We start from the raw sequence: 57,248 nt of genomic DNA, 5'->3' as shown, positions 1-57,248 counted from the left end.
AAATCACAAATAATCTTAGCAAAATAAAATCATCCTTGGAAAAAACTAAAGAGTTGTTGGTTCCTAAAAGTTTAATCTTAAAGATACCCTTAAAAAACTAGAAAAGAGTATTACTGTCAAACCTATAATTGTCCAAGATCTTCAGTATGAGATCAATATTCTCAAAACTGAAGTTAAACAAATCAAAGAACAACAACAAACTCATCAGAACATCCTTCTTCAATTACAAAATGAAGAATCAACGGGAACGAGTATGGAAAATACTCTGTCTAAACCAGATGAAGAAAAGAATCTTAAAGACGAAAATTTTTAGGATTAATTAATCAATTAACAATTCAAAAATTCTATATCCCAATCAAACTCAATGTAGGTAATTTTGACCTTGAAATTGAAGCTCTGTTTGACACAGGGGCAGATTCAAACTGCATTCAAGAAGGTCTAATTCCTACTAAATATTTTGAAAAGACTTCTGAACGGCTTAGTACTGCTAGTGGTTCAAAACTTCAGGTTAATTATAAACTTCCGAAAGCAATCATTGAAAATGATAATTTAAAAGTTGAAACACCGTTTCTCCTTGTTAAAAACCTAAAAGATGGAGTTATTCTTGGAACTCCGTTCATCAAATCTCTTTTTCCTCTAACTATCACAGATGAGGGTATAATTACTTATCATTTGGACAAACCAATTGTTTTTAAATTTCTTAAGAAACCCATCATAAGAGATTTGAATTTTATCCATTATAAACAAAAACAAATCAATTTCCTTAAAGAAGAAATTTCTTTTAAGAATATTGAAAATCAGTTAAAGCAGCCTGAAGTTCAACAAAAGATCAAAGTTTTGCTTGAACAAATCCAAAATACAATTTGTTCTGATCTTCCGAATGCTTTTTGGCAAAGGAAAAAACATATCGTAGATCTTCCCTATGAAAAGGATTTTAATGAAAGGCAAATCCCAACCAAAGCTCGTCCTATTCAAATGAGTGGTGAACTTCTTGTCTTTTGTCAAAAAGAAATTGCTGATCTCATTGCTAAAGGTCTCATCAGGAAAAGCAAGAGTCCTTGGTCTTGTTCTGCCTTCTATGTCAATAAGCAATCTGAAATTGAGCGTGGAACTCCACGGTTAGTTACCAATTACAAACCTCTTAATCAAGCTCTTCAATGGATTCGGTATCCGATTCCAAATAAGAAAGATCTTCTCAATCGTTTGTATTCGGCAAAAATCTTTTCTAAATTTGACATGAAATCTGGGTTTTGGCAAATCCAGCTCAATGACAATGAATGTTACAAGACAGCTTTTACTGTTCCATTTGGTCAATACGAATGGAAGGTAATGCCTTTTGGACTGAAGAATGCTCCCTCTGAATTTCAGAGAATCATGAATGATATCTTCAATCCATACTCAACTTTCACTATTGTCTACATTGATGATGTTCTTGTCTTTTCTCAATCTATTGATCAACATTTTAAACATCTTCATATTTTTGTAGATGTAATTAAGAAAAATGGTTTAGCTCTTTCTAAATCAAAGATCAATCTATTTCAAACAAAAATCAGGTTCCTCGGTCATACTATTTATCAAGGGACTATTACTCCAATTTGTAGAGCTATTGAATTTGCTGACAAATTTCCCAATCAAATTATTTATAAAACTCAATTACAAAGATTTCTTGGTTGTTTAAATTATGTAGCTAACTTCTTTCCTCAGCTTAATAATCTAATCAAGCCTCTCCATAATCGTCTTAAAAAAGACCCTCCTCCCTGGACTGATGTTCATACTGACGTAGTCAAACATGTCAAAGCTAAGGTAAAGGAACTTCCTTGTCTTTATCTTCCCAATCCTCAGGCTTTCAAAATTGTTGAAACTGATGCCTCTGACATAGGTTATGGTGGCATTCTTAAACAAAGAGTCTCAGACAAAGAGCATATCATTGCATACACTTCAAAACATTGGAATCCAGCACAGCAAAAGTATTCCACTGTCAAAAAAGAAGTTTTAGCAATTGTTTTATGTATTTCAAAATTTCAATCTGATTTATTAAATCAAAAGTTTTTAATCCGTGTTGATTGCAAATCTGCAAAAGACATTTTACAAAAGGACGTAAAGAATCTAGCATCTAAACAAATTTTTGCTAGATGGCAAGCTATCTTAAGTGTTTTTGATTTTGAAATTGAATATCTCAAAGGCACCTCAAACTCTCTCCCTGATTATCTCACTCGTGAATTTCTGCAGGGAAGATAAACAGTGTCCTGTCATGCCGAAATCGGTAAAATCAACCTCTTCTAAAGAGAGGAAAGGAAAGCTAATCCTGGCTGGGTTAGCTAAAAAATTAGAAAAAACTGGGTCTCCAGCCCAACAACAATCTGGGTCATCTACCCAACCCCAAACTGGGTCATCTACCCAAAGAGTTGAGGATACTTCCTCTTCTAAACAATCCAAAGCAGACTATGCAATGCCAATCCAAACACTTCAAGCCTTCCAAGACCAAGGTTTGACCCATCTACCAAAGAAAACCTGGGCTGAAATAGCTTCAGAAGATGAACAGGAAGAAAGTCTTTCTGTTTTGATTGATAACCTAAAAACCAAGCAGATCTCTAACCGTCCAAACAGGGCCCTAGAAATCCAACCCAAACCTATTTCTACCCAGAAACCAAAACCTCAAACACCATATGTCTCAAAGAACAAGTTTCTAGAAGTAATCCAAATGGAACCATCCTACTGGGATAATAAACCAACCAAGGTTCCTGTGAAGATCTTCCCCAAAGACTTCAAAGGGCGACAATTTCATTTCAAACCACATTCTCCAACTAAATCCCAAAATTTTTATGAGTTTATTCTACTTGATTCAAACTCTATTTCCATCAAACACTATAAGAGTCCAAAAGACCCTGAGTTTATTACTCATTCAACCATCCAGATTCTCAAGGTGATCACCCCAGCAGAATATGGAAATCCAAATAAAATAACCAAATTTTCCCAGCCTTATGATCCAATTGGATATAATTATTGGGACTATGAATTAGCCTGGACCAATGTCTTCTTCATGCAAAATAAAGAAAACAAACATTCATGGTTAATTTACTTTAAGCAAAATATCCAATATAATTTCCCGCAATGGTTTAATAAATGGTGGGATTATTTTGGACCAATCCTTGATATCCTTCCTCCACAAGTCTTTGAAGGAATGACAATCTTTTCCAAAAAATTCGACAATCTAGCAGATCCCTTTCCAATAGATCTGCATTTTTTCTCAAAGTTCTCTCTGGCATGGATATTTTCATGGCAGTACAATTACGGCGAGAAAACAGGCATCAGACTACCATTACTCAGGAGACAAGCTTTTGTTAAATGGTGGATAGAATTTGATGCTTCTAGAGCTTACCCAGAAAATGTCAAGCTCTGGTTTAAAAAACATCCAAAAAGCATCAAGCCAGCTGATCCAGAAACCTCCGTTTTCTTGAATCAAAAGGCTCAGATCACAGCAGCATTAGCAGCATCAACCAACAAAGAAAATTTTGCAAAGAATTTGCAAGGTATTCTTCAATTACTCCAAGAAGAAGCTGAGAGTTCTAAACAGAAGACAGGTTCTTCATCTCCTTCTATCTCTTCTTCAACATAAGACTTCTACCAAAATGAGGATGATTGTTTTGGAATCAACTTAGCATAAGACTGTTGAAGAAAACCACTGTAGTAACGCTGATGGCAAAATGACATGAGCATGATGTCAGCATAAGGTGACGCATACAGTGACGTAATCAAAGTGTCGGCAGAAACTGTAGCATCACGAGTCAGTTACTGTTCACTTAACCTACACTGTTCAAACAGTCGGTCATGTAACTTGTACTGTAGCAATAATGATTTTTCAATCTATTTAAAGGGTTGCTTCAGTATGTTGAAGGCATCCTTTCATTAGCTGAGTTTAGAGAGATAGTCTAGAGAGAGAGACTGCGAGGTACTTCTGAGTTTTCTCTTCTTCTCTGTTTTCTCTTTAATCTTTCAATTTGTAACTGTAATCTCAATCTTTATGTTTTGAATAAAAGTGTTATTTCATATCTGCTTATGTAATGAACTCTTCTCTTCTCCATCCTTCCACCCAAGTTTGACTCCGGCCTACCGTATACAGCTTGGGTTCTCACCTTAAATTTATTTTATGTTTTAATTTCTGCATTTTAATTTCAGTCATTTATTTCATATAGTAGTCCGTCTACTTTCCTGCTTTCCATTTCTGCTCTAGTTTACTTTATTTCCCTCCTCACACTTCCGGAACCCACTATATATATATATATATATATATATATATATATATATATATATATATATATGGGTGAGGATCATTTTACACCAGTGTAACTTACACTCTCAATCTTGTCCGTTAATCCCACTTATATCTAAGGGCTCTAATTTTTTAGTAACGTGAGTCATTGGATACAAGTGGATCAATGATCAAGATTGAGTGTAAGACTTCTAACTCTTACACCGGTGTAAGAATATCATGCCCCTATATATATATATATGAAAAAAATATTTCTCAAGCTGCTTGAGATAAATTTATTTTCGGCCACCACAAAACTACGTCGTTTTGATTATTTATTTCCTTATATTTACTGATTCACCTTTGAATGATTATGATTCCTTTTTTCTCTCTTTTCCTTTATCACCATTGATCAATCTTTGTATGGTTATGATTTAGTAGTCGGAGATAAAGTTATCTCCGGCAGCTTGAGACAATGTTATCTCCGGCTACTAAATCATAACCGTACAAAGATGGATCAATGGTGATAAAGGAAGAGAGAGAAAAATAGAATCATAACCATTCAAAGGTGAATCAATTAATATAAGAAAATAAATAAATAAAACGACATAATTTTGGAGTGGCGGGAGATAACATTGTCTCAAGCAACTTGAGAAATGTTTTTCCCATATATATATATATATATATATATATATATATATATATATATATATATATGGAAAAAACATTTCTCCGGCAACTTGAGATAAATTTATCTCCGGCTACCCAAAACTACGTCGTTTTGTTTATTTATTTCCTTATATTAATTGATTTACATTTGAATGGTTATGATTCCCTTTTTCTCTCTCTTCATTTATCACCATTGATTCATCTTTGTACGGTTATGATTTAGTAGCCGGAGATAAAATTATCTCAAACAACTTGAGAAACGATAAGCCCTATATATATATGGTTCAGTGGATGCTTTTTAAAGGACACTGTATTCTTTTAGTGACTTACACATTATTATTATTTTTCACTTTACGCGTCAGCGATGTGATTGAGGAGAGAGAAAACTAAGTAACTTTTCAAATTTACACAGTCTTACCAGTAAGACTTTGTGTAAGTTACTAAAAAGACACAAGCTTTTTTGGTAACTGATCCTAATTACCTCTTTAAGGCGAATCAGAACCCCCCGGTATCCCCACGGGTTCGACTCTTTGAGCCGCCTATGGGACTAATCCAGAGTTCGGGTGCGAGTCCAAGGATTACGGTACTTATGCCCCTCCCCATATGGTGTTGGTGGGATTCGAACCGAGGTCCTCTCTCACCACTCGGTCCCCATGCTACCAACTGAGCCACCACACTTGGGTAAAAAGAAAAGAAAAGAGAGACACAAGCTTGTGTCTTTTAGAAGGATACTTCTTTTTTCGAGATATATATATATATATATATATATATATATATATATATATATATATATATATATATATATATATAATGAAAAAAGAGATAATTTGCTATGATTAAAATAATTGAAATGATTCAACGTCCACAAAACGTTGTCTCTCGTGTAGAATAATTGAAACGATTGAGCATACTCGTGTAAGAATAAATTTTTAGTACATCACATATATTGAATTTAGTGTATTTATTCATTTACTTTGTGATATGTAAATAAAAAATATCTCATCTTCCAAAAAAAAAGTAGATGATTGTGATATATTTTATTCAGATGTCATAAATGAATGTTATAAATATATTGAATCTTCGATACATTTGATATCTTTATATACTAAAGATTTAGTCGCTCGGGTGCAAAGTCAGCTTCCTCTTTGAAATGTACGTATATGGAGAAAGAAATGTTTTTCTTTATAAGTATAATCATTAAATCTCTATATTTTGTGCAGTGATCGAATTTATCAATACACCCATGGGTGGATCTAGAACTCTTTTTTAGGGCCAAAAATAATATATATGAAATAATATTTGACAAGGGCAAGTTTGGTGGAAAGATAAGACTTGTTTTTTAGTTTTTTTATTTGAGAAAAAGACTAACTAATAGGACTAATTATCTAATATTATTTTAAAAAAAAATATTTTATACATATAGTAATAAAAAATGGAGACTTATATTTACAAACTTTGTATTTACAAATCTTACAAACTATACTATGTACTCCATAGAATACACTCGTTTAAGAATGTATTTCCAGAAGTACATAATATAATTTGTAAGTGAAAGTCAAGAAAGATTGCACCTTGGTCAAACCTTGGTGCGCCTACATGAGGGTGAAAAACAAAAAAATAAAATAAAATTTATCTTTGATGCGGAAGCATAGACAACCTATGCCCCTCATATAATAGGATCTGCATGTTAAAAACATGTAGGGTTTAAAGTTCATATCTTTTCACTTGAAGGTGTCAAAGAAGAGGACTCCCTATAACAGTAATCCACACAGCTACCTCTTGTTGCTTATGAGAAACACTTTCTCCTTGAGTCCTCCTTTCCTTGGAAGCTTGCTAGGCTGTGGCAAGGTAGAGGCTTTCAAGTGTTTTGATTATTTTCTCAAGATTGTAGTATTGTCTTGAGGTTAGGTGAGAGGAGCAACAATGGAAGAAGATATGAAGAGAAAGGGGCGGCCAAGACTAGGATTTCTAGTCAATAGAGGCACTACTTTTCTATATTGGAAGGAGAGAGGGGCTATTTGATGTTATCTAATTAGAGTTTTTCAATCCTAATTGAATAACATTACTTAGGACCATATCCATGAAGATATGATGTATCTTCTTAGGATATCATTTTAATCATGAAAATAGACACCTCATGATTTGACTTCTAGTTAAGAATAGACTTTAATGGATTATATCCATTTAATCTCTCTCTTTTTTGGTGAAACATTTATAATCTCTTTGAATCTTCATCAAATCCCTTGATTGTTGCAAAATACAATTTTATTTAAATTCATAATTTAAATAAAATAGTAATAATAAATCTCTATCTAATCTCATTAGATATCGATTTGGATAATTTAAAATTATCCTTAACAACTTAACCTCTTGAATCTAAAATTTAAATTAAATTTAAAATTTAATTTAAATTCAAATTTCAAACTGCGCTAAAATTTATTTTGGCTAAGTCAACTATTTGACTTGCTAGGACTCATGGCCCAAGACCATGTTGGGCCTATTAACACATTTGGGCCTATTAGTAGAAAAAACTAATCTTTCACTAACAGTCCAAATGGGGCGCATGATGATATTGGGCTTGGAGTCTAACTCCAACCCAATTACACCTAGAGTTTTGAAAAAATTCAATAATAATTATTGGCCCAAACTTGGTAAATATAAGCAATCAAGAATAACCTTAGAGTGTGACCCATTAGGCCCAATTAGTCATTGACATAAATAAAGTTGGACCAATTAAACTCCTTTAAGAGGCCTAATTTATCTAATGACCACGTAAGACACTAATAATGCTCTGTGGCCTCAGAACTAATCGAGTTAATCACGTGATCTACCTTTCTAATTTGGATACCATGTCGGCATCATCCTTCACAGCGTCATTCACATTTAGTCGAGAGCAAGGATAGAGTATCGTATCTCTTGATTGACTAAATATAGCTTTTTATAGAACTAAGAATATTCTTCTGTCGTCGCTAAGACGGATCATGATTCCTCATGATCTCTTACTATGCATAGATTCTCGATTCAAATAGAAGTCACCAAATCAACACAAGAAAACACCAAAATTCCTCCAAGACACCAAATTTTCGTGGCTGTATTTTGGGGTTTTCTCCTCACACAATGATCTCCACAGGGTGCACTCTACATGAAAGTCACTCACAAGATCAATGGGAACAACTTTGTAGTTGGAAGTTTCTCTCAAAAATGACTCTAACTCAAGATTTTAATTTGAGAAGCTCACTTTCCCTATTTCCATGGTGAGGAGCTTGTGAGGAAGAAAAAAGAGAGGAGAGAGAAATGTGAACATCTGATTTCTTTGTCTTTTTAACCACTTAAGTGGGTCTTACTCGTCAATTAATTTTCTTAAATCATCCATTTTAGCCCGCAAATTTATAATCTACACAATTATATATGTCAAATAATATTTTTTTAGAATTTTTCAACCGTAAGGTTAATTGAATTTTTATCTTCAAAAACTTGCTTTTTAATTAAAAAATAATAATTCTCCAATCAATACATATTGGAAGGGGTTGTTTGTACGCGTTAAACAAGTAATCTCGAGTTCGAATATGAATACATAACTGTGACAAAATTTTGGAGAGAATTTTGTCGCCTTAATAATCTTGTGAGACTTAATCAACTTAGTTAAACCGGTGGATAAAAAAAAAATTAACTTCAAAAAATAATAAAAGCCAAAATATTTTTTTAATTAATATTCCTAACCTTTAATAAAATGACTATATTTTTTAAAAATCATTCTAAACCAAATGATGTATAAAAAATTAATTTTTCATAAACTAATCAAAACGAACCCAAATTGATTTAGAAGGACAAGAGGTGGCAAAACAACGGGTCAAAACGGGTTGAATCTGTAGGGCGGGTTGATCCATCAGGTTTATTTTTTTTTCGAAAAAACAATAATCAATATCTTCTTATACTTATTTATTCTTTATTTGATACTCCTTATATTTTTGAGGAATACAATTCTAAAATTTTCTTTTTAGTATGTTGATGGGAGGGCGAATTGAAATTTTCAACTTACTTTAAAAAACGGGACAAAACGATTGATTTGTTTTGAAATAGATTGAAGGCGGGGTTACCTATTTTATCACCACTCACAAGTCTTAATCCATTTTGTTAAATGGATTTTTTTTGTTTTATTTTTTAAATCCTAGCCACAACTTTTTTTTTTTTAGTAAAATAAACTATTCCGATTCAAGCCACGCACGCTGCTCGAACTATATCCAATGTAAAATTCAGAAACTAGTAGAAGCAATTCCATTTTTTTTCTTACTAATCAAAGTAAAAAACAAATCTATCTACTAAATCTCCAAATCCACATACAATTTATTTTCTTATATGTAATACAAAATGTTTTCCTCCCGAACAAGATTTTAACCCAAGCTTACATGCCCTACATGCAGCTATTTATTCGATTAATGTCAAGGCGCATGAAATCAAATACTCACTGAAACGATGGCTAATTAAAACAGTAAACTCTGAGCGTTATCCTCTTGCATTACATTCATTCTCTGAAACATGAATCATGAAAATTTAAGAGCTTGGCATTAGTGTGTTTTCAATGTCAATCACAAATCGATATTTCACATCTGCTTTGAGGAGGCGCTCCATTGCAGTGTTCACATAATCTATAGGAATAACCTCAATGTCAGGTTTCACATCATGTTTAGCAGCAAAATCAATCATTTCTTGTGTCTCCTTAATTCCTCCAATGCAACTGCCAGCTACTAACTTTCTCCCTGCAAACAAAGTACAATATTTGTAATTCACATTTCAACAAATCATTCATCAGTGCATTTTCCACCAACCCACCAAAGCATTCTTTACTTGTTAATAAACCAAAAATTTATGCAAAGTCTCTATCAACGGCATGTTATTTCAATTCTATGTTGCAGGAGGGTGCTTTTTTTTTTTAGATATGAGCGGTGTTTGAAGCCTTAACCCGACTAATTTGATTTCGGGTTTGAACCTCCGCCTACCTTGGAATTGATCCGCAAACATTAACTAACATATGGTATTATTTTCCGTATGCTTACCCAAAAGTAAAGACAACACCGGTAGCTCCAGTGGCTTCTCGGGTGCACCAACCATGACAAGTTTCCCATGAGACTTCAACAGACCAATCAAAGGAAGTAGAGGATGGACAGCAGAAACTGTGTCAATGATACCATCCAAGGTACCCATTACAGCCTAAAATACACATTAGAAGTTGATCAATAAACTGTTTCTCACATTTACAACAAAGAAGTGTGTTTCTAAATGGTACCTGCATCTGATCTGGGTCCCTGCTGACAACAAATAAGTCAGCTCCAAGGTGTTCAATGGCTTCCTTCTTTTTTTTGCTAGATGTGCTAATTACTGTCACCTTAGCCCCAAAAGCTTTAGCAAACTTAACAGCTACATGGCCAAGCCCACCAAGACCAACCACACCCAATTGAAGGCCAGGCTTGTCAAGTCCATAATATCTTAAAGGGCTATACACTGTGATCCCAGCACAAAGGAGAGGAGCAGCAGCATCAAGAGGTAAACCATCTGGAATATGAATCACAAAGTGTTCATCTGCAACCATATGGTCAGAGTAGCCTCCATATGTGGTTGTGCCATCAACATACTTGGTACCATAGGTTAGAATCATTTTTGGACAGTAATTCTCAAGACTTTCATCACAGCTTTGGCATGAGCGGCATGATTGAACCATGCACCCCACACCCACCTTGTCTCCGACTTTGAATTTTTGTACCTTGCTTCCCACTTCTGTTACTTCACCTACAATCTCGTGCCTATATTTTCGTACTCAAATTAGAATCCAATATATTCATCTCATATTGCTTTTATGCATTGCTTGGACACTTTGAGTGTTTTTTTTTTTTTTTTTTTTATAATTGATAAACAAAAGCATAATTTTGATTAGACTAGCTCTGAAAACAGGGTAGTGAATTTGGAATAATAACAATGTCTTTAATACATGAAAACATGTTATCCTATTAGACTCTGTTCCGAATTGACACAGCCTGTCTAGTTATAATGGTCCTACATCACAATCACCAATCAATCCTAGATAAAATAATAACAAGAGTAACATCAACAAGTAGAACAGGATATTGTCATGACTATACATATTATTCATTTAATTTTGTCCATTTAAAAAGTGTTAATGTAATTTAAATTTCAGTTAGTACTTAAATTTTTAATATGTGACAAATAAATTTTATTTTGATTTTGACAATTATCTCACTTGTATTTTCAATATATCAATAACACGTAATTTCAGCTTTAGTAGTTAACCACGTGTATTTTTTTGAAATCACCCGAGATTATTGGTTATATATTAAAAGTTAAATTAAATTAATTATTAGAATTAAGATTATAGGAGATCGTTTAGTACATTTTGGGGAGGGACGATTAGTTTTTTTTTTTGGGTACACAAGGGCCAATGAGTTTTAACCATGAATAAACTATAATTTAGAATTATTCTCATAGCCAAGTTAAAGAGTTAAAGTATGTAAGGATAATCGGAGACCAACTTGCCTAAAAGAGGTAATTTGGATCGGTATAAGAAAAATTAATAAGTTAACAGTAACTTAGATTAAATAAAATATTATCTATTTTAACATTTAATACTTTATAAAATAAGTAACCTGTTACAGCAGGTTAAAAACAAGGAAAAATGAAAATTTTAATATAGAATGATCGAAGCATGCCCAGGTTCTAAGTGTGTTAAGCATTTTCTCAAGTTAGGTTATCATCTTTTAACCATAACATGCATCAAGGTTCATTTTTAAGCATAAAAACTCAAGTTCAAAGGTGATGAAGCTTACCCAAGCTTAAACTCAGCAAAAGGATGCTCTTGGAGCTCCCAAATCAGGTGCTAAGGTACTGTCCTCAAGGTGCACGAAAATAGCAACACAAATGTTGGTTCTTTAACACCAAAGGTCACCACTTGGACCTCCAAAAACCAAGACAAGGCTTCTCTCAACCCAAAACCAACAAGTCAGCAACCAAACCTCCCTCACACTGACTCCAAAACTCAGAAACAAGACCACCAACACACTCCCAAGGATGATCCTCACTCATACCAAGTGTTTAGGAGAAGAATTTGTGAAGGAAAATGGCCACAAGCTCAAAAAATGATGAAGGGAAGGCAATGGAACAGTTGCCAACACTCAGCCACCAAGTGAGTCACGTAGAGAATTCTGGTCCTAGGGTTTCGTGCCCATAATGGAGTATTTATAGCCAAAACTCACTTAAGCACACAGTATTAACTTTAATTGTTACGCTTAGCATTTTCATCTCAAACTTTGGATTCTTAACCTACTCAATTTTACAAGAATTATCATATTTTTATTATATTTTTCGGAGCACCTTTCCGGTACGCGCTTTTCATAACCAGTATCAGTTTCTGGCACCAGTTCTTATTATTTTGACTTGAAACTCGTTTTACAAGTCCTACATATCATTCTAGTAATTATCATGCACTTATTATTATTTTCTGGGAAACTTTTTTGGTACGCATTTATACCGACTAGCAGACACATAGGACACATAGCCTTTGAAAGATGTACCCCATAACTGACGGGAAGAAAATCCCTTTTCGACCCTTCCATGCTAAACCTTTTTAGCATCTTGTCAACATACGTGGATTGAGATAAACCCATCAGCCTCTTGGATCTATCTCTATAGATCTTTATACCAAGTATAAATGTCGCTTCTCCCAAATCCTTCATGGTGAAGCTTTTTGAAAGCCACTCTGTCGTTATTTGTAATGTGGGGATGTCATTTCCTATTAGCAATATGTCATCTACATAAAGTACCAGGAAGACGACATTACTCCCACTAACCTTCTTGTAAACACAAGGTTCATCCTCGTTCTTGATAAAACCGTTACTCTTAACGACTTCATCAAAATGAATATTCCAACTCCTTGATGCTTGCTTTAGCCCATATATCGACATTTGTAGTTTGCATACCATATGCTCCTGATCTTTGATTTCAAAGCGTTCAGGTTGTGTCATGTACACTTCCTCCTTCAAGAACTCATTCAAGAAGGCGGTTTTGACATCCATTTGCCAAATTTCATAGTCGTGATATGCTGCTATTGCAAGCATGATCCTAATAGATTTGATCATGGCAACTGGTAATAAAGTCTCATCATAGTCAACTCCTTGTCTTTGACGATACCCTTTCGCAACCAACCTAACTTTGTAGGTCTGAACGTTGCCATCTGCATCAGTCTTTCTTTTAAAGACCCATTTGTTACCGATAGGAACTATTCCTTGCGGTTTAGGAACCAAGGTCCATACCTTGTTTTGATACATCGAATCCATTTCAGATTCCATGGCTTCAAGCCATCTAGAAGAGTCAACATCCTTGACTGCTTCTTCGTAGTTACTTGGCTCAACATCCTCGACGGTTTGCTGATTCTTAATCATAAACCCATACCTCTTAGGTGGATGGATGACCCTCGTTGACCTACGGAGTTGTGTGTTTACTTCTCCTTTGGAGAACGTCGCCTGCGGAGCAGACTCGGGTTCCTCAATTTGTTCCTGTGGTCCTTGAACTTCTTCAAGATCAATCTTACTCCCACTGGCTCCTTGAGAGATCAAATCCTTCTCAAGGAACTCAGCATTCTTGGACACAAACACCTTGTGTTTAAAGTAGTATCCCTTAGAACCTCTAGGATATCCCATAAATTGACATTTAGTACTCTCAGCACTAAGCTTGTCTGATGCCAACGCTTTGACATATGCCGGCGATCCCCATACCCTGAGGTAACTCAGGTTGGGTCTCTTACCATTCCATATCGTATATGGTGTGGTCTGAACAGATTTAGATGGTACCTTATTTAGAAGGTATGCCCCTGTGTCTAAGGCATATCCCCAAAACGATTTTGGAAGTTGAGTCTCACTCATCATAGACCTAACCATGTCTAACAAGGTCCTGTTTCTTCTTTCTGAGACACCATATTGGTGTGGTGTGTAAGGTGCAGTAAACTGCGAGAGAATTCTATTTTCTCTCAGATAATCCCGAAACTCATGGCTCATATATTCACCATCACGATCTGATCGCTATGACTTAACCATCTTGCCACGCTGTTTCTCTACTTCATCGTAAATGTAATGAAATAGGAGTATCCTCCTCTAGCTTTAATAAACATTGGGCCACATACATCAGAGTGAATGAGTTCTAATAACTCACTAGCCCTATGAATCTCAAGCCCTTTGGGCTTTTGACGAATCATTCTCCCAACTAGACAAGATTCACATTGTCCATAGGATTCCAAATCCTTGGGATCTAGGTATCCATCTCTATGCATCCTAGACAATCTTGTTTCATTTTATGTGCACTAGTCTACAGTGCCAAAGATAAGATTGATTATCTATCCTAGGTCATTTCACATCTACATTGAGCACTTCAGTTCCCATTTTCAAAACATACAAGCCATTTATTAAAGAAGCAGTACCAAAAATAATATCATACAAAATGATAGAAAATGTACCATCCCTAATAGTGAAAGCAAAACCATCTTGTTCTAAACAAGAAATAGAAATAATGTTTCTAGAAATGCCAGGAACATAAAGACAATTATTCAAATGGAATAAGAGGCCCGTAGGCTAATGAGGTCGGTATCTCCAACAACATGAGCAGCAACTCTTGCTCCATCACCAACGCGGAGATCCACCTCGTTCTTCTCCAATCTTCTAGGGCTCCTAAGCACCTGCAACACATTGCAGATTATGAGAACCACAACCGGTATCCAATACCTATGAAGTCAGATTAGCACAAGAATAATTTATCTCAATCATGTGAATACCTGAGGTATAAGCATCACCATGCTCCTTCACACTCTTCAGGTAGTTCGGACAATTCCTCTTCCAATGGCCCTTTTTGCCGCAATGGAAGCACACAACATCGCTTTGGTCCTTGGGTGCACTCTTACCCTTCTTTTTTCCTTTCTTCCTTTTGGACTTTCCTTTGGGATTAAGGGAGTTGCCTTTCGCAGGCTCCTTGCCCTTACCCTTGCCCCTTTCAGGCCCACCAATCAGAAGAGCTTGTCTCTCATCTTCTTGATAGACATTTCAGCAGTTGTTAACATACTTAACAACTCTGGCAAGCTCACAAGCATCCCATGCATGATATAATTCATTATGAATTCACTGAAAGAAGGAGGAAGTGATGATAGAACTAAGTCATTAATTAATTCAACATCCATTGTGAACCCTAGACCCTCTAGCTTCTCAATGAGCGCTATCATCTTCAGTACATGGTGGTTAAATCACATGCCTTCAGTCATCTTGCATACGAACAATTCCCTAAAGGTCTCATACCTCTCATGTCTGCCTTTAATATCATACAACTCCCTGAGATGCATGATAATAGAGGGGGCATCCATATGCTCGTGCTGTTTATGCAGTTCAGGCGACATGGATGCCAGCATGATGCAACAAGCCAACACATTACCATCCATGTGTTGCTGTGGGCCTCGAAATCAAATTCCGCGAACCCATCTTCCCCTTCCTTAAGCGCAATAGGTAAAGCAGTGTCAAGGACATAAGCAACTTTTTTGGCCCGCAGAACATTTCTGACGTTCCGATACCAGTCCATAAAATTAGGACCAGTCAGTTTGTTCGTATCGAGTATTGAACGCAGTGATAGTGGATTAGTCATACTAAAATTAGGGTTTATTAAGTCTCATCAAACGTATAGGTACAATTATCATGCTAGTCGTATCCTATGTCAAACATCTATCGGATTACACTAGTCGTAATTGGACGTGCATAATAATACATACAAACGCGATTTGTCCAATTTCATGCATACTAGTCGTTTTTTTAAAACATAAAAGCATACATGCATATAAAACAATTTTATTTGAGACGATCATGGTGCTCGTGCATTCGTCCTTCTTGCTTCTCAAGCCACGACTCCTTGTCGTCTAAGCGTCACTAGCCTAATTCTCTAATTACAAAATAATTAAAGAAACTCCAAAACATCTTTGGAGGGACAAATGAATATTCAAAATTTAAAATTCAAATTTACATTTTAATTCAAATCGAGCAAAATTACACCTTTAATTTAAAAAATAAAGTTTGAAATTCAAACTCGGGCACCATGACCATCCCCTTCCAATTTGCACCTGAAAATTCAAATAACTTGCAAGCACATAATATCAAATATTATATAACATGTTCATCCATACGTCTTATCATTTTAACAATTAAAATATCATTGCAAGAATCATGATTCAAATTTTCTTAATGGCCGAACTATATAACAATTAATATAATTCAAATTTTGATGACTCTTTCTCAAAGAACACAAAATTAAACCACACAAGTAGACACCACACCTTGTATGGCCGAATCACATATCCATATATATGATAAAAAAATTTCACAAAAATTTCATGTCATTCTCATGGAACAATTCATAGAGAAAAATAAGAAAACAATCAAGGTACTCAAAGTACTCCTCATGGTCGAGTCATCCCTTTCAAAAAGGTGTTTCTTTTCAAAACTTTCACAAAGAAAAAGAAACAAAACCACGAACACGTACAGATATATGAACATAGCAATCATATTATCATGTTCATAAAATAAAAACTTTAACAATTTAAAGCATAGTATTTCAAAATCCATATACTATGATTCATGCTTTAATTCTTTAAAGAATTTTTGACCGTAAAGAACAAGTTTTTACAAACAAAGTACCATCACCCGCCGATGGTAAAGCGACCGGGCTCTGATACAACTTGAAAGAAAATGGCCTTGAAAGCCAATGCATGTGAGAGGGAAAAATAAAAATTTTTCTCAAGCCGAATCACACATGCAATAAAGATTCATGCTTTAAGACAGCATGATGTTACCTTTGTTTGTGATTCGAACTCCAAGTTGATCAATGTCAGGTTTGAAGGGTTCAAACCCTCTAACGTTGATCCACACCACCCACGTCAAGATGCAAGAACTCTTTCTTAAAGAACCACCAATTGATCACCACAAAGAGGCTTGCTATGCACTCAATAGGTGAAGGAGGAGGTAAGGTGAATGTGTTTAGAAGAGTGATATTTTCAGAAAGAAAACATCACAAAAATGGAGCATAGAATGGAGTAGAATTGGCAAGGTGTTTTGTGAAAAACCCTAAGGAGAACCTACCCAAGTTGGCGCACAAGAGTGTGATGAGAGAGTCATGATGCAATCAGATTTTTCACTTAAAAAACTAATTGAGGTGGCGCACAAAGAGGGAGAAAAAGGTGGAGTTGTTGCAATTCAAAATTCCCAACAACCTACCTTTGAATTCTCATGAGACTAGGTCTTAACCTAGTCAAAATTCTGATCTACTGGCCATCATATGGCCAGCCATATGTGCGCCCCCTTCGGCTCCAGAAACGGTCCAGATACGTTGAGAAGTTGCATTCAAATTTGAACTAACTCACTCACTGATTCTCTCAACCAACCAAATCTGATTGGAGCTTATTTGGTTGACTAGATGACACTTATAATCACACCAAATCAGCGCCCCAAACAGCCCTTGGTGATCTCCAAAGATTTCCTCTTGATACAAGAGATTTGTTCCAACAAGATCTTATCTTATCCTTTTGTTATAAAACAACTTTTCATAGCCAATTCAAATTCAAATTCAAACGTTCATACATTTAAATTCAAAATTCAAATTCTAAATTCAAATTCTAAATTCAAAATTCAAAATTCAAATTCAAAATTCAAATTCAAATTCAAAATTCAAAATTCAAAATTCAAAATTCAAAATTCAAATTTCAATTCAAAATTCGAATTTCAAAATTCAAATTCAAAATTCAAAATTCAAAATTCAAATTCAAAATTCAAAATTTAAATATTTGATAATTAATTTAACTAATTAAATTAATTAGTAATGTTTTGGACCATCTAACCCATTACATGATCCATGCGCCCTTTTCCCTTTTGGTGGGCTTCCAAACTTCTTCTTGGGCTAATAACCATTATTAGGCCCAATACCTTTAATGCTATATTATCATGACAATAAGGTGTTAGTGTGTGACCCATTAGGCCCAACATAGCCACTGACATAAATGGGCTTGGGCCCAACAAGCCCACAACCAATCTAATGACAACACAGAGCACTAGCAATGATTTGGTTCCCCAGAGCTAGTTAGGTTAATGACATAATCATCCTATTACACATATTTGGTTGCCGTATGTATTTCCTTTCGTCTCTGTTACCTTCCTCATTAAATCTAGGGTAAAGAAACGTATCAACCCTTGCGGTTTAGGGTAAGCTTTATTCGAAATAGGGAATCTTTAATTTACTGACTCTAACGATAGATCATCTCATGGCCTCTTTTACTATGCATAGATTCCCGAGTCCTTGTAAATGTCATCCCGATTTCTTCGATTTACAGATAACCTAATCTCTCACAGAGATTTGAAGAATTCCTTCAGCTTATCACCCTAGCCTTGTGCTCTTTCAGGACAAGCCCAACATTGTACCTATGAGTCTCCATGTTTCAGGAAGACGAAGTATACAGTCAAAGCGTGCCTTCTAGAACACAGTCTAGGTAATAACTTCTGGTCTAAGGAAAGACATACCCAAATATAAAGAGACTACTCTAATATCCTCTTTGTGAGATTTCCTCATAGAGTCTCTTTGTGGGTCTGTTCAGTGCGAGCTATACCCTTATAGTTCCACCCACGACTTTAGCTAAGACATCTCCATATCTGTAGCAGATGAGGTCTTTACCTTGTATCCAAATACAAGTAGATAAGTCGTGCTAGTCTTACCCGAGATCACTGATCCCCATTCTTAGTGTCTCTAGACTAGGAACATAGAATTAGGAATAAACGTGCGGTATCCTTGAATCCTCATAATCGTGATCTCATCACAGTTACTCAAGAAATACATGTTCTATTCCAAGGGGTTTATCCAGTTTATTCATAATATATTAACAATAATATCGAGACAAGTGGGACTCGACCTTGCGAGCCTCCACGATGGCGCGGTGGAAGGAACAGAGACGGAAAGGTGGGCGTAGAAAGAGAAAGGGAAGGGTTCTGGGAAAGCAAAGAGAATCGAAACTGCTCTTCGAACCCGACCAGCTTCGAGGTAAGTGAGGATTTTTTTAATCACAACCTCGGTGGTTGTGGTGGCGAGTGAGTGTGGCTTCAGGTTTCGCTTGTGGTTGTGTATAACACCTCGTAAATCTAAGTATGAAATTATGTGCTATAATGTGGGTTAAAAGGGAAGGATTAGTGAAAATCCGGAAATTAAGGCCAAACTGAGTGAAAAGGGCAAAACGGTAATTTACCAAACACGTATCCCTAGGCATGAAAAATTGAGTAGAAGACCTCAAATGATAAAAATAATGTCGGAAATGGATCCAGACGAAAAATCGAGTGAATAGGAAAGTTTTGAAAATTTTGATGAATAGTGATTTTTCCGGTGTAAAAAATACTGCGGTATAATTGTACCGATAAGTGTGAAATTTTGATCAGTATTTTTAGGAATAAAAAATATGACGCGAACGAGAAAAATATGTAGGTTATGAATTTGTGGTTTAAATTAGGTGATTAATTAAAGTTAAATCGCGTGTGAGACCCGCGGAACCAAAACCCACTTAAGTTTCCCTCATTTTCCCTCAACCTCATGAGCTCTCTCTCTCCTTTCCCTTTCTTTTCCAGCCTGAAACAGCCCCTCCCACCATTGATGAGCCTTCATCCTTTTGCTCTCCAAAACCATCATTTCTTGGCCAAATCCTTTGATTTTGGTGTTGAAATCAATTGGAAAACCCATTCTAAAGCCATTGGTGATACCCCCTAGCTTTGAAATCGCTCCCTTGGTGAGTATTTAGCCTAGGTCAGTTTTGAAAGATTGGAAAAAAGTGATGTTCATGGAGGCATTGGACCTCTAGATGCTTGGAGAAGCCTTGGTGGAGAGTCTAGCATTGATTGTGAGTGTATTTACATGGTTTTTATGATTGATTTCATAGATCAAATTTATGAACCCTATGCTTGTAATTGTTGATTTATGATGATTGGAAGCTCAAATGAAAAAATTGCATTAGACGATAATGTCTTAGAATGACATGATTGAGCTAGAAATGCTATGAAAATTTAGGTGAAAATGTTGAGTTTTTAACTTAGAAAAAATAATTGTCATGAAAGTGGAGAAATGAGTTGTGTAAAATTGTGTAGTGAGATGTTGTAGAATATGATTATATGAGTGTTGAATTGTCAAATGATGATGATTGATACAATAAAATTATGGTGATGTGGGAATTTTAACTTAGGCAAATTTTGTGTTGAGTTTTCAAGACTTTGTGAAATTGGTATGTGGTGTAATTGAATAATTGAATTATGGACCATTGGTATAGGTTAATATTAGGATTTCATGACATGTGTAAGTGTTGAATTGGATGGAATATCCTTTGGGATCCTAGCATGAAGAAATTGACCTATTGAGGTCATGGATGGTTAGATGATGTAAAAATGTTATAGTTGATGCTATATGATCGTGATTGGTGTTTAAATGAATGGTAGGTTGGTTTGATGTAGTGAAATTGAAAGGGAGAAATGTTGGATGTGTTGTGTGTGTGAGATTTCAACCATATTGAAGGAAATAAGGAAAATGATGTGAAAATGTGGTATAACCAATGAGTGATGCCTTAGTGCATAAATGGTGATTTAGTTTAATGACTAAAATGGTTGAAGTAATTGGATTAAATGTAGTTGGCCATTTGGTCTAAGTTGTTTTGTTGAGAATTATTGTATTTTGAAAGTGAATTGGTTGTCTTGAAATTGTATTGATGATCATGTTGATTGATCATTATAGGTTTCCTCTCTCGGACTCAATAGAGGAGAATTAAGCTTGGAGCTTAGGTTGTGGAGCATTGGCTTCAGAGTTGAGGTAAACTTTTGGAACTTGGGTTTTATTCCCTCGTGTGTTCCACCAAACCTAGTGGAAGGTTGTGGTTGGATTTGATGCCTTTGATTATGTATAAATGTATGTTCATGCATTATTGCCATGATTGTGTGACATGCTTGGAGCATGTTGTGTGATATAATTGTGATCTCTGGCCAGTAGATGTGTGTTGGTTTGGACTTCCGCTGGAGATATCCTTTGGGGATTCCGGTCGGGTTGTTGCCGTGGGGCCGACTCTGGGAGTGGTACCAGGATGATCCAAATGTGGGACATCCGCTGGATAGGGCTCATGAGGAGTTCCAGTTGGGTTTTGCCATGGGGTCGTCTCAACCATGGGAGAGACACCAGGAAGATTCCGGGAGTTATATGATGGGGTCCTTTAAGGGAATCCTGATGTGGATGTCCTTGGATTTGTGCCCAGTTGTTGTTGTGTGATATTTGTATGTTATGCATTTTATATGATGATCATTGTTTGCACATTGAGTGAGCCATGGGGTGGAGTGATCCTCTAGTACCCTTGGTTTACTGAGATATATTTGTATATCTCACCTCGCGTTTGGGGACATCATTTCAGGTCTTGCTGAGCATGGTGGATCTCCGGGCAAGAGGCCCACTTAGTGGAGGAGTAGAGCGTGAGGTGCATTTGGAGAGCATGACATATTGAAAGATTCCATTTGATGTACATAACATAGTATTTAATATTGTGGACTTAGGTTATGAACTGGTTGCATGTGGATATTGCCATGCTCTTGTATATTTAGGACTATATGTTAAGTCCTTTAAAGTTGAAGTATAGTTATGCCTCTTGTTATTTTTGTATTTTGAGTGAGCATGAGACTTGTCCATGGCCACATAATTGTATTTTGAGGCATTGGAAGACTTTAGTTGTAAATAGACCATTGGTTGTGTAAAATGGCTATGATATTGTAAATGGTTGTACTGATGCATTGATTAATGAATATGCCTGATGGAAGGGCCTAGAGCCTACGTTAGTACTTGTGTAAGGTGTATATTAAGTATCAAGGTGTTAGGAGTATGTTACATCACTCATTTTGTGTCTTGAAAGCTGTCATCTGTCATTTTTACTGCAGAGTAATCGATTACCCTTCATTGGTAATCGATTACCTGAGACAGAGGACAAAAATTTGAGCCACTGTGATCAAAGTAATCGATTACCAGAGGTTGGTAATCGATTACCTAGTTCAGTAATCGATTACCAATATCTGGTAATCGATTACCAGAAAACAGGGGAGCCCAAATTAAGGTTCTGACTTCTACAGTAACCTTTGGTAATCGATTACCTCAAGGATGGTAATCGATTACCACTGTGTTGAAATTTGAAAATGTGTTTTCTAAAATCTAAAATGAATGGTATTGCTTACAGAGTTGATGTTGGGTATATTTTATGCTTCCACGAGTTTTGCATTTACAATTATGGCGTTGTTTTAATTGATTACGGAAATGGTTAATGTTTAAAGAAAGGAATGTAATAAAAGAAAAAGTTTACCCGTAATTTAATTTACTCAATTACTGTGATTGTAACTGCGCTTAATACCATATGCAATGATAACAATACCAGTATGTTACATTGTGGAGGAGTTGGTTCAGTACAAAAGCTGCACTCACACCCATACAATGATACAATACAAGGGAAAAGAACATGACACACTCTTTCCCACAAAGTTATCCTCAAGACTAGAAGGACAAAGCAAACTTCAGATTGTTGTACATCCATGTCAGATTGTTGTACATCCATGTCTTCTGGTTTAACAAATTTGATTGCATAGAAATCTTCTGATTTCATGTCCCTGTTTTTTCTTTTGTTAGGGACCAAAAAAGGCCCTGTGGTTTTTGTCAGGGACCAATAAGGGCGTTGGAGATGCAACTGATGCTAGGCCAGGTGTCCACACGTCCATGGAGATGCAACTGATTATCAAAACGTCGTCGTCTCAACATCCACAGTGGACCACTCAAATCCGCGTCAGCAAACTAACGTATGCACCGTTAGTTGGGCCGTTGGATGGGATTTAACATAAAGACTAATGTGGCTTGTTTTTTGTAATTTAAGGGACCACAATGTCCCTTTTTATTGCTAGGGACCAATAAGGGGTTCGTGGATATTGCCTAAAAAAAACTTAACTTGGCGGTTGTTTAAAACGACGACACATAAAACGCTGTTATAAATTAAAATGAGCAATTTATTCAATAGATCAATTCCTTCTTTCTAGGTAATTACGCCTTCGCACTAACTATAAGATGAAAGAATTAATAATTGCAAAGCACCAAGTCTAATTACAAGCCTATTTACTGTGTCAACCAGAAGTTGGACACAATCAAGTCGTTGGAGCTGGTGGTTGTTCTAAACGGATATAATCATACATAACTCCTTGGAAAGGATTTATAGCTCTCGATTGCCTCAGATAGATGGTGTTCTTTCCTTTCACAAAACGTTCACCTGGTACATCAATGCTGAATAGCCAATGCAATCCATGGATGCCATGCCTTGCTATGGCATTGTCTCCACCTATGGACCCTGTTGCAAAGTGGGGTGGATAAGCGCTAGGGTCATTGAACCGAACCTGATATATGATCATAAATCCATCTTAGAAGAGTTAGTGAAAATGACCAATAGTCATAGCAGTAAAGTACAATTGTGTAAAAAAATGAAATGGTGTACCTGCAGGTTAGCATCAGCAGCACATGCCAAGGCCAATTGTAGTGTGTAGTTTCCTCCCAATATGTCAGTTGGATTGTCAAATATAATCTGCCATGTCGTTGGTTGGTATGTCTTATTTCCTAAGTTTCTGCATATACAGTGCAATGTAGAGTTGAAATCCAACAAAACTTAATAATTAACTGTAGTTATCCACAAATTTTTAATTACCTAGTAACATGAGCAAAAAACCAATCCTTATTATACTTGTTGACACCAATAGTGTACACTAGATCATCATTTGGATATAAATCAGCATAACGTTCCCACAACCCGTATTGCCTATACCTGTTGAAAGTAGAAATAGTTTGAATGAGTAAGAGGGGGAAAATAAAAAAAGATTTTGCACACTAAAAGAAACATAATTTGATAATAATGGGTTTTGGAGTACTTGTCTCTGCGCTGTTCGTTGTATAATTTGTTCATGAGCGTGGGGTAAGGGTCTGGTACATAGAATTCTGCAGCGGAGCGATCTGGGATCCCAATTTCCCAAAGGGTAGGTCCACTTCTTGGAGGACTATATACAAGTGAGTCCAATTTGATGACTCTTCCTATAGGTTCATACAAATACAAGTAATTGTTCAATTGAGCTAGTCATAACTAATTTTGTGTTAAACCCACAAGAGAGAAGATGAAGATATTTTACCTGGTGTGATGGTAATTGTAGCATTATATCTGTAATCTCCAATGAAGCCAGGAACCCAAGCATACAGATTATAATCACCTGGCACAATATTTTTTATTACGAAGTATCCCTTGGTGTCAGCTCGAGTCCAGAATTGATAGCCCTGTGAATGGCATAAAATTCAAACCCTTTTTAATTACCTATCTATCCAAAATTTAAGAAACTAAAGAGGTTTCAGTGGCTCCAGCTCCAATTATACCTTACTTTCTTTCTGCCATGACCCTGCATCTCCAGGCAAAGCTAAACCAATATAAGCATTATTAGCATATTGAAATCTTCCTTCCCTGATGTACCTGGTGAAGCAATGAAATAAAAGGAACATCAGCTGTTTTTATATTTAAATGTCATCATATGAAATTAAAGAAAAAAAATGAAGGTAAATCAAGGCAATAAAATTCACCAATCTTGGACTAGTAATCTTCCAAATACTGTTCCTCGTTGATTGGGTGGAAGGTAATCTTCTGATCGAGGAAAATCGTAAGGCCAGCTTTTAACTTCCTTGGATAGCTAATTGGTCGAAGTAACAAAATCAAATTATTTGTCACAACATAAGCAATATAATGACGGGGAAGTATTCAATTTTTTTTTACAAATTTTGACAAATTACATTATATACTCCTGAAAGTATATAGTGTAACCTAATGTATTTTCGGAAATACATAATATAGTTTGTAATATATAGTGTAGTTTGTAAATAAAAATTTTGTAAATATAATCTTTCCTACGATAATATGTGATAAATTAACACAGCTTGGTGCTGTTAGGGGGTTAATAGTACCTGCTGAACAGCATCAGACCAGAGGGATAGTGAATCCTCGTTGCTTGAAGCAGAGTTAACGTAGACAAATACAGGACCAAAAACCTTTTTATAAGTCTCACCTTCTTGAAATGCCATGGTTACCTCCTTGCCAGCATAGTGGGTGCTCACAAACATCTAAGCAAAAATAAAATTTGCAAATTAAAAAGGAAATAATATATTATATGCTTTGTTGGTTATTCGGGTACTGTTAACAGTGTTAGTGACAATAACAACATATCGATTTTGATTGTGCATAAAATGTCAATTATAGATTTTTGTTGTGTTTTGTTTGGGCTGGTTTTAGATAAGATGGTGGGACATACCGAGAGGGTGAAGGGGCCAACATGAGAAGTAAGGTCTTGCTTGATGGGCCCAGCATTGCGAAACTCATTACTAGGTGTTATCATCCAGAAACCCACGGGTGCATCAGGATCAAGACTAATCCATCCATGAACAGTGTTGTCTGTGTTCTCACATGAGTATTGGTACTTGTCATCCACCTGAGCCCAACACAACCATTCATATTCATTCACGGGCATTTTGAACCAAAACCCATGTCAGTAACAAAATGCATAAACAGACAAAAACCTCTGACAAATCAAACTAGCAAATTAACTTAAAGGGACGTTTGGTTTTTGAAATTTTTTTGAAATAGTAGAGAAATAAGATAGATAGAGAAATGATTGGAAAGATAGATAAAGTGAGATAAATAGAAAAATGTAAAAAAAAGTTGTTTGGTGGGGAAAAACTTTACTGAGAAAATTAGGTAACTTTATGAAATCAACAGTGCATTAAAAGCCAGATAACCGGTTTTCCGAAAAATCCCATCTTCAAATTGGGTTTCTAAACAGTGCGGATATCTATGTTTCTCATAAATCCAGACAAATTGGATAGATGGGTTTTTGGTGAAAAACGTTGAAACAAACATGGTATTTCTAAAAGTCATACTTGAAAAAGATAGATATCCACTGAAAAGCTCCCAACCAAACACCACCTAAGAGTCTACAAAAAGAGATACACACCTCTCCTCTAAATTCTGGGTTAATTGGTCTGGTTAGAAGAACTGCTTCAGGGTAAGCCAGAATTTGACCTGTTTCTCTATCTCTCATCGTTGGCATGCTTCTTTGCTTGTTATCTGATACAGCCATATAGTTGAACCTGTGCGGTTGATTTTCCATTAGTAAACCACAAAACATCAATTTTTTCCTTCAAAAATTAAAGATTGACAAAATTTAAGTTTTTAGGATATAATTTTGGAATTTATTATTCTTATGTTACATAAGAAAAAATCTATCCCCTACACACAAATTCAAGATGGGTCCAACTCTATTTTTTTTCTCTCTTCCCTTGAAGGTTGACACCACTTATATAAATGAGTCGGTAGGAGATAATTATTACCTTATAATTTTAACAATTAAATGTCTAAAAAAAAATGCGTATAAAGATTTAATTGAAACAGATCTAAATATTCAAGAAGTAAGTGACTGAAATAAAACTTTACATAACCAATTTAAAAAAAAAAAGTGTATTAATTTTTTACCGGGAAGTAACACTAGTTTTCTTTTTTTATTTATAAACATAGGACAAAACAAAAGTTCTAATGTTTTTCTCGAAGCACTAATTCTTTTCTCTAATTACTATTTTTTTTATTTTTTATAATTACCTGTCTTTCTTGAGTTTGAAAACAATCCTAATTTGATCAACCTGCACCGCCGGAAATCCTTCAGGACGATCAAATATTGCGTAGGAATAAAATCCTGAATCACCACTTCGAAAAATATATCTGCATAAATAATTAGTTAATTAGCTTATATATAGTAGCTAACTAACAAAAACTTAGAATTAAAATGCACCTTATGTCTATGTTTATGGGGACATTGGAGCCACTCATGGAATATGTCCACGTTCTTAAAAATGAGACCTCCACCAGATTCCCGTCAGCTGCTATAACCGAAAAATTTGTTCCATGGATTCTGTAACATGGTTTCCATCATAAATTAATCTATTGAATCGTGCGACTTTATTTGTTATTAGTTGTAATTTAAGTGGACCAATACATCAACCCATAATTTAATATATTATAGAACATAAAAATTATACCTCTGAAAATTACTAGATTTTCCTGGTTCATTCCATACAACGTCCAAGTACCTACAAATTCGGTCAATTAAACCACGACTTATTTATACCAAACTTTATTACTTTCATGTGAAGTAGGTACATACCCTCTATCTTGTTCTTCGTTTTCAGCTTCAAGTATATTGTCAATTCCATTATATGATATTCCAAGGACGTAGCCCTCAGGTCTTGACAAAATGACGGTAACAATGCCATTGTCAACAACCAACTGAGAAAGTGAAAGTGGAAGACAATTGTCATGGTCTAAACCAAGTACTTGTAATTTCACACGAAAAAAGAAAATCTAACTATGAGTTTATTTTTATAATTTTTTAATTAATTAACTTGTTCCAAAAGCCAGCTAGCATCACCTGCTGATGATTTTCTGTATTCAGCTTGACTTCAGAAAAAGAAGGTGTTGGTTCCAGGCTGTTGATTTCCCTTAAACCTCTTCTGCAGATGAAACGCATGCATGAAAGAAAAATTTGTAAAAATTAAAGTGGAATAATTATCATGGTTTGCATGGGAAATATTTAAAGGAAAAAGAATAAGATGACAGCTAATTTAATTACAATATAGTATAGGGGCAATTAATTGAGCTCTGAATACATATTTTGGTTCTGGTCAAAGGTTCATTTTCCCTTTCTGTTATAGATTGCTTATTTTTCTCGAAATAGGACAGAGATAGAAAAGTGAAGTTGGTAATCAGGACTCCAGAACAACATGGCTAGTGAAAAATTTCCATGGTTGAATATTTAAAATACTTAAGCCCATTTGTGAACATAAAAAATTATGTACACATATATAACTTGTATTGGACATTACGATTTGCATAAGTGTGCAAATAACATAAATTTAAGTACATGCACGGACTTCTTTAACCTTTATTGATATTATTTGAACAGAACACGGGATATTTCATTATTACTGTAGTAAGTAGAATATTATTATTGATGCAGAGCATGTAACAGAGAATGTATGCCATTTAAAGTTTTTTAATTCAAAAGATTTGTGTCGCAGGTTAAGATTATTTTGCAAGTAGACATGATTCAGGAGACATGGGAAATTAGAAGAGTGGGAAGGTGCAAGAATCGATTCTTTTCATCGCCACAATGGCTAACTTGCATAATGCCTTTTCATTACCATAAAGTATAAAGCAATGTACACAAGTGAAGAAAAAAAAAGTAACCTGAAAACGTAACCACAGGTGCACAGCAAAAAATTAACATTAAAAAATAATCAAGGACATGGAATTCTAAAAGTTCTCATGTGACAAGAAACGGGAACACAAAAGACAAAGAAACCGTGACTCTTTTATTTTGCCGAAGCTATCTCTCTCTCTCTCACCTTTTTTCATGGAAAGAATAAAAACAACAACTTCAACATAGAATGTCTTCATTTTTATAGTTTTAAATGGTTTCATGTTTACCTTTCCCTTCCTTTCCTTTTTGTTCTCTCTGACACACGTAAAGATAAGCGCAAATAAAACGCAGAATTACTATATAACAAAAATGAGAAGCAAAAGAAGAGGGAGAACCTAAATGATGTCTTCTCGGAACAGGCACCAAGCAAGAAACAGAGCTGCACAGTCATTCCAAACCACCATAAGAAGAAAACCCGTTTACTCTTCTTACCCATCACCTTCATCTTCATCTCTTAACAATATGAACCTGCAAAAACAATTAGCAACTTCATTTCAGAGACCAATTCAAGACCCCAGATGAAGAAATTAAGGAATGCAAAAATGAACTCAGATAATGCGTTTAAAATAGTAAAAAAAAATAAAGAGTACTGTCAAACTACCATACCATATGGTTAGTAATAATTAATTAAAACGAATTTTAAACAGAAAGATTTTTGAAAGACATTGACCTACCTTTAGAATCACAAATGTATTTCCTGCAGAAAAACAAAACAATGGGAGATGAAAGACAAACTGTTCAACGGCTATTACGAGCTTCTTGTTCTTCTTCTTCTCTTTTTTTTTTTTTTACCCCCCGTGTGTTTATGTTCTGTTTTCGTTACAAAATTCTCTTCGTAACCTCAATAATAAGCACCTTAAAAAAACGTGCTGGCATTTACATAATGACGAAGTGAATGGCCTTATATATAACTGCAACACAATGACCAAGTCTAGCTTCTCTTTCTTGTTACAAATTTTTTCGAATTCTTTATTATTTATTTGTTTTTTAATTTTTTGGTTTTATGAGTTTGGGAAACCCCTGCCCCTCAGTTTCATCAAATTCACATTAAGGAAGTCTTCCCTTCAGCGTAGGACATGGTCCACTCTTGAGGGGCATAGCAGTCTTTCACAAACGTATCACAAGGACAAATTTGATAATAGCTGGTATCACATGACCATTGAAATAGTGCTGAAGTTTGACATCATTTGTCCTTGCGATACGTTTGTGAAAGATTGCTTTGCCCCTCAATAAATTTTCCTAAGGACTGCTATGTCCTTGTGATACATTTGTCCTCTTAATAAATTTTTCATAGGGTTAGGCTGAATAAGAGTCTGAGTAAAAATGTAATAATAATTTTTGTATTAAAAATATTAACAATGACTAGAAATTCAAACTAACCAAAATGTTGACCAAATTTTTTCTCTTAACAAATACAATATGCTTCTATTATTGAAGTTGTTTGTGCCGTTATACCAAAAGGTTGACAAAATTAGAGACGTGACTGGTGGCAAATGATATTAAACTTGCCACCGAAGAACTTCTAGTCTAATTATGATGCTACTAGTAAAATGGAGGCGTTTGGTATATACCTAATCCTCAATGTTAGAAAATCATCCACATTCGTTAATTAGATTAAATGCCTAACTTAAATTTTTCTTCTCATGTCTACATGGTATATGTATAGTCTACTTATACGTATACGTATATGCATAGTCTACTTAACACATCTGTATATTAGAAAATTATAAATTACTTCAAATTTTCAATCCCATGCTTGAAGAATAGGTAAGAGGAGCCTCCAAAGTTTCAGACCTCAAATTGGACAGAAAGCTAAGCAAAAGCCTTTGTGAAGCGGGAATTGAACCGCCCCCATACAAAGTTGCTAACCAAAATCCACATTCATGTCACCTCTCTCTCTCTCTCTCTCTCTCTCTCTATATATATATATATATATATAGGTAAAATCATTTATGTAGCCGATTTACGTATAGCAACGACAGGTTTATGATTATGATTCTCCACATTTAGAGTTTGTTTGGATCCTCTTATTTTTAAGCTAGAAGCTACTTATAAGCTAAAGCTAAAAAAAACTTAAAAAAGAAGCTAAAAGCTGTTTGAAAATTACATAAAAATTTTAGCTTAAAAATGACTTAAAAACACATATTTCAAGAAAATTATATCTATATCTTTATCACTCTTCATTTAAAAAAAAAAAAAAAGCACACAATTCAAGAAAAACAGATAAGAGCTTAAAAAATACTCCTCCTAAGAGCTTTTAGTTTTCAGCTTTTTTCTTCATTATAAAAAAAAGAACTTTTCATTATAAGAGTTTTGAGGCAGATTATATTTACAAATTTTTTTGTTTACAAACTCTTACAAACTACACTATGTAGGACCGGTCCTACATTAGTGTAATTGCAAAAAAAATTTGTAAACAGATCATGTCCCATATATATATATATATATATGTGTGTTTGTTTGTGTGTCTGTGAATGGCACCCAGTATTCCCTGCTGGACACGGTTTACCAACAAAAGTTCCTCCCGTGATGCATTTTCTTCAGGTCACTGATCAACTCTGAACCACCACTTTCTTTTATTTGGGATACTTCTTTTCCTAGGAGGTTCAATTATAAAATAAATATCATGAAAGAGGACCACTAATAAAAAAGAGGGACAACAATCAAATTTATGCTCTTTATTTTTTTTGGCTTGAGTGTTTGGTAACTAAAATATTATGTTAGAGACAATGATGGAGGCATGGAGCTAGCAAAACTATTCAGGTCGTGCAAAAAAAATTTAGCTGATATCAAACATTAAATTCTATCCCTTTGAAACGTGGTTTATTTTTAAAAATCAGTCATTGCCAACGCACTTACCAGAGCTAACGTGGTTCTGCAACTGGTTAGAAAAATATAATATAAAATTATTAATATGGTCTTTGTTTAAAAATTTAAGTTTTTGGTTTAATTCATTTTTAACATGGTAAATATTGAAAAATTTCTTAGCATAATAGGCAAGGTTATGCATTATTCATCCTTTAAGATGAATGAGTTCTCGTGTGAATGTGAAGAAGCCTGTTATAGAAATATAACATAAACTTAATAATATGATATGTAAAAATTTAAAATTTTGGGTTAAATTGATTTTTTACATAAAAAATGTTTTAGAATAACTAAAATTATGAGAAAACTTCATTTAATACCCCTAATATTTGTTTAGAATAAAAAATATCCCTAACTTTTTTTAATCAATAATGTTCCTGTGTGTGTTTAATAAAAAATACCCTTTTTAGAGAAAAAAAATACCCGTAAACTTCATCTTCATCTACATCAAATTTTAACATAAGGGCAAGGATATTTTCGACCATAGGGGCATTACTGATTAAAAAAAATTAGAGGTATTTTGATTCTAAATCAAAACCTTAGAACTATTACTAAAGTTTTCCCTAAATTTAATTATATGAAAATGTATATGTTATTTAATTTCAAAATATATGTAATAAAAATGATCCCTTCAAGTTTTAGTTTTAAATTAGTTTACAACTAAATATTGATGGGATAATTTCAGTAATTTAAATAATAATATTTATTTCCGAAGATTCTAAATGAATTTATATTTATTTGGTAATAAAAATTTATTTTAATTAATAATTTTTTTTTTAATAATTGAAAAGTTAAATAAAAAATAAAAGATGACCTCTGTATATGTAGCTATCTAATTTTTATAGATGAACAGAGATGCAGTAGATTAAATAATCACATAACTATTACCAAAAACAATAATAATCACAGAACGTAGAATATGTGACATGATTTGTTATTTAACTAGAACCAACTACCAAAGAATTATTATAGAAGGCAACGTGAGGACAATTGGTAAAAGCTTAACCAATTAGCAGTTACCACACGTCAACGAAACTTTGTTTTCTCTGAAGAAATTGCGAATGGACTTGAGCCTAGTGGGTTAAAGCTGTAGTAGTTCTGGGTGGATGCACACCCTATTGGGGGAAAAGAGAAGAAAAGTGAGTACTCAGTCGGTCCCCATTCGCTTAAAAGTCGTTCGTTAATTTAGTCATTATTTGTTATATGGTGTTCCTTGAATGGTAATATTCTACTAAAATGTTTGATAACAATTCTTGTCTGTTCAAGTGAAAGGAAAACAAGGGGAAATAGTATATATATTAGACTTTGTTAAGACATAAGGAAGACCCATTATTAAAATACTTAAGGTAGTGTTTGATTCGGGAGAAATTTTTTTACTAGTAAAACGTAATTGATAGGAAAGTGAGTTTGATAGGAAAATATAAAAAAAGTTGTTTGGTTGACCCAAATATTACCAGGAAAATTTATTTAAATATGCAAAATCTATGTTCGGGAAAAACTTTGCACCTGTTTTTTCACTTTCCCAGTCATCTCACAATACCACATCTCAAGTGGTATTCTGTAACAGTGAATTTCATCCAAAAATCAACACAAAAGTCATTTTCCCATCTATCCTATTTGTCTGGTATTTCTTGAAAAAACCTGAACCAAACGTGGTATTTTCCAATATCCACCTACACTTTCCCATCAATCCTTAAATAAACCTTCAACCAAACACTACCTAAGGGATTTGCTAGCAATTCAGGAACGAGGAGAAAAGAAGAGAAATGAGAAGAAGAAAAAATTATCCCATCAAGAATGTTAAATTCCTTAACAAAAACTTATAAAAAAATTTGTCTTAACCATATAAATTAAGCTCATGAACCATGTGTATACAGTTCGAAGTTGCAAAAAAGAATGCATCCATAGTTTCAAGGAATAATGCTTGCAATTGGTTATCCTGTTAAAGGAACTGTACCGTTGGGATCTAGAAGCCTATTATGTTTCCTTTGGAGATGATGTCACTGTATGGATGGTGCCACTAGCAGAGGTAAAGACCAAGCTAGAGAACATTGTACCAAGTATGATGTCAAGATGTAAAGAACCTTGAGATACACCACCCCAAAAGCTAGCTCAAAGGGTGGGAGTGCCCAAAGCCTTATAAACTCCACATTAGTTGCTCATACAACCAATGTGGGACTATAAATCTCAACACGCCCCCTCACACGAGAGCCCATTGGGCTTGAAGAGTGGAAGATGCAACAGGCCCAGCCAACCTGTGCTAAGAAAGTCCACAAGAGAAAGTGGGCGGCGGCGAGGCTCTGATACCATGTAAAGAACCTTGAGATACACCACCCCAAAAGCTAGCTCAAAGGGTGGGAGTGCCCAAAGCCTTATAAACTCCACATTAGTTGCTCATACAACCAATGTGGGACTATAAATCTCAACACAAGAAGATAACAATAGATGATTCAGTGTGAGTATATGTGACTTAATATAAAATGGGCATAATAACGATACATAAGATGCCTCTTTGGTGTGCCAAAGAGGGCTATTTATAAGGAGGTCGTATGAGCCTCCTATGGGTTGGTGAGGAAGGGGTCAACCCTTCTTGGTATCTCCCCTAAAGAGTGTCGTTTCATTGGGAGTTGGGGAGGGTTGCCAGTTGGTAGGGCTGACGTGGATAAGGAGTTATGATGGGGCTTGGACCTTTGGGCCATCCGGAACAGGAGCCCCCCCAGCTTGGTAGCAAGTGTAAGTTGGTGCCAAGGTAAAAGGGGTTCAGGCGACGCCTCACTGGCGATCTGCATGGTTGTCAATAAGGTGAAAAGAGTTTGGGCGTCACCTGAGTGGCTGACGCCAAGGTAAAGTGTTTGGGCGTCACCTGAGTGGCTGACGCCACGGTAAAGGGTTTGGGCGTCACTTGAGTGGATGATGCCAAGGTAAAGTGTTTGGGCGTTACCTGAGTGGTGTAGGAGTAGCACCCAATATCTTAGTGACTTAGTGTTTGGGGCTTCCCACCTCTTTGAGACGGGGTTCCATCCTATTTGTGTCTTTGGTGGGTCGCGTAGTCTTGTAGGTGGTATTTTGGGTATTTCGTCCTTTTCAGTTTTCGAGGGGTTGTAATGATGGTTTCTTCCATTATTGCAAATAACTGCAGAACTCAATCGTCACGAGGCACGGCGCATTAATGCGACGTGAAGGGTGTCTTGTCCCCCCGTAATTACCATCAAATCCCTCATCACAACCGCCTATTGTCTGACAGTTATGCCATCCTACGGCCGAAATGGTGAGGTCCTACACGTGTACGTCACCTTGATCTCCTTGATCCTTTTTAAAGAAAGTTTGCCCCCTCCTGAGGACCCTCTTCTCATTACCTCAAGCTCTTCGTGTTCCAGCGTTCTTCATTCGTGTTTTTCCTTCTTTACGATAGTGCTCGTGCCGGTCCTCATTTCTTCCATGTCTGCATTATCTCAGGTACAGTGTTTTTGGCTTGTAGTTATGATATTACTTTGTACTTCTTTTAGCTTTTCTTCTCTTCTCCTTTTTCTGGTGATGGTTAAGATAATGAATGTGCCTGGGTTGTTCTTGCCGGAGATAGAGGTTGAAGTTAAGGAGGAGGAATTTGATAAAGCCTTCGACACGCTCGAAGGCTGTACAGTAGGCCTGCTATGCAGGAATATCTTGCTAAGCGTGGTGGGGAAGGCAGTAGCTTTCCTTCATATCGTTCTTTAGTTCCCGGGGTTCAGTCGTTGCCCCATGGTAGGATTCCCAAGCTTCTTGGTTTTACTGAAGAGGAGATTCAAAATCTCCTGCTGGAAAGGGCTTTAGGACCTGTGCTTGCATATTTGGGTGAGGCGTCTGGCTCTCGTATTCGTAGTGAGCGCCAGGCGTCGTGTGGTGGGACCGCTTCTGGATCTGGTAGGCGTCAGTCTGATAGTTCCGGAAGGCGATGGTCAGGTGGTTCTAGTGAAGGGGTTAGGCCTCGCCCTTCACGAAGTAGTCATTCAAGGTCTTCTAATCGTTCTTGCGATCAGAGGAGAGGTTTGCATCGCCATGTTTCGCGGCGCTCTGTTCTTGGAGTAGGGCGACTTGTTCGACCTTTGTCTTTTGTTAACCAACTTCCGCAAAATCATCCCATAGAGTATTATTATAAGCCTCGCTCTTTAGGGAAAACCCATCTGACTGTTGACTCTTCTGTCGCCTTGAGTACATCGCGTGGCAATATTCCCAACATTTCCCAGTCCTTCCATCGTCGTAAATATGACGAATCTACAGACAACCGACTAGGTAGATACCACCCAGAGGATGGACGACTTGTGAAGTATGGCATATGGGACGCCATATATGAAGACCTGGGGATTTATAAGATACCGCCTGCGTGATGGCCTTCTTCTCTAAGCTATTCAGATTTTTACTCTTCGAGCTCTTCCGAAACCTCTGATTCTTACGGTAAGTTGTTTGTGCTTGAGCTATTTTTGATTTAGTTGTCTGTAAGGGGGGGGTGTTGGTGGTCACAGGAGTGGGAGTTGAGTGTTATGGAGGTTTGAAGTTGTCCCCCATTGTTGATCTTCTTGGCGTCGGTTGAGTGTTTGGCGATTGATTGTGTGTTTGTCGCTCCCAGGTAGAATTTGAAGACACTCTCTCGACTAATGGCGGCTGCTCAGAAAGATGATCGCTTTTTGGCGAGGAGTTGGGTAGACCCGATGGTGGCTTCCTCATCATCGAGTTATGTTAACGGGGATATTTTGAACCGCGATTACCAAACGGAAGCTAGTTTTGATATTACCCCAAACGGTGAACACGAGGCGAAGTGGCAAACCATCACGGTTCAGCATGATCATCGTGTTTGTGACACTCCTCACAGTGTGGCGAGGTCTCGATGGCGGTTCGTGGTGTACAAGACTCTCTTCACGAATCAAAAAGTGAGGTTCCCTTTATCTGAGTTCGAGATGGGAGTGTTAGCCCACCTACAGATTGCTCCTTCCCAATTGCACCCAAATGCTTGGGCGTTTGTTTGTGTATTTGAGAAGATATGCCAATATTTTGGATGGGTGTACTCTGTGCGGTTGTTCTTTTACTACTTCCAGGTGTCGCCGTCGTTGAAGAAGCTTGGCTGGGTTTCATTAAAGGCGGGCACCGGATTGGGATCGATATTTTCCCAGTACGCCAACTCATATAAGAACTGGAGGCATACTTTTTTTTGGATTCAACCAGTGCTTGGCGAGGGGGAATTACCTTTTTTCATTGATCGAGCGAGTGGGGATAGTCGGTTTCCGCTATACTGGACTAAAGCCCATTATGAGACGCCCACCAGACAGTATTCGTTTGGGTGGGGAGCCTTGTCTCCTGAAGTGGCAATGGTGGTGGATTGGTTTGTGGAGGTAAAAGGGGGCCTTGACCGATGGCCTTCGAAGAGAGTGTTGTGTTACGGAGGTGTGGTGGCATTTTGTACCATTTGTGACTGTGGTGAGTATTAATTGTGTTTACTAACACTTGTTTTTCCTGTCTTGCAGTTGAAAACTTGCCGATGGTGACGCTAAAACTTGAACGTCAAGCGGCTGCCAAGCTTAAAGCCACTAAAGGCGTGGTTCCTCAGGTTAACCCAAACCCCGCCTCGAAGAGGAAAAATATGGACAAAGGAAAGAAGAAAGAAGTCCACCAAGCCAAGAAGAAAATCCGGTCAGCTGCAGATATTCCCGCCGGTGAGTTGAAGAAGAGGGCCAGGCTTGATCAGATGAATTCAGAGTCCTCCATTCGTTCGGAGAAAACACTGTTTTTAAGCTATCGCGCGCGCCGTTGGCACGCTTCCCCAAACTGTCTTAATTCCCTCAAATATTATCAGAAATCATATTTCCTAGTTCTATAGACCATTTATAACTCATATTTGAAACCTAGAGCTCAAAATTCAACTGGCACGTTTTACGGTGCAATCGTAACGCGGTATTTTTACCCGCGAAAAACACTATTCACTGATTTTTCTGAAACTTTCCTATCCACTCAATTTTTCGTTCTGAACCCATTTCCAGGGTTATTTTTACCATCTGAGACCTTCTACTCAATTTTTATCTTCCTAGGGTTGCATGTTGGCTAATTGCCGTTTTGCCCTTTCTTTGTATTTTGGCCTAATCTTTAGGATTTTCACTAATCCATCACTTGATTGCTCACTTAATGTTTTAATTACTTGATTTAAAATTGTGAGGTGTTATAGCTAGCATTTTGTTAGCTGATTCTACTAGCCCGTTGGATTATGGGTAACTTGATAGCGACTCGGCAAGTGCACCTATCGTGAAAGTAATAAAGAGTACCGGAGTACGAGATCGTTCAAACGAGGATCAGAATTTCAAGCACTAGTTCGCTAATTGCGTTTTAGTTGGACAATCAAAGGTTTTGTTTAAGAGAATTTAGATGAAGCGAATTGTGGTTCAAAGAACTTAAAATTAAAAACAAGTAAAAGTATTCAATTATGAAAATTCAGAATTAAAAGAATGAATGATGATGATTTTTGATTGAAATTTAAAACAAGCGTAGTTAAGGTTTCGACTTCCCCCAATATCCTCAATATGTTATGAATTAAATAACCAAGAATCCGTTTCTTAATATATTTCCAATCAATACTTTCTAAGTTAATTACGGCTCAATTCCTTGTTACCATAAATCTATGTAATCTTGAAAGAACTCTAGTTCCCCGATTATTCCCCCAAGAAAACATGCATTAAGATCAAGAATTACAAGGTTGCATAATTACCCTGTGCCTATTCCTATTCATAGATCACAAGGATTATGATAAATTATCAAGTCAAGGTTCATGCACCAACATCCCTATTGTCATACAATTCCCCAAAATCATTCTATCAGGAACAAACTCATAGAAAGCATTAAAAACGGATAATTTATTCAATTATAATAAGAACAGGATTCGAAGACAATTTTAATTCATAAACATAAAGATTCAATTGGGTTCCATCTACCCTTAACTACATAAAAGACTACTCTAGCATACTAAATTGAAAAGAAATAATAAAGAAAAGAGAACCCCAAGCCTCCATTGGTGTGATGTTGACTTGGTTCCTCAGTGTTCCAGCGCTCTGCAACAGGATTCCTCCTTGGAGTATGAATGGGGATGAATGGGTATGAATTGGTGTTTTGGTTCTGACCCCAAGCTCTTTATTTATAGCTATTGGAGGTTGTATCCTTCATTGCATCTCTTGCCGTATCCATATTAGATTTGTAATTGATTCTCCAATTGTTTTCTTTTTGCAATTAATATCTTGTGGATTGGTTGAGGGATTTGAGCTTTGAATCTTGTTATAATCTTCCTTCAATCTTCTCAGGAATCAGCTTGATTTGTTTCCGCTTTAATTCCGGATATCAAAATCTTATATCCATTGGAAAATCTCAGCAAATCTTCATTAAATCTTGTCAATCTTTGCTGTCAGGATTTGGGCGCTCGAGCGTGCTAATGGGCGCTCGAGCGTTCTCCTCAAGATGAAATTATGTCTTCTTGGGCGCTTGAGCGTGCTGTTAGGCGCTTGAGCGCCCTGATTTTCCTAGTTTGGCTGTTTTCCCTGCCATGATGCGCTCGAGCGTCCATGTGTGCGCTTGAGCGTGCTATTCTGGACCTTGAATTGTAATATTTTGGTTTCGATGGATCCATATTGAGCCGATACTTCTCTGTCATGATTTCTTTAGCACTTTTAGCACCAATTCTTGTGGTTTTACCTTAAAAATGCAAATATTATCAAAATGTCAGCTCAATTTCCTATCTTATAACTTAAATGTCGTAAAACCTTGAATTCCATGCAATCTATGATGTATTTCTCATATAATTTAGTCTAAAAACATGGTAAACCAAAGGTTTATCATGGGTGTTCCACTGCAGCGAAATGGTGTCGAATGTGCAGGTCCTTCATTAGCTCCTAGAACTTGGCGTCTGTGAACTGAGTACCATTGTCCGTTATAACTTCTCCTGGGATTCCGAAACGGTAAACAATATTTCTCCAAAAGAACTTCCTCACCCTTTGAGAGGTAATGGTAGCAACTGGCTCTGCTTCAACCCATTTGGTGAAGTAGTCAATGGCGACGATCAGCCACTGAACTCGGCCTGCTGCCTCAGGGAAAGGGCCCAGAAGGTCCATCCCTCATTTGAAAAAAGGCCAAGGGGATGTTATCACAGTAAGTTCTTCTGGTGGGGCTTTGTGTATGTCTGCAAATCTTTGGCACTTATCACACGCTTTAACGTGCTCATGGGCGTCATGCTCCATGGTCGGCCAATAAAAACCTGCTCGGAGAGCTTTCTTTGCCAGAAAGTGGCCTCCCATGTGGTGGCCATTGATTTCTTCATGGATTTCTTCCAAAATGTACCCAACATCGCCGGGGTTTAGGAATTTCAACAGTGGGGTTGAGAAGCCCCTTTTGTATAAGCGTCCCTGCATCATGCAAAAGTGGGCGCATTTCCGCTTTATCCTCTTGGCTTCTGTCTGGTCCACTGGGAGGGTACCTTCTGATAGGTAGTTAGAGATGGGAGTGATCCAGGTATCTTCGGCGACTCCTTCGGTGACGTCTGCAATACTCATGACGATGGATGGATTATGCAGGTTACGCTGGATGACAGAACGATTATTACCTGGACTCTTGGTGCTTGCTAGCTTGGCGAGAATGTCCGCACGTGTGTTTTCTGATCGCCTAATCTGCTCAATTTCAACTGACTTGAAGGTCAAATTATCTCTTTGACTTTCTCTAAGTACTTGCACATCAGCGGCCCTTTAGCTTGATATTCACCCGAAATTTAAAATGTACCAACTGAGAATCACTGAAAACCTTGAGATGTTGCGCTCCTAGCTCTTTGGCCTGGAGCAGGCCGACAATCATTGTCTCGTACTCAGCTTGGTTGTTAGTGGTATTAAAGTTAAAAGATAATGAATGCTCCATCGCTACACTGTCTGGATTTTCAATTATCATTCTGGCGCCGGATCCTTTGGCATTGGTAGAGCCATCAACATATAGCTTCCACAGCGCCAACCGTGGGGTTTCTGTTGCTTGGCTAGCTGCTTCGCAGGTGTGCGACATTTCGGCTATGAAATATGTGAGAGCTTGAACTTTAATGGCGGTTCTGGGTTCGTAACTGATCTGGTACTCTGACAGTTCAATCGCCTGGGACATCATTCTTCCGTCGAGATCAGGTTTGTGCAGGACTAAGCGAATAGGCTGATTGGTTCTGACTGTAATAGGGTGGCATTGGAAATACGAACTATGCCTTCGTGCGGCGAAGATGAGTGTGAGGGCGACCTTTTCAACTTGCTGATACCGCAGTTTCGCCCCTTGCAATACTTTGCTGACGAAATAAATTGGTTGATGCCCTTCTTTTGGTTCTCTGACCAAAGTTGCGCTGATGGCCTCAGCACCCACGGTGAGGTATAAGTACAGAGTTTCACCACTGTCTGGCTTGGTGAGGACTGGCGGGCAGGATAGGGCCTGAAAAGCTTTCTCACATTGATCAGACCATTGAAAGGATGTACCTTTTTTGAGTAAGTCAAACAATGGGAGTGACTTATGTGCAGAATTCACCAAGAAACGGGTGAGGGCCACTAGCCTCCCGGTCAGCTGCTGCACCTCTTTGACTGTTTGGGGGCTTCGCATTTCTATAACAACTTTGCACTTGTCGGGGTTGACCTCTAAGCCTCTCTCTGTCAGCATGACGCCAAGAAACTTACCTGCGGGAACGCCGAAGGCGCACTTTCTTGGATTAAGCCGCATGTTGTACTTTCACAACCTATCGATAAGCTACTAACTTGATTGAAAGCTTCCGAAGAGCTTGTATTATTGTATCTTGAAACAATCAAGGAATGAAATAAGCTCACCCATCATGAGCATGATAGTGGAATAATATTTCTTCGTCGTCATTTCTATGACGATCGTAAAGCCAAAAATTTAGTGGCAAAAGATTCATTACATCCTGCACTTTTTGAACATTTTTTAAATTAAAAGTATAGATGAAGACAAGTTAGAGAAAATATTTTATGCTTTTTATGCCTCAAATATGCTCCCATAGTAGCAATATTGAGAGCATGCCAATTACGGCCAAATAGTTCTATGTCATTCATTAAAGTGAATGCAATACAATTACATAATCATGGAGTGGTTATAACACCTCACATATTTGAAATATATTTTAATAATTAAATTGTGGATGAGAGTGTATTTAGTGAAAATCCCGAGTTTTATGTCCAAATACACACGAAGGGTAAAATGATAATTTGACAAATATGTAACCCTAACCTGTGAAATAGTAAAATTAGACATAATTTGATGAAATTTAAAACTTTAACTAGTTTCCTATCAAACTTTTGACTGGGGTAAAATAATAATTTGTGCATGATCTAGACATACATAGGCTTGTATGAATTGCAGACTTTTTAATTCATCCATTTAATGCTTGATTCAAGAGAGATTACTAGGACACTAGGATTCTAATTGGGTTAAATGGTTAAATACACTAAGACATTAGGGTTTAAATAATTGATTTGAGAAAGATGACTTGTCTGAACTAATGAGTTAATTAATTATAAGAATTAGTTCAGATTTCTAAAGGAAGATCAAAGGTGAAGGGTATCCTGGCTATAGTTCCGTATTACAATCTTTATTCGTATTTTTTTTTCTGCGTTCTTGATTATTCTTGAATGTTCTTGATTATTCTTGAATGTTCTTGATTTTCATTGCAATTAATTTCAATTATTTTTCTTTTAATTCAAAATCTATTTGCTAAACCAAATTGGATTGTCCAAATTAAAGGGAATAGTTAGGATAATACTTGGGGTTTTAATCCTCGTGGGAGGATACTTTTCTCACTACTTTATTACTTGAAACGATCGGTATACTTGCCGTAATCGCAACAACTTTTTTTTATCTTTACTTTTTGTTTAGGTTACAATACTTTGGGATGATATTTTGTTGGACTTTTCTTATAATCTATATTTTTGTTTAGATGATAGTACAAAACATTTTGTTTGATGTTTTTGAACATTTCCATCATTTATATTTTGTTTCAACAATCTCTTTTTATGATGAATGACATTTTATATTTTATGACATTTTTATGAATCTTCTTTGTTAACAATTTTAATTATATTTGGATGACATAAATTGTGGTTTGATTGCTAGCGATAAGATTTAAGATAAATTTGAATAAACTATGTATGACAGTAATATTATATATATATTATATATATATATATATATATATATATCGATATTCAAATTTGCATAAAATAAAGTTAATAAAATAATAATAAATTAATATTATTTAAATTAAATTTTTTGAATTTTTGAAATATTTAATATACAAAAAATGTATTAAATTTTTTTAAATTATTAGAAATGTTGAAATAATATTGAAAATAATAAAATTTATTTAGAATGAGTGGCGGTTACAAACCGCCATGAAAAGCCTTAATACATCACTATATTACCTTATTGTTGCAGTTTTATACCGTTGTTGTTACAAATTTAGCGGCGATATCAATCCACCGCGAAAAGAATCTACATCAAACTCAGTCATCATTATGTGACGGTTAAACCTGTTATAACAGTCGTTATATTCAACTCGGCAGTTATTCCAACGGTTTGTTTCAACTGTCGTGGATTCCTTCCTGACGCTTATTATCGTGATGATTGCTTAACTGTCACAATATGATTTTAGCGACAGATTGAATCGGCGCAAAATGACAATTCAACCGCCGCAAACTACACTTTTCCTTACACTGATATGTAAGTTACTAAATCCATGATTACTACTGAGCATGTTAACTTGGTCCATGCGGCCATGATTAATATTTATATCATTGTTTGCTCAATGTCAAGTGTCACTATCGGCCACCACCACTTGTGACTTAATTAATCCTTAAGCAAATCACTCATTGTTTCTTTCACTATTTGTCAAACTTTAATGCATGCTTGAATGAACAACTAGAATCTCCTAACTTTATGGGTCGTGACCTTTTACAAGCTTTAAACTTTATAAGTATTTGGATACCTTTCACTTTCTTAGGTTTCACTACCCTTACTCCAGGAATTTAATTAGAATATGCTTAAGACAAGGTATGTACTCTTAAAATGTGGATAATACAAACTGAAGCACTATAGATATACGATATATGAAAAATATTAGCTCAAAGGATCAAATATGAGCTATGCAAGTGTAGAAACAATAAAATCTCTCAAGAACGGTTCAATGAATGATTCAACAATGTCCATGATAGCTTATATCCATTAGAGATGATATTTTATAAGTTCTCAACCAAATATAATTTTTTATAGCTTTTGAAACACTTTTGGAAAGTGTATATCCAAATATTTGACCCCATATATCAAGGATATTATTGTGATCATATAAGGATATGTGTATATAGATATCATGATATGTGTATCCTGATAGCAAGCATATTTCAAAAATGCATTCCTTTAATTTAAAAATATTTCTAACATTATAGACATATGTAATTGACCATTGAAAAGATACTTATAAGTTCAAAAGATGTTAAACCACTTTTAATTTTTTTTTGAGAGATTAATTCAAGGATTTCCAACATTTTGAAAATATGTCATTTGAAAAACAGTCTGACCTCATGCAATATAATTCAAGATGTACCTTTACAGTTGAATCTTGTCTTGTTTTGTTTGCAATACTTTTGATGCTTGTTGGATTTGCTTCTTGAATTCTTCTTTATTATTGCTTGAGGTTTTATTTTTTCATTTGCTTTTTGGTACATTGCTTTTGTTTGATTTCTGTCTTCAAAACTCATCCATTTTATTATCACTTTGTTATTGCATTATTATTATTATTATTATTTTTTTTGGCTCCATCGTATATTTTCAATCTTTTGTACATATAGTTGATATATTTTTCTTTTGAATGTATTTTTATTGTTGTTTTCTTATTATCATCAAATCATATCTTACTGATACATTTGTGGATATATTGTCAAGTCTTTCACTCGGTGGGATGGAGAGATACTTTGAAGAGTTTGTTGGCAGATTAAGTTGTTGGCTTTCAGCTAATGTTTTTGGAGAGGTTAGTCTGGAAGATTCAATTCATTCTTTATTGGATATTCTGTCAACTAAGGTGATGCTGGATAGGAGAGAATTGGCATATATCCACCAATACAGTCCAATATCTAATCATAGTTTTATTAAGAAAATATAAAAACAATAAAGCAATCACATTTTATAAGAATAGAACAACATAAGAGTTCAAATGAAATAAAGTTTGTTTAAATTAAACTAAATTTTGTCTCTGTTTTTTTTCTTTGTAACCAGGTCGCATAAATTTAATTTAAATTCAATGAAACCGGTTTTTCTTTCTTTCGGGCCAAAGACTTGCAAATAACAAAAATGGCAACCTGGTTTGGGACTGTAGGCCTTGAATGGGCTGCCTTGCTGCCCGTCAACACATCTTATTGTTATCCACATTCAAAGTATTTAATTTTCACAATTATTATTAATGATTTATTATTTGGACATGCAATTTCAGAAAGCCCTATCTAAAAATACCTCGAATAATAAAAAAGTTCGAGTAGACTAAGTATAGCTTAATTTTTCATGTACTAAAATAAGAAAAGTTGACAGTTGATTTTATATTTTTAAATTAATACACACACATGCACAGATATATACATATGGGTTTATCTTTTGTCATGTTACATGACATAAAATTATATCATATCACCTCAAAATTATGTCATTTTGGGAGTTAAGCTATTTTTATTTTTATTTTTTTGGTTGAAAGGAGTTAAGCTAATTAATGAACAATGTTTTGGTAAAATTTAGATAATAAATAAACAAATAAAAATATAAAAATACCCTTAATTAATTCTCTTAACTCCCAAAACAATATATTTTTTGGGTGACATGACATAACTTTATGTCATGTGACATGACAAACAATAAACTATATATATATATATATATATATATATATGGGAAATATAAGAATCATGTTGCAGGAATGACACTGTTCATTCCTGCAACAAGGATCCGCGTCCGTATCTTAAGGATACGACGTCGTATCCTGATTTTGGTCTGACTTTTTTTTTTTTAAGCGTAGGATCCACACTTGATTTGTGTGTGCAGGAAAGTGCTCTAGTCATGTCACATGACAAAAAGCGAACCCTATATATATATATATATATATATATATATATATATATATATATATATATATATATATATATATATATATGGGCTTGCAATTTCTCATGTTGCATGAGAAATTCAATTTTTCCTATAGAGAGAGAAAGGGGTGAGACCCTCCTTAAAGAAAAAATAAAAAATAAAAAAGTGATTGGCACTATCATCGAAGTGAGAGTGGTAGGAGAGGAGACTTCTCATGCAACATGAGAAGTCTTTTTCCCTATATATATGGCATTAATAGCTCTTCAGTCGCTGCAGATCAAAAAATTTACAGAAACACTTACTTTCACCAGGATCCGGTTCCGTATCCTATTTTTTTTATTCTTTTTTGTTAATTTCAGGATCCGGCTTCGTATCCTACTGTAATATATTTGCTGCAAGTTTTTCCATCAGCAGTGACAACAGAAACGAGGAACCCTATATATATATATATATATATATATATATATAAGGTTATATTTAACTTATATTTTATAAGTTAAACAAGCTTCATAGATACATAAAGTGGAGGTGGTTCCCACATCTATTTTTTCTCTCTCCTCTTACATATGGGTCCCACTTGTAATTTTATTTCTATAACATGAGATAATCATTTTTCTACAACATAAGATAAATATATCACACACACACACACACACACATACACACACACACATATATATATATATGGGGAATGTTATATTTTCAAATTTTTGTTTACAAACTCTTACAAACTACACTAAGTATGACCGGTCATACTTCAATTAAGAGTGTATGACCGGTCATACTTAGTGTAATTTGTAAAAAAAAATTTGTAAATGAATCTTTCTCCCATATATATATATATATATATATATATATATATAATAACTTCTATGCTAGACAAAATAAACTAATTTTATGTTCTTATTATTCTAGCATGTGCACCAAATTCAATCTATATCAGCACATGAAATTTCCTAACTATGTTTCTCTTGTTATCAACTATAATATTAATTTTTTTTTATATAATAATGACATTGTGTTTTGAATTTATAATCTGTCTTTCACCACTAGTACATTCTTAGTGGCTTAAGAAAAAAAAAACATTTCTTCCATAAATTGAAGCCAATTTCTGTGGATGAATTCATGTTCGGAAAGTAATTATGGGATATTCCAGGTTTGACACTGGATTTGTTGCAGATGAAAAGATAAAAACAAAGAACTTTAATTAGATAATTGGGGCTAGTGTTTTTGAGGTTCGTGTTGGTATTTTCACCAGACAAAAATATTGTTGTATTGGGCCACTTGGATTTGGATTATTGTAAAGTGGTGTCATAGCAATTGCCGAGTAAACGAAAAAGTTAATCATTTGAGTGAGGATTAATGATTATTATGTTACCCCTAATTTTACATTAGATGGGCTAGCAAATAAATTAAGGTATCTAAGCACGAAACGCCAACTACTCCTAGCCGCGCAGTTCAACAACCATAGAGAGTATATGGGCACGATATATATGATTTAAACGTTTGATATTCACTAACACACAATAAATAAACAAGTTTTGCCAAAACACATCAAATACAAGATATTAATCCTGAAAAATAAATCATTTTCATTGCTATAATAGCGATTTTCTGGACCCTGCTGTCATTGATGAGTATGTAGAAGATCCTTTGGTTGTGCTTGTGAGGCCAGATGAGGTGTAGGAGAATTTGCACATCTCCATTGGAGGTGCATAATACATTGGCACTGGCAACTTTGATGGAAGACTTGGGAGAGGAGCTTCAAAACTTAGAACATTAATCACTTGCCTAATGGAGGGTCTCATGGTATGATCAGGATGACAACACCACAACCCAACTATCATCAAACATTCCATTTGCTTCTCATCAAATTCCAAGTTTAATCTTTCATCAGCTGCTTCAGTTAATTTCCCTTTTCCATAGAGGTTCCAAACCCATTCTACAAGCCTAACTTTGCCAGGCTCTTCTTTTACTTCAACTGGTCTTCTACCACATGTGATTTCAAGGGCAACTACACCAAAGCTGTAAACATCAGATTCTTTACTTGATTTCCCTGTGGTGACACACTCTGGGGCTAGGTACCCCATTGTGCCTGCCAAAACAGTAGTTTGAGACCCAAGTTCATGGTCTACTAGCCTTGCAAGACCAAAGTCACCAAGCTTGGCATTGAAATTTGCATCCAACATGACATTACTTGACTTAATATCCCTATGCACCACACATTGTTCCCACTCTTCATGAAGATAAAGAAGAGCAGATGCCAAACCTAATGCTACCTTGTACCTCACTGTCCATGTAAGCATAATTCTGTTTCCAAATAGATGGGAATCAAGGCTTCCATTAGGCATATACTCATAAACAAGAATGAGATCACCTTGTTCATGGCACCACCCTATGAGTTGAACCAAATTTCTATGTCTCAGCCTGCTGATAGTTCTTACTTCTGATATGTATTCCTTTTTTCCTTGTTTTGATCCTTTTGAAACCCTCTTCACCGCGATTTCGAGGTTGTTGAGGTTGTCAAGACAACCTTTGTAAACACCTCCAAATCCTCCTTCTCCAAGCTTTCCATCTTCTGCAAAGTTGTTGGTTGCATGGCTTAGTTCCTTGTAGGTGAACCTCTTTGGACCAGTTCCTCTCTCAAATTCATCATCTATAGAAGCATCAAGACCTGTATTGTCCTCTATTCCACCATTTGGTCCTTTTCTTTTTCTCCAAAAGGTAAACCATAGAAGACCTACAACACAAGTTAAAGAACCAAAACCAACACTTACACCAACTCCCAAACCAACCTTGATGTTTTTCCCATTACTGTTGTCCAAATTTGAACTGAATGACCAAGATTGTATATTGTGTATTTCAATCCATTGACCTGTGGCAGCAGAAAAGCCAATTCTAACCATTTCTGGCAAAACATCCCTCAAATCAATGATATACCAAAGACTAGAACTGCCATTAAAGATTGGATTATTAGCATAAGTAAGGAAGACAGAAAGATTTTTGGTGGTAGAGTTATACCATATCCAAGCATTACCCGTTGATCCGTTCTTCATGTTACTCACCCAACTCACATTCGCAACCGATTGTATGGAATTAACATTTATTCCGACATGATCAGAGCTTGGATCCCAATCATTCCTAAAACTGTCAAACTCAACTGCAACTATTTGATTTTGGCTAGTGTTGAATGCAGATTCTTGGCTGAATAGACCAAGGAACCCACCAGATGAATTGTGTGGAATATCAGATTGAAATGGAGCCATGAAGAATGATAACCCATCACCAAATTGACTTGGATTAACAGCTTTCATAACAAAAGAGAAATGGGTGGTGAAATCTGTGAGCTTTCTTGTTCCTCTATCCCATATCTTAACTGGTTGATCAAATGAGGCTCGACCAACACTGCTTGTGATGGGGCCATCAAGTTGGTTCTTTGTGAGCTGCAGAACACCATTTGAGAAAAAGGAATCACCTTGAAAGTTAATTTGATACAAGTTTGGCTGGAAACTAGAGAAGTTGAAGAAAACTGCCTCTGCAGTGTTAGAGAGTACAAAGAACAAAGTGAAGATGGTAAATATGAAAAACAAGGTCTTTTTGGTTTGATTATAGGATGAAGAAAAGCTGAAGACAGCCATGGTTGCAAGGCAGAGGAAGGAGAGAAGCATAGAATGATGTTGGTGGAGTTGCCAAAGAGTTGCTCAACTATATGCAAAGTCGAGTTAAAAGCTTATTAATTAAACTGATTTAATTTATAATTATGAACATCTTTTGAACTGTTCTTTGTTGTTGGCATGTATATCAAATTAACAAATGTGGGTCTGACTGATTACACACTCTCCAAATGCTTCTTGGAGAACCATTGTATTGTATGACCTCTTCAGTTTTTCTTTTTTCTTTTTTCTTTTTTCTTTTCTTTAGGGAAAGAATAATAATAATGAGCTGAACTTTAATTGGGGGGAACTTATATTATTTTACCATTCTCTTAAGTTTGAATGGGCCGCCGATTCTTGGGCAATAGATGACTCGTTTGCGGATGCAGAGAAAGCCAACAAGGCTGTGGGGTAGTGCTCTTATATTGGATCAAATAGGATAAGTGCCTCTTTGGATCCTCTTATTTTTAAGCTATAAGCTACTTATAAGCATAAGCTAGACCAAACATGTTTTGGGAAAAGCTCTTATAACGAAAAGCTCTTATTTTTATAATGAAGATAAAAACTGAAAACTAAAAGCTCCTAGGAGGAGCTTTTTTTTAAGCTCTTATCTATTTTTCTTGAATTGTGTGCTTTTTTTTAAATGAAGAGTGATAAAGATAGAGAGAAAAATAATTTTCTTGAAATATGTGCTTTTATGTAATTTTTAAGCTAAAACATTTATGTAATTTCCAAACAGCTTTTAGCTTATTTTTTTAAGCTCTTTTTTTTAGCTTTAGCTTATAAGTAGTTTCTAGCTTAAAAATAAGAGGATCCAGACAGGCTCTAAATTTCTCTCTCCACTTATCAAATGCCGTGCAACGAACTTGAGTCCTCTCTTTAATATTTCTTTAATATTTGTTGGATATAATATTCATAATTTAATATTTATTATATATTATTTTAAAATTCGATTAAATCATTGACCCCAGTGATTTTTATGTGCTTCCTGGGCATAAATTTTTAGTGGGACGGAAGTGAGAGAAAAAGAAAAAAAAGTTGACGAAAGAAGAGAGAGAAAACAAAAAATTTGATCTAGGTATCAATTTCTCAGTGGAAGGAGCATGGTGATTCTGAATCATATTAAAATTTTTCCACTGATTCAATAACCTAATACCTCGATCGAATTGATGAATGAGTCGAGTTTTAAAATAGGGTTTTATTAGTGTTATGTTACATGATTTAAGTATTGTTTCTAACACACACAAAAATGGAAAGAGAAAGTGGAATGATGAAAGAGAAAGAAAAACATGTGGACCCCACCTCTTTAATGTGTGCGTAGGAAAGTAATGTTATATCATGTTACATGATAAACATAAAACCCTTTAAAATATTGATCTCTCGATTACTTCAATTGATTGTGGTTGACGTAATCCAACTCATAAGAATCAATTTTAGAGGATTAGTTCAATCGGCCTGCACTTCGTTTTTCTTTTTTTTTTTGTTTAATAGATTTTTTAGCAGGTTCAGGATTTTGAAGACAGGTTCAAAAGATTAATGAGACATAAGTAACATGACAAACGTGTAATATCCTTTGTCAAATTAAGAAATGAGTAACTGAGACAACAAGAAGATGCAAATTGTAAGTTCAGAATGGTGATAAAACAAACAAGTGATGCAGGTGCCGGCCCTTTTCTCTGAATATTTCAACATAATAGATATTTATTTTCTGAAACAAGCATGTATTTAAAGTTGAATATATTATGTAAACATAGGAATTGCCACCTGTCATGGTTTGATCGATTAATCTTAAGTTCAATAACTGCTCATAGTCCTTCACTCGTAGATTATATTTAAGCACAACTGTTAGTTTTTTATAAGTCTTTGTTTAAAGACTTTGTTCCTCGCTAATTATAATTCAATTTTACTCAGTTTTAATTTAAATTTTCATTGGCTGTTTATTTAATGTGGATTTTTATTTCAAGTTCTTAAAGCCCAAAAAGATTGAGATGCATAAGGGTAGTAATAAAAAAAGCAAAGATATTAAAAAAGGAGAAGTCAACAAAAGCTCTGAGGTCCAAGTGAACAAAAGTCCAGTCTATCTCAGCACTGCACTTAAAGGGAAGACATGAATTGAGGAAAGAAGCTTGGTGGAAAAGCGTAAAAAAAAAGCCAATTTCTAATAGAAAGAAAAATAGCCAACCTATACGACTCATTTTTTGTCCAAGTGAAAACAAGCCACACCCAACCAATTCCCCTCTGATTTTGTTAACCATCGAGTCTCTTGACCATCTATTATAACATTTTTTACCCAAACAGTCCACCTAACCCACAAAATCAAGTCAATCCTCTCACATAAGGAATAATCTCTTTTTATTTTGCGAATTTAAGGCAGTTACAGGATGATGGTGCGAAGCGAGCGTGGAGTGAAAAGGTTCACATGCATTGATTGATCTCATTGTGTGAGAGGAGGCACGTGGACGGTGAAAGATGAGCTCACGCAACTGATGCATGTGAGGATGGAGCGTTATAAAAGGAGCTAGTGCACAAATGGAGTCGTCTTCTTTACAGTAGTAGGGCTGATCTTATGATTTATCCTCTACTTAGTTTGATTTTAGTTTTTAATTGTTATTTTTCTTTTGTTTCATTTTCTGTTTTGAACTCAACTCATATGGGTATGAGCTAGTCCTTTTAGAGGTTGAGTTTAGGTGATACCCAAACCTCAGTGCTTGGATGAATGTTTGGTTTTCTGGATTTTTATGTTTTATCTCAGTTGTTTAATGCTATTTCTATGTTTAAATTTTCCGCAGTCCGGCCCGATGTTAGAGGTTTATTTAGGAATTAGTTAGTGAGAAACAACTCATTCTGGACTCTGCATTAAGCTCATGGACTTGAATGAGAGATCATTCAAGGGATCTCACTTCAAATATGGATGAGTCCTCCATGTAACATTGGACCTAAGTCTCAAGAGTCCTAATCCCATTTGGCATAGAGATATGTAAGTGCTTGATTTTGGATAAAATAATTGTTAAGAGGTTAAAAATTAACAAGTGACTTTCGTTAATTGGGAATTTTTGGATGAGCAACTTGTTAATCAAATCATTCTTTCAAGCACTATAGGGGAAGGAGAATCGAAAAATCAACCCATTTTTCTAAATATTTTCACCAACTCATTTTCTTTTCTCTGTTTTAGCATTTGATCAACCTTCTAGTTTATATTTTTCTCTAAAGGTTATTTACATAAAAAACAAAAACAAAACACTTCTTAAATTGATTTCTTATTACTTTCCATCTTTTAGAACAATTGAATCCAAAATTAATTAAGAAAATTCTAAAAATAAAATAGTAACTTAGTTATTGCTATTTCATATTAGTCTTGTGATTATTTTATTTTTATTATTATTTTCTTTTTTAGATTGAATTTAGTTACAACAATTACAAAGTTTAGTCAAGTTAAAAACGCCAAAGATCCTTGTGGGAACGATAACTGGGACTCAAACAAAGGCCCTGTATTACGTATGGTTGCATATACTTGCGCATTTCTTCCATAAACGTTAGCAATGTGATGCTCTCCGGCAAGTATACCGATCACACAAGTAATATAATGAGTAAGTAAAGTATCGTCTCCACAGGGATTGTAAACCAAGTACTACAATAACCAGTCCCCTTAAGTTGGAAAACTCGGTTTTGTTGTTTGAAAAATTGTGAATTGAATTTGAGTAACAATATGAAATAAAAATAAAGACTTGTTTTTATATTTTTTTTAAGAGAAATAAAATAGTAACAATGAGAATTGATTTTAAAAATATGAGAAAACTATTGTAGCTAGAGCGCACTCACCTTATGATCCCCACTTCCTACTTTGGATTGATTCACAATATTTATTCATATAATTACTCGGATAAATTATTATCTAAAAATATTTATTAGTTAACCCTCAATTCCTTGCAAGGTTAACCCTTTAATCCCCAATTGGAACCCCAATTCCTTGCAATGTTCCTCATTGTATTAAGCAATGAACGCAATAATTTAAGCATCCGCAATTAAATACACATCTATTCCTAGCATGCATACCAATTGTTGTCCTACCCCTTTCAAGATCAAAACCCCAATATTCCTATCTAGGGTTCTAACCCTCAAACTATTCCCAACTATCACATTGATCAGTTCTAATAAAGAGAATAGGAAATACGCACAAGGTAGAGACAAAGATAATTATATAAATGAATAAAACTAAATCAATCCATCGTAACAAGGGTTCACATAGGGCTCGTGACCCTAACTACAATAAAAGAAAACTAGCCAAGCATAATCATGGCTAAAAATAATTCAATATTCAAAAGCATAAGATTACAGAGAAATAGATGATGAAGAAGAAATGTAGAAGAATCCTTCTGAGCTCTGCCGTCGACCTCCTCTGACTGGAATGAGAAAATCTAGGTCTAGCAAAAGGATCCTATTTATAAACTTATTTTTTTCTTCTTCCAAAAATAACCCCCGCGGAAAGACGGTGTTATTTTCTCGCAACCCGGCGCCAGTTGGCGCCGGTTTGGCGCACGTTTGCGCCAACTTGCTGCCTTGAATACGAAAAGTCGGAACCGATTGCGTGGACCGGCGCCACCTCCTTGTTGTTGGGCGCCAATTGGCGCCAGTTTTCTTGTCTTTGGGTGCCACTTGGCGCCATTTACTTACTTTTGGGCGCCCAGTGGCGCAATAATGTTGGTGCTTAATATGTGTGGTGCTAGTTTGCGCCAATCTGGCGCCAACTAGCGCCAATTCTCTGGTATTTGGTCTGCGCAGCACCCGGTGAAATTTCCTATGTGTGGAGTCGCGTCAACAGGCTTTTTGTAATTTGTAATTTTCACTCCTCTTTTTCCTGTAAAAACACAATCAAAAGGTAAATATTATTGATATAGAAAGAATCAATATAAATAGCAAATATGCATTTAAATTGCTCTCTTATGACCCAATTCTTATCAATTTTAACATGAAAAAACCACACTTGCCAGAGGCACATCAAATCATTCCCAGATTTAAACGTTGCTGTCCCCAGCAATGTACAAGACTCAATCCAGGAAACAATCAATTATTCAAACACAATATCACACAGACAATCAAGAGATCACTATGCTAAGCATGACTGAATCAATGCAAATAACTCCTAACAATGCCTTCTATTCTCATGAAAATGTCAGAATCTAGCTTGAACACCCCTCACCAAGATAATCATATAGCACTCAGCACTCAAGTGTTTAAGGGAGTAACAATCACTCAATCCATCACAGCAATAACATTACCATAAGCTTGATCAAATTCTCAAGTTCCTAAAGATGAGGAACATTAACACATGCATAATTGATCAAAAGGACTTCACAGGTTGTAACTTGGTCGGGTTTAATGGGTAGGAATATATGGAAAGTAGCTCAAACAACACTGAGATTGAAAAACTGACATTATTTCATTTTTAACACATTCAACTCAATGATTTTGCTCCACTAACATTCCCACAGAATTTCGAGAATTAATTCCTTTCAGCCACCTTTTCTTTACATTCACCATTTTTCTTTTTCTTTTTCTTTTTTTTCACAACTTTTTGTTTTAAGGGCACAATTGAAATTTTACCTCCCCTAATTATTTGACCTCTGTGGAGCTTACCTCAATTTATTTGTTTTCTTTTCAACATTTTAGTAATTCAATCTCAATCAAGGTAAGTCATATGGATATAGGCTAAGCCATCAATCAGGCCACAGGTCATTTAACAACAAATAAGTTCAAGCTCAAGGGGGCTAACAATGGAAAAATTCATACAGGTGGGTTATTTTTGGCCAATAGCTAACAAGAACAAAATTCCTTTATCATATCAATCAATACATGCATAACAGAGAAACATAGCAAGTTCTAGAATGCTATCACAGTGAGGTCTCTCAGAATAAAATAAGTGTTTAAGCACAAAATCTCACCAGCTATGATGTCAAGCTAGACTTCCAAAAGAACATCAGGCATCATTAATCATTCAAGCACAAAATTCAGACAAACGAGCAATCATGAAATCTACTCATGCCAATACAATATTATGCCAGAAGTTCATACAAAACATGATTCCTAGGATGAATTAGGCAAATTAACTAGGGAAAGCATATCTAAACCTGGGACTTGCTCAGAAAACATGTTCAATTTTATTTTTTTATATATAGCACACATAATACTATAAAAATAACTAAGAAAATTAAAAGAGTTAGAATATCTCCCCTGATAGAAGAATTGCAGCTGTTCTCAGGTGCAAGCCTACCATTCCCAGATTTAGAGAATTGCTGTCCTCAGCAATAATTAAACCACGAGAAAGAAGAAAAACCCTGCACAATAGAACAAATAGTGGCATATAGAAGAAACTATAATGCGCACATTAAAACATCAAAGAAAGATATACTAACACAAAGTAACTAAAAGAAAAATACGAAACAGAAAAATAAACTAATATACAAGATCTCCATTAGTAAAGAGATAAACTCAACCCTCCATGTCATCCCCCTCAGTAGCGTGGGATGACTCAGCAAATGGAAAGTCTGGTGGTACTGGTTGCCTTGGTGTATGAGACCACCATTCCCAGATTTGCTCCAAACCATGGAGCCATGTTAAGAACTCTTTGAAATTTTGATTTTTCCGAGAGATAGAGTCTCGGTGTCTCTTGTCAAACTTCAGCTCCTGATGTCTCTTCCAACTTGTATCAAAGAGTTTCACCACTTCCTCTCTCAGTACCTTCTTCAGCATAGGATGACGCCTCCTTTTGGATTTCCTCCCAGGTTTGTCATCATCCTCATTGAGAATTTTGTTGGTATGGGAAAAGGGATCTTTATTTTTCAATTCAGTTTCCTATTCTTTCAGTGCTTCAATCACCGCCTTCATATTACCCAAGAAGACATTTTTTTGAGGTTGAGAAAACTCCTTCAATTCCACCTTTATGGCACCATCTTCCTTGGTATCATCCCCTGCACTTTGTTTTTCTTTTACTTCAAGACTAAAACAATCATCTTTGTGAGAAGACTGTTTTAGAGAATCAAAGACGTTGATGGTAACGGTCTTATCATTCATCCTTAGCTCAAGCTTCCCGTTTTCAACATCAATCAGTGCCCGAGCAGTGGCCAAGAAAGGTCTACCCAACAAAAGAGGCATCTCAGCTCCCCCTTCTATGTCCAACACTACAAAATCAGCAGGAAAGACGAACTTGTCCACCTTCACAAGAACATCTTCAATAATACCACTAGGCTTCCTCAAAGACTTATCAGCAAGCTGAAGAGATGCCAAAGTGGGTTTCAACTCGGTGATCCCCAAAGATTTACAAACAGAAAGGGGCATCAAATTAATGCTAGCCCCAAGATCGCATATTGCTCTGCCAATTTTTGTGTCCCCAATTTCAATAGGGATTTTGAAACTCCCTGGATCACTGAGTTTGGGTGGAAACTTCTTCTGTATAATGGCACTACACTCCTCAGTGAGTGTTACAGTTTGGCAATCCTGCAGCTTATGCTTTCTTGATAACAAGTCCTTCATGAACTTGGCATAATTAGGCATGCAAGCCAAGGCTTCAGCAAATGGAAGATTTATGTGAAGCTTTTTGAATATGTCAAGGAACCTGGTATACTGTTGCTTCTGAGTATCCTTCTTGAACCTTTTAGGATAGGGTGCCATGTTTCTCACATATTCAGGACTCAGTTCAAACTTCTTCTTTTCAACTGGCTTCTCTACTTCAGCAGGTTTTTCACTTTCTTTTTCTTTTGCGGGCTCACCTGCAGTATCTAGCTTCTTCTTTTCAGCTTCCATATTTATTCTCGGCTTTTCTGGAGCTGCTACCACTTTACCACTTCTAGTGGTGACAAACATACAATCCTCCCTTGGATTGGTGACTGTATTACTAGGGAAACTACCTGGAGTTCTATCAGCAACTTGCTTGGCTAGCTGACCAATTTGATTCTCCAGATTTCTAATGGAAGCACTCATATTTCTGGTATTAGCCCTAGTCTCTTCCATGAAAGCATTTGTGTTCTTTGTATTGGCTCTAGTCTCCTCCATAAAGGCATTGGAGTGCTGAGCCATTTGTCCAATTAACTTCTCCAAATCAGAAAGTTCCTTCTGTGGAACAGAAGGAGGTTGCAGATAATTGTTAGAACTGTAGTCAAGACCACCTCCTTGACCTCTCTTCTGAAAATTACTTCCAGAAGAAAAATTCTGATTTCTTGAAAAATT

The 57,248-nt window shown here is 35.7% G+C and overlaps 4 protein-coding genes across 5 annotated transcripts; all 4 read right to left on the bottom strand.

The window, feature by feature from the left end:
- Positions 1-9,429: 9,429 nt before the first annotated feature.
- LOC133318133 (probable mannitol dehydrogenase) lies at positions 9,430-19,717 on the bottom strand. Its single transcript, XM_061520094.1, has 4 exons — positions 19,626-19,717; positions 10,203-10,716; positions 9,973-10,126; positions 9,430-9,675 (listed from the first exon to the last, which is right to left on the bottom strand). The coding sequence occupies exons 1-4, from the start codon at positions 19,715-19,717 to the stop codon at positions 9,470-9,472; spliced, it is 966 nt and encodes a 321-aa protein (XP_061376078.1). The 3' UTR covers positions 9,430-9,469.
- Positions 19,718-23,092: 3,375 nt separating this feature from the next.
- On the bottom strand, positions 23,093-28,813 carry LOC133318131 (probable rhamnogalacturonate lyase C). 2 transcript variants are annotated; one of them, XM_061520091.1, is made up of 16 exons: positions 28,698-28,813; positions 27,523-27,613; positions 27,268-27,389; positions 27,143-27,193; positions 26,896-27,015; positions 26,706-26,825; positions 26,065-26,200; positions 25,366-25,542; positions 25,022-25,177; positions 24,644-24,750; positions 24,443-24,536; positions 24,205-24,346; positions 23,950-24,109; positions 23,730-23,846; positions 23,523-23,649; positions 23,093-23,424 (listed from the first exon to the last, which is right to left on the bottom strand). In XM_061520091.1, the coding sequence occupies exons 1-16, from the start codon at positions 28,811-28,813 to the stop codon at positions 23,179-23,181; spliced, it is 2,082 nt and encodes a 693-aa protein (XP_061376075.1). In that variant the 3' UTR covers positions 23,093-23,178. The 2 variants fall into 2 exon arrangements, with proteins under 2 accessions (XP_061376075.1, XP_061376076.1); XM_061520092.1 differs by having other exon boundaries at positions 27,532-27,613.
- A 10,312-nt stretch (positions 28,814-39,125) lies between these two features.
- Positions 39,126-40,962, bottom strand: LOC133318132 (uncharacterized). Its single transcript, XM_061520093.1, has 3 exons — positions 40,006-40,962; positions 39,488-39,896; positions 39,126-39,346 (listed from the first exon to the last, which is right to left on the bottom strand). The coding sequence occupies exons 1-3, from the start codon at positions 40,960-40,962 to the stop codon at positions 39,126-39,128; spliced, it is 1,587 nt and encodes a 528-aa protein (XP_061376077.1).
- Positions 40,963-46,973: 6,011 nt separating this feature from the next.
- On the bottom strand, positions 46,974-49,031 carry LOC133318134 (L-type lectin-domain containing receptor kinase IX.1-like). Its single transcript, XM_061520095.1, has one exon. It carries the CDS (start codon positions 49,011-49,013, stop codon positions 46,974-46,976), a length of 2,040 nt encoding a protein of 679 aa, XP_061376079.1. The 5' UTR covers positions 49,014-49,031.
- Positions 49,032-57,248: the final 8,217 nt, after the last annotated feature.

The sequence above is a fragment of the Gastrolobium bilobum genome, unplaced genomic scaffold, assembly GCF_033153095.1.
Source record: "Gastrolobium bilobum isolate Gb01-03AN ecotype WA unplaced genomic scaffold, APGP_CSIRO_Gbil_v1 utg57960, whole genome shotgun sequence".
NCBI lineage: Eukaryota > Viridiplantae > Streptophyta > Magnoliopsida > Fabales > Fabaceae > Gastrolobium > Gastrolobium bilobum.
The sequence above is the reverse complement of the archived record's forward strand: the minus strand, read 5'-3'. Positions and strand labels throughout refer to the sequence as shown.

Coding starts and splice junctions, on each gene's coding strand:
- LOC133318133 (XM_061520094.1), bottom strand. CDS start 19,717: ATGGGTTTTCCAATTGATTTCAACACCAAAATCAAAGGATTTGGCCAA. Junction 10,127..10,202: donor GGGACCCAGATCAGATGCAG/GTACCATTTAGA, acceptor TGTGTATTTTAG/GCTGTAATGGGTACCTTGGA. Junction 9,676..9,972: donor GGTGTTGTCTTTACTTTTGG/GTAAGCATACGG, acceptor CTTTGTTTGCAG/GGAGAAAGTTAGTAGCTGGC.
- LOC133318131 (XM_061520091.1), bottom strand. CDS start 28,813: ATGAAGATGAAGGTGATGGGTAAGAAGAGTAAACGGGTTTTCTTCTTA. Junction 24,347..24,442: donor CATGGCAGAAAGAAAGTAAG/GTATAATTGGAG, acceptor TGCCATTCACAG/GGCTATCAATTCTGGACTCG. Junction 23,425..23,522: donor CTGCTGATGCTAACCTGCAG/GTACACCATTTC, acceptor ATCATATATCAG/GTTCGGTTCAATGACCCTAG.
- LOC133318132 (XM_061520093.1), bottom strand. CDS start 40,962: ATGCGGCTTAATCCAAGAAAGTGCGCCTTCGGCGTTCCCGCAGGTAAG. Junction 39,897..40,005: donor TTTTCAGTGATTCTCAGTTG/GTACATTTTAAA, acceptor GAAATTGAGCAG/ATTAGGCGATCAGAAAACAC. Junction 39,347..39,487: donor AAAGAAAGCTCTCCGAGCAG/GTTTTTATTGGC, acceptor TTTTCAAATGAG/GGATGGACCTTCTGGGCCCT.
- LOC133318134 (XM_061520095.1), bottom strand. CDS start 49,013: ATGGCTGTCTTCAGCTTTTCTTCATCCTATAATCAAACCAAAAAGACC.